Source organism: Leucopleurus acutus (assembly GCF_964270905.1).
Source record: "Leucopleurus acutus genome assembly, chromosome: 3".
Classification (NCBI taxonomy): Eukaryota; Metazoa; Chordata; class Mammalia; order Artiodactyla; family Delphinidae; genus Leucopleurus; species Leucopleurus acutus.
Window position 1 is genome coordinate 11,912,795 of NC_139145.1, and position 68,196 is coordinate 11,980,990.

Below are 68,196 nucleotides of genomic sequence, written 5' to 3' on the forward strand. Positions count from 1 at the left end.
TTGTGGCCTCTCCCGCCGCGGAGCACAGGCTCCGGAAGCGCAGGCTCAGCGGCCATGGCTCACGGGCCCAGCCGCTCCGCGGCATGTGGGATCTTCCCGGACCGGGGCACGAACCCATGTCCCCTGCATCGGCAGGCGGACTCTCAACCACTGCGCCACCAGGGAAGCCCAGCCAGGTGTTTCTACTCCACTGTCAGGTTACCATTTCTCCCTTTCCCTATTCTTTGGAATTGAGTTCCAAAATCCAGTCCACTCTCAGGGCTAGAGTGGGGGGGTGGAATTAAGCTCCACCTCCTGGAAGACAGACTGTTTCCATATACAATTTCACCAGCCAGTTTCAAGAAACTAAGTTGGACTTTTGGGAGCCAGTGCTTACAAAACCCTCACAGGAAAACTGGCTTGTCCCTGGCTTGAGGGTCAGCCCTACAGGTCCAGCCTGGCCAACCAAGATCCTTGCCATACTTTGGGGACATCAAAGAAGAGAGAAATTCACCAAAAGGCACAGATGAAACTGCAGGTGAAACTCGAGTTATCTCCAGTTAACAAATGATAGAGGCTTTTAGAAGTCCACCCTGAGATTCCTTACAGAAACTTCCAGTAAAGCAAACTGAACACCTGCTGCACCTGTGTAAAATAATCAGGGCAAATCCCATGAGACCTGTCAAGGAAGGACTTTCTTTGAGATTTTATTTTTTTATTTATTTTAATTTTTTTGGCTGAGTTGGATCTTCGTTGCTGCGCGTGGGGTTTCTCTAGTTGTGGAGAGCGGGGGCTACTCTTCGCTGCGGTATGCCGTCTTCTCATTGTGGTGGCTTCTCTTGTTGACGATCACGGGCTCTAGGGCATGTGGGCTTCAGTAGTTGTGGCTCGCGGGCTCTAGAGCACAGGCTCAGTAGTTGTGGCGCACGGGCTTAGTTGCTCTGCGGCATGTGCGATCTTCCCGGACCAGGGCTCGAACCCGTGTCCCCTGCATTGGCAGGCAGATTCCCACTGCGCCACCAGGGAAGTCCCTCAGCCTGCCATTCTAACTCCTGATTTTGCTGCTGTCTGGGCCTTTTTACACTGGTTCCCCTTCCCTGAAATGCCATGATTTCCCCCCAGTGAACATATTCTTTCAAACTCCCCAGACAAGGTCCCTGCCCCATCCTCTGGCCTTGCCTGGCTCCAGTTACCATTCTCTGGCTTAACCCATAACACCCAATGTGAGGCAACAAAAAAGGGGAGCTAGGGATGTTTGTTGAATTAATAAATACATTTTCTGCCCAATGAACTCCTAGTCACCCTTCAAAACCCCAGTCCCAATGTCCCTCCTCCCTATGCAGAACGTTCACTCCTCCTCTGGGTTCTCTAGTGCTGGTGCCTCCCCCTCTAGCCCATCCCTGCCCCCATGGGACTAGGAATGTCTGTCTGGCTCTGCATCCCCTGGACAGGGGGCTTCTCAGGGATTCCAGCATTGTGCAGATCCAGGAAAAGGGGATTTGCTGACTTATCAAATGAATCACAACATCCAGAAGTGTTTATTGAACTAGTTTCAGTGTAGCACCGTTCTCAGTGGGGCGAGATTCTTGATCTCAGGGCAGAATTTTGAGTCTCGGCTTCGTGGAATGTGTAGAAGTTATCTGGATGATAAGTAGTGGCTGCTGAGTCAGGGATCAAAAAATGAGGGCAGGTGGGATCTTGTTCTTCCTGCATCAGTTCCCTCCCAGGGCAGCGGCCATCACTTGAAGCAGACTTCCTTGTGGGAACTGGCTATGAGTTGGCAGACATCCGGCTTCTTGCCCTGGAGGAGATGGCCACGAGTTGGGGTCCTGAAAGGAGACCCTGCCCCCACCAGCTGAGTCCCTCTGTTCCCTGTCTAGCTTACCTGGTACAACTGGCAGACGAGGTGTAAGAGCTGGTCCTTCTCTTTCATGGGTTTCTGCACAAGCAAGACGGGAGGTCATAAGTCCCACCTGCCCCAACCGACCCGTGCTCGGCCCAGAAGGGGCTGCAAATGGCCCCAAGTCTGGCCCCTGCCTCCTGCCTCCCAGCCCAGTGGTCACATCCATCAACCCAGTCCCTGCCTGGGGGATGACCTGAGAGCTGCAAGAGTTCTTACCCCATTGACGACGACCCAGGGCACATACTCATGGGGTGGCTGCAGAGCGTCCGTGAGCTGGGCATTGATGTGCAAGAGCTGCGTGCCACGGTCCCCTGTGGCACACTCCATGATGGAGTCAGGGGACACCTCTGGAGCATAGATCTGCAGGCACTGAGGGCAGAGGGGGAGCTGGCCGGCTGGGGTGTTATCTCAGCTTCCTCCCTGTTATCTCCCCAACGGTCCTCCCACTAGTACCACCCCCCAACCCAAGCCAAGCTTTTGTTTCCTCACTAGCAACAGGAGACAGTTGGGTTCACAGGGACGCAGCAATACCCATAAACAACGGGTGCTTAATACATGCCTGAGTGGAGGCCCCCAAGGCAGGGGCTCAGGCTGCTCCTGTCTCCCATAAGACCAGACCCGCAGCCCGACCCCTACAGTGTTTTATTTTCCTGAGAGCATCGTACTTGCTCTTCCCTCTGCCAGGAGCACTTTTCCTTCCCCTTCCCCTGAGTCTCCTGAGTGTCCCCTCATCCTTTGCACTCCATACTATGACTCTGCAGGGCCTGGAGGTGTCTCAGGGTGGCTCAGGTCTCTTGGGTGGCCCAGATGTTTGATGAATGAATAAACAATCAGGGCAGATGAGTCACTCCTTTGGGAGTTCTTTTTCATAACCCCCCAGGGAGTTAAGTGGGCCTGTCCTGTCATCTCCTTACCCCAGAGAAGGGTCACCATCTGTGTCCCTGCACATTCCTGTTTGTACGAGCCCAGCTCGGAGGCATCTTGTCCAGGAAGCCCTCCCTGATCTACCCACGTCCCCAGAAGATCTTCGTTCTCTCGATTCAGAGATCGAGGCTTCGAGAGGGGAGGCTGTTTTCCTGGGGCTGCACGGAGAGTGGTAGTTGTGGCCAGCACTTGAACCTGGGTCTGTCTGGATGCAGGAAGGCCAGGGCCCTCCGACCCAGGCTGAGTGAGGGGCATTGCTCACCGGCTTCAGATTTTTCTCCATGTCATCCATTTCCTCTAGGCAGACAATGGTCAGGAAGGCCGCGCTCTTCTCCAGCTGGTCCAACAGGCAGGCCTGGCGGGCGGGGGTGGGGGGGACAGGCAAGGATGTGAGGGTGGCCCAGAGCACCCCAAGACCACTCCGGGAATAACCATGAGTGTCCACTAATGAAGCGGAGAATGAAGACGTGGTTAAGTGGAGGCGCACAGGCAAGGAACGGAGCTGGTTGCAGTCCATCCCTTGTGAGCCTTGATTCCATTTTCCTTATGGTGGGCACTCTCCCCAGCCTCGTGCCCCCCCCCCGGAACTCTGGGTGCTGCTCACCTCCACCTTGTTAAGCTTGCACTCCTGCTCGCCGTGCTGGCACGTGAACTCCCACCTGCCGCTGATGTTCTGTTCCTGAAAAGCAGTGGGGTGAGTGCTGGCTGCCCCCCCCGACCCCCTTCCCCCGGCCACGGGCCTCAGTTTCACCTGTACCCACGCACATGAGCGTTTCCGTAGGGCACCAGCGTGACATTGAGGATTTCCCAGACCATCAGCCACGTCGGGTAGAGCTCGCGGATCAGGAAGTACCGGCAGCCGGGGCACAGTGACTCATAGTAGAGGCTCACGTTGATGGGTGGAGGGTCAGACTTCCAGAGGGGCGCCTGCAGGCACAGCTCACCGGCCTGCATGGAAGGGAGGGATGTGATTCAAATGCAGCTCTGCTTGGTTCTCTTGCAGGAAGGGAGCTGCAAACAGTAGGTGCTCTATCTCACACTCCTTCCAGACCTTGCCAGGTGGAATCCTGACTCTGAGGCTTTATGGCATTCCTAAATATTCCTAAATGTCAGTCTGTCTGCAGAATGGATGTGACAAAGATTTGCAAACAGTAGGCAGTTAATGAATGCACAAGTCTTGCTTTCTTCCTCCAGGTGAGGTGAAACTCCTCACCCAGGGGACGCCGTGCAGTAAGAATTCAAGGCATGCACATTTCTGGTCTCTGCCGCAATCCTGCCTTCTCATGAGGCATACCACTAAGGCAGGCTTATTCGTTTCCACTTCATCCCTAGAGCCTTGGCCCTGAGCTGAGCAAGGCCCTACATACCCGCTTGACTCATTTATTCTTCCTCTCAACAGGCCCACTGAACCCCTCCCAAGGCTACTGCAGAGGCGGCGCCTAATAGGTGTTGACTTCCGACTACAGCTGAGGGGCGGCGGGCGGTCGCGTCTGTGAGCGAGTCGTTCAGCGTCCAGGGCATCTGCTTACTCCGCACCAGGAGCACGCGAGCTCTTCCCCGGCCGAAATGCACCCAATAAGGAGCCCCTAATAAATGCGGTGGCCACGCGCAGGCCGCGTAGCTAGTCTGGGCTTCCCCTGGCCTAAAAGAGGAGACTCTGATCCCTGCTCCAGATGTACACAGTAGGTGCTCAATGCACCCTGGGGGGGCGGGGGGATGGGGTGGGGGGACAGCTGAGCGACTCAGACTCCAGTTAGGGAAGGGAAAGGGAAAGGAAAGTATGGCCAAAGTGTCAGGATTGAAGCGGGGGTGGGGGGTGGGGCGGCCAGCACCGACCCGGGCAGCGTCCCCTCCGGACCCCGGTCGTCCCCGTCGAAGTCTGGGGTGCGGGAGGAGCCGCGCGCACCTCGCCCGGGCGCTGGTCCCCGCCGGCCCGCCCGCCGCGTCGCCTTCTCTACCTCGCAGGGGGCCGCCCCCTCGGGGAGTATTTCCAGCGGGGACGCCTGCGCCGCAGCAGCGACCTCCAGCAGCAGCAGCAGCAGGAGAGGCAGGAACGGCAGGAGAGGCGACGAGGCCATCACAGTGGGGGCGAAAGTGCGACGGCGGGAGCAGCGTCCCGCGGAAGAAGCCGCCTTTAACCAGGCGGTGGCCCAGCCCCCAGGCCGGACCCGCCTCCCGGTGCACACGCCTCTCGGGGGCCGGGGCTGACGTCTCCAGGGATCTCTACTTTTTTCTCTCTCTCTCTGGGTCTTTCTTTCCACCCCGACCCCACCCTCATCCCACCGCCCGCCAGGTTCTGGACCCCCAATCCCCTGGACAACGGGCTGCCCTTCGATCTTCCCCGACACTTCCCTGTAATCAGCCCCGTCCAGCCCTGTGAGGTTGGGGCTTTAGCACCTTGGGCGGAGGATAGGCGGGGGCTTAGAGACAGAGACACGGAGAGACCAAGAGATAGGAGGGTCTCTATGGGTCCACGGATCCCTCTGGGGGCCGCCAGGGTGCTCCAGGCCCCTGGTCCTAGCCCGGGGACCCCGCCTCCCCATCCCATGCTCCCGTGAGAGGTGATCCCTGGCCTGGGAGCGGGCAGCAGCTGAGCAGCCCGGGCCCTTTCCCCTAGCCTGGCCCGGGCCCCCCTCATTCTCAACCTCCACCCCCTCCCCCTCTCAGGCTCCAGAGCCCAGACCCTCCAGATCCACCAGCATGGTCCCGTGGGGCTGACTCAGGCTTGGCCACAGCTGGGCCAGAAAGCAGAAGCCAGAGCAGGGAGGGGCTCACTTCTCTTGGCTCCCTCACCCCTGGCTGGGGACTGGGGAGAGAAAAAAGCTGGTGTTCCTTCTTTCCACCGTCCAAAGGCTTGAGGAGGGGGCCACCCCTGTCCTCAGCCAGCGCCCTTGTCAGAAGAGGCCCGGGTTGGAGCAGTCATTATCTGAAGCCTGTACTCTGTACATGGAGCAGGGGTGGAGGATTGGCCCCGTAGGACCCAAACCCACAGGAATCAGCTCTGGGACGGTGTGGGCATCTCAAGAGATGAAGCCTCAACTCATTCTGTAAAACGGGAGAAGTGAGGTTTGGGGAATAAAGCTACCATAGAGGGCTCGGAGCAGAGAGAGTTGCCCCAGGCTGGGTGTGGAGGTGACAAGGTGAGCCTGGGGAGGTGTTGACAGGACAGTGGAGTGGGCAGGGAGAATAGCCCAGATAAGGGCTTGGCGCTGGTAGTGTTGGGGGAAGTAACCGAGACGTTCAGACTTCAAGGCCTTGACACGACACAGATTCGGACCCCACCAGAGAAAATGCTCACCCGTGGGCAGGAAAACAACCCAGTCCTCCGCTCCACAGCCCGTGTCCCGCTTCAGTTCTGGGGAAACACTGGCCCACGTGGCCACATTCATAGCAGCAGGTTTGGGAGCTGGAGTTCCCCTGAAGTCTCCACTGCGGGATGATCCCCCCACCCCATTCTTCTGAACCCTTAACAAAACCCATTTCCTTTGTGAAACCTCTGCAAGACTAAACAACACAACTTTGGGGAACTAGTGTGTGCTCGGTCCTGTACTGGGCAAGACAGAAGAAATAGCAATAACTATAATTGCTACTATTTTTCCGGTGGTTATGAAACACCAGCCCTATTGGAGGAATTCATAAATGTAACCTCACCCATTTGATCATGGAACCCTCAGAGGTGTCCACTGGGGGCAGGGGTAGAAACTATTGACCCTACTTGGTAAGAGGAAGCAGGATCAGAGAGGGGAGGTGATGTCTCTGAGAAAACACAGTTGATTGAGTGTGGGGACCGGCTAGAGGCTCTGTGGGCTGTTCTCTTGTGCCCCCAGGCTCCACCCGGCTGGACTCATGGGACTGAGAAGGTGAGCTTTACCCTGCGTCCACCCATGCAGTGGGTGAAGACCGCAGTGGGGGCAGAGTCCGGGCTGGAGTTATTTATGGGGTGCCTCCTGGCTGACCACTCAGCGGGGACAGTGCTTGGGAAGGACCAGAGCTCTGAGGCCAAGGGAAGCAAGTCCTGTCCCTCTGAGAGCGCAGTGGAGAGATGGGTCAGAGGCAGCCTGGTTCCTTCATCGACCTGGGGCTGCCTCAGGCATGGTGGACCCTGACAGGTGCTGTATGGGGAGAAGAAAGGTCAGAAGGTTCCCAGCCCTGGGGGTGTGAGAGGGGAGGATAGAGAGACAGGGACCTTTGGGAGGAGGAAGATGGTGAACATGAATCTGCATCAAAGACAGCATGAGGGGGCTTCCCTGGTGGCGCCGTGGTTGAGAGTCCGCCTGCCAATGCAGGGGACACGGGTTCGTGCCCCGGTCCGGGAGGATCCCACATGCTGCGGAGCGGCTGGGCCCGTGAGCCGTGTCTGCTGAGCCTGCGCGTCTGGAGCCTGTGCTCCGCGACGGGAGAGGCCACAACAGTGAGAGGCCTGCGTACTGCAAAAGGTAAATAAGTAAATAAAGAAAGAAAGACAGCAGGAGTACCCAGCTCAGTGTCCCCTGGGACATGACAGCCGGCGTCAGGGACAGGTGTGGAGAGGGGGTCAGTGGAAGGTCAGCAGGGAGGGGCTGGCACTGCAGACTCCTCTGGGTGTCACGGGAGGGGTTGTGACTATTAAGCCTGCCTGGCAATGAAGCTACACATCAGAGGGGAGGTGACTTTCTGGAGGGTAGGGCTGGTGGCTGATTGCCGGAACTCCAACTCAAACTTGGGGGCCAGGGAGGAGCTGGGCCAGGGTCTGCCTGGGGTCCCCCCAGCAGGCCAGGGTGTGGGGCAGAGCTTGGGGTCTGAGCCTCTCTGCTGTGTGACCTTGGCAGGTCTCTCAACTTCTCTGGACATGAGCATCTAAACTGGGGTTGGGGGACTTCCCTGGTGGCACAGTGGTTAAGAATCCGCCTGCCAGTGCAGGGGACACGGGTTTGAGCCCTTGTCCGGTAAGATCCCACATGCCGCGGAGCAACTAAGCCCGTGCGCCACGACTGAGCCTGTGCTCTGGAGCCCGCAAGTCACAACTACTGAGCCCACGTGCCACAACTACTGAAGCCCGCGCACCACAACGAAGAGCAGCCCCTGCTTGCCACAACTAGAGAAAGCCCGCACGCAGCAACAAAGACCCAACGCAGGCAAAAAATAAATTAAATAAAAAATAATAAAATAAACTGGCGTTGTGGGGGTGGAGGTGGGGAGGAGGCAGGGGTTGGCAGCCCGGAGCTAAAGAAGCCTGTCACCAAAGACAGAAGCATTCATCAAGTTCAATGTTTTATATCCACATCAGTATCAACGTACCATACAAAACCGGCCTGCCAGCCTGGCCAGGCAGGCAGGAGGTGGGATGGGGTGGGGGTCCGTGGGCGGCATAGAAAACCAGGGCTCTCGTCCCAAAGAGGAGAGAAAAGAGGGCTTTACGTACAGTCAAGGAAAAACAAAATCAGAGCCCGACATGATTGAGAAGCCTTGAGTCTGCGTCGCGTAGAGGTGCTGTGGGCAGCGCTGCGTGTCGGCTGCCCCAGAGGTGCTGGTGGCCTCAGTTCCTGGGAGGCCTGGGGTCAGCTCATGAGTTTATTTTTACTTATTTTCTTTTTTGGGATTACTTCTTGGCAGCAGCCCCATTGTGGTGTTAACTGGGTTTCACTTCAGGATTTGAAGGGGAAGTTGGGGTCTGTGGGGCAGGTCCCACCTGGCCCCAAACGTCATGGATGAGGTTCTTGGAAGTGGCCAAGCAAAGTTCCTTCCTGCCCTGATCCCAGGTCTATGGCTTAAAAATCGGGGTACCCAGGTCGGGGCCGCACAGCCCGGAGGCCTCTGTAAACATGGCAGGTGCAGCCAAGGTGGGGCTTTGGGGACCCCAGGGGCCTGTCAGGGGCAGGGCACAGGGGTGTGGGTAGCCAGAGCTACAGGGAGGGCAGTGCCGGTGGGGGAAGGGGGATGGAGTGGGGGAGGCGGGACCCCCACAATAGAAGGAAAGAGACCAAGAGGAAAAGAGAGGACAGACAGATGGAGCTAGAAAGAGACAAAGTGTGACAGCGGGAGAGATGCACAGAGACTCAGAGAGATGGAGAGACAGGCAGACATGGAGGAGAACCTGAGAGAGACAGAATTGCAGAGAGCTAAAGAGAAAAACAGATAGACCTGGAGACATTCACAAAGACGAGAGAGATGGAGAAAACCCAAGAAAGAAGAGACAGGTTCAAAAAGATGGAGACCGCGGATGTAGCTGCCACCCCAGCTGGGCCAGTTCTCCTGCTCAGAGCTCAGCGGGTGGCAGGTGGGGGCCCGGGGCCCGGGGCGCGCACAGGATGGGCAAGTGTGACGGTGAGCGCGTCGTTGTGCTGCACCAGCGAGGCGTGCTGGTAGTGCAGCACCAGCTCCTTCAGCGACCCATACAAGTTGTAGGGTTCTGCGAAGCCAAAGCCCGTGGCTGTGCGGTAGATGACGCAGTGTTTGGTGTCACCGTCTACCCTGTGGGTGCAGGCGAAGGGGTGGGTCAGATGGTCCCCCACCAGGCTCTCCCAGCCCCGCCCCCCTATTCCTGTCAGGTGACCCTGCCTGGGACGTGTATTTCCCCCTTTCCTGGATGCTGGATGCCGACCCGGTCCAGACCCCGCCATCTCCTGCTTTGGTACCGTCCCAGCTTCCTCCCCCGTCCCCAAGAATCCAGGGCTTCTTCCTGTCTTCCCGAGGCCTAACATACAGGTGGCACTCAATGAGAGCTCTCGGAAGGAATGGGCGGATCCCTCCTCCCCACCTTCAGTCCACTCGCGTTCCCTTGCCAGGCACTCACACCACAGAACAGGCATAGCAGCCCCGCTGGCTGCTTTCACGGATGAGGAAGGTGCCATCTCGCTTGCCACTCAGCATTTCCTCAGCTTGGGTGCGGTTGATCTTGCCTACATACCATGTGCGTTCCTCGTGGTGGGGGAGATCATCTTCATCCTCCATCAGTGAGTACTGGCTGTGGGGGAGGCAGGGAGGAGCCCTGGTCACTTACTCGTTAGCCTCCAAGGTCCCCCTGCCACCTGGACAACTGTCCCTCCCTGGTGAACTCCTATTCATTCTGCAAAGCCCACCAAAAATGGCCCCTCCCCTGGGACGACCCCTCCCCCCCACCACAAATTGGTCACTCACTCCTCAGTCTCGTTCTTGATCCCCAACCATTCATTGATTTTCTTCTGCCGGGCACCTTTCTGAGTGAGCCACCTGGGGGGAAGAGGAAAGGTGGGCTCCTGCCGCTCTGCTGGTAGGGGAACAGCAGCTGCAACACAGGCAGGGCGAGCCACCATGGGCCAGGCCAGCCTGGTTGGAGGCAAGGGCTGACAAGCGCAGGTTCTGGGTGTGATACCCCTGGTTGCCACAAGGGGTCAGCCTTGGCCTGGCCAAGGACCACTTGAACCCAGGTGGACTCCCCAAGCTCTGCCAGGGAACCCCCCTATTTATTGTGTTTCTGTTAACACTTTTTGAGACTCTGGATTGTACCATCATGGCAAGGTCTTATCACTATCAGAGGCTCAGTCCTGGGGACTACACGGTGGTGCACCTTTGCACAGGGCAGATTTACAAAGGACTTTGAAAGGACCAAGTGAGCTAATATGTGCAAGGTGCTTGGCACACAACAGGTGCACATGAGCGTCCAAGACCCAGGCGGAAGAAGGAAGCCCCTGATGAAGTCCTCAGTGGGTCAGTGGGCAGAGGAGGGATCTTGGGCTCAGGCTGGGCGCCGTGTGCTGGGTGGCACAGTTGGCATTCATGGAGTGGACCCTGTCGGAGGCTCCCAATGACCTGGCCTCGTGAGAGCAGTGTTCCCATTCCACAACTGAGGCTGAGGCCGCCGCACAGGGAGCCCTTCTGAGGGGGCTGGGAGGGGCCTGATCGAGAGGGAAGGGGCTGGCGGACAGACGAGGGGGCTAGGGGACCAGGTAGGGCTAGTTGGTGGAGAAAGCAAGAGTGAGACGCATGCAGAGGTCACCTCGCCAGGTGCCCCTGCACTAACGGGGGGATCCACGGGTGAGCGCAGAGCCAGGCACTCACACGAGGTACTGGTCTCTGATCTTGCGCAGCTGCATGAGGTCTGGCTTGAGGCTGTTCATGCGCTTGTCAATCTCTCGGTTGTCGGAGGCCTGTGCCCGCAGCTCCTGTTCCAGCTTTGTGCGGCTCTCGTGGATCTCAGCAATACGAGACTTAAGTCGCTCTGAGTTCAGCAGGATCCTGTGGGAGGAGTGGCTCAGAGGCCTCAGATGGCTCCCAGTATCTAAGCCTTTGGACATGCTGTTTCCCTGATTGCTCTTTCTGGCAAACTCCTATTCATCCTTCAAAGCCCATTTCAACTGACCCTCTCTTCCCCTGAAACCCAGGCTGCCCTCTCTGTTTCCGTTCTTTCCCCACTTGTGCTGTGTCAGATCAAGGTGCAGTAGGGCAGGGCAGAGGAACCAGACTCACCTCTGCATCTCTTTCTCATTGCCCTCACGCCGGAAGCGCTCCAGATATTCCTTGCTGCACTTCTCCTGTGTCTGGCCCTGCTCTTCAAAGATCTTGATAGTCTCATTGAAGGCCTCAATGGCTGTGCGCTTCATCTGCAGTTCCTGGAGGAGGGGGTAAATCTGAGCACCTCCTGGGACTCCATCCAAGTCCCTCGTGAGGGATAAAGGCAGATCCCAACCTGATATGGAGACTTTGCTCAAGCTGTTCCCTCCACCACGTGCATCGTTCCTCTAGCCCCTCCTTCGCCAAACGAACTCCTATTCAGCCTTCAAACCCCACACTCCCCAAACCCCCTCTTCCTTTAGATCCTCCTTTAGGCACCTTAAAAAATACCTGGGTCTGTGAGCACGGCTGAGAATTAATGATAAATCTAGTTGCTACAATTCATGGGGCTCCTTCTCAGAGTAGATGCTGCACCAAGCACCTTCCATGCATCATCTCATAAAACCTCCCAAGAGCCTCCTACAAAGTCAGAACTATTAATGGGGAAACTGAGGCTCAGGGGGCCTAAGCCATTTCCACGGTCATGATGTTCCTAATTGATCCCAGACAGGTATCTTGTCCACTTAGAACCTCAGGTGACCCATCACTAGAAAGGGGACAAGACAGAAATTGCTCAGGGACTACAGGGGAGACAGAGAAATTCCCTGCTCGAGATGGGATGTTCTATCTGAATAAGTTGCATCTCAACTTACAAAAGAAATTTATTAACACAGTCCTTGAGTAATAAAACCTCCCCCCACTTCCTTGTTTTTAAAAGACAGACACTGCTCTTTTCCATGACCTCCCGACCCTTTGTCTTAGGCAACTCTTTGTCAGGTGGTTATTATCATTTTGAATAACATCCAGGTTGAAGGGGATGGAGAAGTAATTAAGACTCACGGTTCCAGTTTCCAGATGGGGAGACTGAGGCCCAGAGGCTCAACCAAGACATCTCCCACAGCTCAGCCGCTCCTGGGAGGCTGGTTGGTGCCTCTTCATCCGTTTTGTTTTTTTGTTCTTTTTAGAACCACATACATTGATTTCTATGTTTTTAGGGTGGTCCCTGGTTGTAAGAGCCTGCTGTGACCTAGAAGTGGACGTCTGTCCCTGTGGCCTTGGCACTGCCCCTCCGTGCCTGGGTCTCCCGGGGTGCGCTGGCCCGCGGTACCTGGGAGGTGCGTGTGTACTCCTCGTAGAGCTGGTCATACTCGCGGCTCTTGTCCTGGTACTGCTGGTGGTAGACCTTGAGCTGGGCGCCCACTGCTTCCACACTGTCCTCCTTGACGATCTGGTCCTGGGGATACCCGGTGCCGTCAGGGAAGCTACCTGGGAAACAGGCCCAGGGCCGGCCAGGCACCCCCCCCCCCCACCGCCCCCAGCTCCCGCCCCAGCCCTGCACCTGCTGGTACTTGGACACCGGGTAGAGGAGCCGCGTGTCCAGCTTGGCGTTGTACTGAGCCAGCGACTCGTGGCGGTAGTGGGTGATGAGGTCCACGACAGAGCAGAAGGTGAGTGGCTCCGAAAAGCCGTAGTGCCCGTCTCGGTGGAAGACCTTGATCAGTTTGTTGTTCCCACCTTTCCTAGGGGCGGGTGAGAGGGGGTGTCAGCAACCAGCAGCATCCGCCAGACCCAGCAACGTCCCACTGGCTGTGTGACCCCCAGTCCTCTGACCTGGGTGTTCTCCCTCCCACCGCTCACCCCTGGTCTCCCTGAAGGGACAGGCCCCCACCTGAGGGTCAGCGTGTACTCCCCCTGGATCTTGCTAGATGCATCTCGGACCAGAAAGGTGCCATCAGGTGTGTCCCGCAGTTTCTCATTTACCTCCTCCCTGTGGAGACAGCCAGGACTGGGGCTGCCCACTGGGAGACCCGACCCCTCAGGCTTTGCCCACCACGTGGCTCCACCCCACAACCCTACCTGGAGATGTCACCCCAGTACCACTCAGCATCCTGCAGGGAGGGCGGGTTGCCCCCATTGGCCAGGCCTGTGGGGGCTGGCTTTGCCTTGGGGGGTTTTGGCGGCAGTGCTGGGGGACAGGAAAACAAACGCACACTGAGCACCAGTTGTATACTGTGGCCAGCTCCCACTGCGACCAAGCCTGCTGATGCTGGCAGGGCTCCAAGTCAGCATCCTTGGTCCCCAACGATAGGAGCTAATAAAAGGGGGTGGAGGTCACCTGGGGGCGCAATCTCCTGTTCCTCCAGATGTTCCTGAAGCAACTTCTCCACCAGAAGCGCAGGGAAGTCGGGGGTGGCCTCAGTTCTAGGGAGAAGGGACGTGTCGTGAGCGCTGGGTAGGGCCTGGTGTGCACAGGGCCCTGCATGTGCATGTGCGTCTGGCGGGGGGGTCTACGTGAAAGCATGTGAGGGGAAGAAGAGTAGGTGACGCAGGCTGGTGTGCGAGACCCACTACTGTTTATGTATATGCAGTTAGCTCCCAGTAAGTATTCATACAACAAACAACAGGAGTCAGCATGTGAAGGAAGGTACAGACACCACCCAAGTGCCGGCCCTCCGGTCTAGGCCCCATCGCCTTGTCCCAAACCCTGCTAGAGTCTTCCTGGACCTCAAGTCCCACCCCTTGTTATCTTTCCTAGCTCGCCCATCATGACAGCTCTGGCCTCTTCCCTCGCTGGGCCCCGTCCACACTCCTTTCTCATCGTCTAGACCCCCGCCCTGGCTACGTCTCCAGCCCTTCCTCCATCTAAAGCCCCACCCCTTTTTGCTCCGTCTCAGCCCCGCCTCCCCAGCCCCGGCCTCTCACCCGTCGGGCGCGCCCCCTGGCGGCGGCGAAGGCGACGGCGCCCGCAGCAGCAGCGGCCCGAAGGCGGCGCTCAGGGCACGCACAGCTGGGCCCAGGGCTGGGGCGCGCCGGGCCACCCGGCCCAGGTGCTGGAGCAGGAAGCGCAGTGTGAGCGCGCTGTGCAGCGGCAGCGTCGGGGGCTCCAGCGCCGGCCCCACGGGCCCCGCGGCCTCTGCGGACAGACGGCCAGGGGAAGGTGAGCCAGGGCCGGCACCCGCCCGCCCCAGCGCCCTCCCCAGTCCGGGATTCCTGCCAGACTCACCCCGCAGGGCTCGGTGTGCCTCAGCCGCGGCCTCGGGTGTCACAAGGGGTGCGGGCAGCGCCAGCAGGAAGCCCTTCACGCCATCTGTTAGGGCTGCAGCGTCCCACTGCTCCATATCGTTCAGCGACCAGTCTGCGGGTGCAAGGGGGATACATCGATCCAAGGCGGGTGCAGGGAGGGGACATCATCCGTCCAGGGCAGGTTCCTCTCCCACTCTTGCCCACTGAAGCTTTCCCTCACCTGTGCGCGCGGCGGGTGCCTCAGGCCTGTAGCTGTCTAGCCCTGTGGGGAAGGGGATGGGGTAGGTCAGTGCCACCCCACGTGGCAAGGCCAGCTCTCAAATGCTGCCTCGACCCCCGTGTGGGGTCTGGGGTGGCTACTAACCTCCCAGAGGTAAGAACAGGGGGAGGGGAGGGAAATGGTGGCAGAGGGCACGGCACATGCAATGATGGGGTCTACATTCCCCTGGGAGTTACTCCTTCCCCAACTCAATATGGAGGCCCAGGACATCCAGACTCAGCCACTTCCCATACAGAGTGAGCCCAGCAGCCCTGTAAGGGAGATGAGCTGCCCATCACCAGAGGCAAGCAAGCAGAATCCAGGGGTTGCAGCCAGGCCGAGGCTCACCTGTCCTCTCAATGGCCTCCACAAGTTTCACCAGGATAGGGGGAGCCACATCAGGCGGGGAGAACTGCTCGGGTAGTTCAGGGAGTGTGAGGCCTGGCAGGAGGGGACAGAATGTTGGCAGGGTCCCTAGAAGGACCCGGGCCCCTCTCTTTGCCTGCTGCATCTCAGCCCAAGTGCCTGGCATCTGGACCACCACTCTGGGGTCGGGGGGCGGACAGAAGGCCCAGCTGGTGGGGCTGGGAGGGCTGAATTAGTGGGAAACGATTTTCTAGGTTAAAATATCAATTCACGCAACTACAGAGGCCAGATATAGCTGGCTGACTAGTGTCCTCCCAAATGGTATGTCCACTTCCTAACCTCTGGTACCTGTGACTGTGACCTTACTTGGAAATAGGGTCTTTGCGGATATAATTAAGGTAAGGATTTCAAGATGAGATCCCTAAATCCAATGACTGGTGTCTTTATAAGAGAAGGCCATATGAAGAGAGAGCCAGAGATTGGGGTGATGTGGCCACAAGCCAAGGTACACCTGGAGCCACCAGAAGCTGGAAGAAGCAAGGAAAGATCCTCCCCTAGAGCCTCTGGACAGAGCACAGCCCTGCCCACACCTTGATTTTGGACTTCTGGTCTCCGGAACCATGAGAGAATAAACTCCTGTTGTTTGAAGCCACCAGTTTATGGTAGTTCATTACAGCAGCCACAGGACACTCATACGGCAGGTTTAAGGCTCTGCCACAGGACACTCATACGGCAGGTTTAGGGCTCTGCCATTGCTTGCTGTGCAACCTCAGGCACAGGACCCACCCTCTCTGTGCCTCAGATTCCTCAACTGAGAAACTGGTCGATGGAATCATCTCTCCTTTCTCAGTGGGAACAACAAAGTGGTTGAAGAGAGTAAAAGGAAAATATCCCAGCTGGATCAGAACACCTCATTCCAAGGACCTTTCTCCATTTTCTAAGTCATTTTGCTTTAAAAAAAAAAAAATTCCCCCCTTTTAAAAATGCTGACCTCCTTCCATGTCCCAACCCCACCCCACCCCCAGCCCCATGTTTCTGCCCCACCCAGCCTTTTGTGCTCAGGCGCACTCTGCCTGCACGGCCACCATTGGATGCAGCTTTGGCCCTTGGCGGGGACGCCCTGGCACACAGCAGGAGCAAGCTGGGGCCTGCGGGGCCTCCCTGAATGATGGGCCAGGTGGTGCCTTGAGCTGAAGAAAGGCCCAGCTGTGTCGAAAATGAAAAAAAAAAAAAAAAAGTGAGGGAACAAGGGGAGGTGGGTGACATCCCAGCTGGTAAGGGGGCTCTGAAATTCAACTTTGAAATTTGCCTGTGACCAGTTTGCAAAGCATGGAGGGAGGTCCCATCAGAATAGGCATTATCCCCATTTTACGGATGAGGAACTGAGGCTCAGGGAGGGAGCAACCTCCCCGTGGGTGCACAGCCAGACGGGGGGCGCAGGTGACATCAGGGTTCGGCACGCAGCTCCCTGCGTGGAGTTGAATGGAGGGAAGGCAGGCAGCTGCAGCCTGCTGCCTGGTGGTCCCAGGATCCCGGAGGGTCAGGGCTTGAACAAAAGGACTAGTACTCCCCATTTCCAGATGAGGAGACTGAGGCCTGGAGAGGGCTGGTCCTAGCCGATGTCACATAGTCCTGGAAGATTTGGAGGGTGGGGCTGGGTGGCCGCCCGGAGTGGGGATGTGTGTGGTGTCTGGACCCAGGCCAGGCACAGGAGGGAGGCGGCTGTTACCAGGGGGAGAGGCAGATTCTGGCTGGGAGCCCGGATGGGGCCGCCTCCTGCTCCTCTAGGCCGAGGCGGGACGCAGGCCCCGGCCCTGGAGACGCCAGATGCTGCGAAGCCCAAGCCAGCAACCGTGCTGCCTCAGCACCCCGCCATTCCACCCCACGCTGTGGGACTCTGGCCTGACCCTCTCTGGGCACCAGTGTCCCTCGGGCACAAGACCAGGCAGGCCATCGGGTGGGGCCACGGTGCCTCCCAGGGGCTTTGGCCTTCACTGGGTGACTGCCCCTGAGCGAGTGGTTCAACCCCCTTGCACCTTGGTCTCCACATCTGTACACAGGGCCTCACTGGGCGGCTGTGAGGGTTGGAGCAGACCACGCCAGGTGCTCAGCACTCGTCAGCCTCCTCCCCACAAGCTGAGCCTCGGTTTCCCTGGTTGGAACCCACACACCCTGCCCAGCATACAGCCCAGCACGCAGCAGTTGCAGCGTATGTTCGGTGCCCTGATTCTCCACTCCCAGGACACTCTTTGTCTGCAAACCACAAGATGAAGCTAAATTGAGCCCCTGAATCTTACTGGACACTCCCTATTGTCTTCAAAATCAATCCCACGAAGTCCTTGAGGTGAGGACCCTGCCCCTTTTCTCACTCTGCTCCACCTGACGGCTTGCTCCCTGAACCCGTCATGACCTTCCCACCTCAGGGCTTTTGTCCTCGCTGTACCTGCTGCCTGGAGCCCTTTACCCCCATCTCTCCTGAGAGGCTCCTTCCTCACAGCATCTGTCATTCCCTAATCACGTTCTCGTCACTTCTTGAACCAGAAGCTCCATGAGGGCAGGGCCAGGCCTTGTGTCCACCACTCGGTGCCCAGTGCCATGAACCGCATCCAGCCCTTGACGGCAGTGTAATCAACATTTGCTGACCAACCAAATGTCCTTATTCCTCCTCTCCTGGAAGAAGCACCATGGCCTCATGGGAGAGAAGAGGAAACTGAGGGTCTGAGGGCACTCCCCCTTTCCCCCAGCCCTGCCAGGGCCCCTACCTGTTGCTCACCTGGCTCAGGGGGCCCATCTCGGGGCCTGGCAGGCAGTGGGCGTGGGCCACGTGGGCGAGGCCCAGGCCGGGCCAGGGTCACAGGCCCTAGGAACTCAACATAGGTGCCAGGGAAGTCACCGCGCTGCCGTGTACGCTCATTGAGGCCAGGCATCCAGCCCACGCTCTGTGGGCAGCGCTCGCTGCCCTCGGCCACGCCCAGCGCCTGCAGGGCTGCCCTGCTCACCACCAGCACGTCGCCCGGCAGCAGCTCCAGGTCCTCCGGCCGCTCCCGGCAGAACGGGTACAACGCACGGTATTGGAAGCCCTCGGCGCCAGCCATGGCTGGGCAGGGTGGGGTATGGATGGTCAGGTGGCTGCTTGGGGCCCCAGTGGCCCCATCAGCCTGGGGTGGGGGCCAGGAGGGTCCGCTGGGTGGGCTTGGGGACTCAGACCTCTATTTCCACCAAGACGTTACAGGTGACCACGGGGGATGCTCACGCCTTGCTTCCCACCATTGTTCCACGACCCTGACAAGGGTCACTCGTTGCTCGGTCCACCATTCGTCAACTGGTGGGAGGGGGTCGGCAGCAGCGTGATCTCAGGTCACTCAGCCGCTGCGTCCCCCCTCAATCCGTAGGGCTGGGCTGGACCGCTCACTCCCTCGCGTGGGGAGCCATCGGCTCCCGAGGCTGGCGGCTCTTCCAGCTGCGCCAGGCGAGGGGGCCGAGGGCACAGGCTGTCACCATGCTCGGCTCGGGACGCCGACCTAAGGGGAGAGGGGCAGGGCAGCATCAGCCAGTTTGGACTCTTGCCACCCCCAACTCAGAGATGGGCCCAAACACCAGGTTAGAATCCCCTGACTCATTGGGTAACAGGGGGCCAGTCCCTGCCCCCTCAGTTTACCCAGCTGTAAAATGGGTACAATAATAGCCCTCCTTTGGGGTTGTTGGGGGCAGAGCTCCAAAGCATCTGCCCCGGTCATATTGCATGCTCAGTAAACAAGCTCTTCATCATCCCTGTTAGAGATGGGGAATCTGAGGCTCAGAGCAGGGAGGTCTTTTTTGGACAACTCAATGGGCCAGGATGCCAGGACTCAAAAACTCAGATCCGTCCAACTTCACAAGGCCCAGGATAGATGAGAGGAGGCAGCAGCCACATGACAGATAGTTATACCCAGAGTGGGTAGGGTGTAATGGGTGATGCTCAGGGTGCTGTGGGAGCCCCGAGGAGAGACTGGGCCAGCTGAGCACAGAAGGAGGCATCAGGGGCAAAAGGCGGTAGGAAAGGAGGTCCAAGCAGAGGCCCTAGCACAGGCAAAGGCCTAGAGGTGAGTCCAAACAAATGGATCTCTGATCTCTGCAGGGGAGGAGGGAATGGGGGGGGCGGTGTCCAGACATTGCTCAGTTTGGTGCCCACAGTAGGTACTCAAAACAGAAGGGGGTTGGTGGGAGGCCAAGAGGACCTTAGCCCCAGGGTAGACATGGAGCCAGTAAAGGGTGAAGGGAAGGAGGGCACTACGACTGCCAAGAGGGAGGCTGCTGGATGCAGGGGCAATGATCACTCCTTAGGAGCCCCCAGTCTCAGGGAGACACAGCCCAGCACAGACACGTTCTCAATCTCAGCCCTGCAGGTTCAGTCCTCCAGAGAGGTTGGGGGGTGGTAGGCGGTGCTTTTCCTAGGGGCGGGTCCTCCAGAGGAGAGGAGGGGGCACTGGCCAGAGGAAATAGTACAGGCAAAGACTTGACAGCAAGAAATGCTTGCCGAGAGTTCAGGGTGGCTTTAAGAAAGGCGCAGACCACGCAGGGCCTCGAGTGGCCAGGCAGAGGGTCAGACTTTATCCCTCAACCACGGGAGCAGCAAGAGGTGTCCAAGCAGGGAGCACAAGCTCCACATTCCAGGACGCCCCAACTTACCCACTCCCTGGCCCCTGTACCCCCACTCTACAGGTGGGGAAACTGAGGCCCAGCGAGGGGGACGTCCAGGAAACCGCCTAAATCCGCTTGCCTGCCCGCCTCCGCGCCCAGCTGAGCACACGTTTGCACACGCCCCGGTGTGCGCGCCTGGGAACCAGCGCTCCCCGAATCCAAGAGGCGGGTGGAGAGGCCAGGCCTGGCTGGGGTCTTGGCGGCTGGACACAGGGCCTGCGCGCTCACGCGTGTGCAGACGCGCACTCGGGCCTGCGTGGACCCCGCAGCCCAGCCCAGGGGCCGGAAGTGGAGTCGACCCTCTACCGTCTTGCACCCCACTATGCCCCACACAATGCCTGGGCGCCCCTCATTACTGCTCGATGCCCCACTCCCGGCAGGGCCTCCCTCAATTCAGGGCCGCAGCTCCAACCCCTTATCTCTGCCTACGGTCCCCCGTTCCGCCCCCATCGTCCGGGGAAGGCTGCAACGCAGCCAGGTCGAGCCAGAGGCCTCCCGCTCCCTGCGGCCCCCAATTCCCGCGGAGCCCGATGCAACCCTGCTCGCATTCTGGCTTCCACCGTGGCCCCACACTCTGCCTGGGCGCCCCGCATCTGACCGAACCCCCAGACCGGCCTGCCACGCGGACCAACGCGGACTTACCTGGTCGCGGCCGCCACCGCTGCTGCCGCGGCCGCCGTCACGCAGAGCCGAGCCAGACCCGTGGCTCCACCGCGGCCGCCGTCGCCGCAGCCGCGGGATCCCCACCTCCGCCGCCGCCGATGTTCCGAACGGTCGGGCCCGCCCCCGGCGGAAACGACCGAGCGTATTCGGGCCGGGAGGGTGCAATGAGGCCGAGGCAGAGCCTGGGAATGCTCGAATGTTTCCGGAAAGAGCCGAACGTACTCCCGCGGGACTGGAGGGTAACGGGGTGGGGGTGGGGCGCCCCGAGATAGCCGATCATTTCCGGAAATAGCCGAACATAATCGGGTCAGATGAATAATTCCGAAGCTGGGCTCGGCTAGGCTCGGCTGGACTCAGAGATGCCCGAGCGATTCCGGAAATGACCGAGCGCGCTCCCCCTGAACCGGCAGAACAGAGGCTGGGCCCCGAGACTTCGGAAAGTTTCTGGAAAGAACCAAGGGTGCTCGGTCCCAAATGAGGCCCTGGGAACTTAGATTTAGGGGCGACCACCAGCTTCCGGAAACTGCCGAAGCATGGACGGCTCCAGAGGACGAGTGAGGTGGCCCAGAACTCAGGAAATGGAGGCGGCAGGGTTGGGGGGAGGGGCTCAGACAGAAAGCTGCGCTTTTCAGGAAACAAGCAGAGAGCCGAGAAGGAGCCGGAGTTGAAAGCCGGGGTTTCCGTGGTAGCCCAGAGCGTCTGGCAACAGCTGAACTAACTCTCTCGGGTAGGGAGAACTAGCCCAACGCCTGTACAGATGCGGACTGTTTCCGGAGATAGCCGAAGACACTCGGGAACAGGGGGCGTGGCCAAAGGTTTCCGACCTACGGAGCGCTTCGGAAGTAACCGAACGCGCTCGGGCTGGTCTGGGTTCCAGTGGTGGTGAGGGGAACTTAAGGGCACAGCCCAAGCAAAGACCAGTTAAAAAAGGACACAAAGATGGTTTATTTATTTATTAACACAGTTTCAAGGCCCCAGACGGGTGCCTGGATGAAGCTTCTAAGGACAGAGCCCATGATGGGTACTCAATTCAGAGAGGGCAACAGGAGGGCAGCAGGAGGCCAGGACCAGAGAAGGCATCAGGAAGAATCTCAACAGTGAATTACCAGCAGCCTTCAAAACCCACTTCAAGGGCTTCTCTGGCGGCGCAGTGGTTGGGGGTCCGCCTGCCGATGCAGGGGACGCGGGTTCGTGCCCCGGTCCGGGAGGATCCCACATGCCGCAGAGCGGCTGGGCCCGTGAGCCATGGCCGCTGAGCCTGCGCGTCTGGAGCCTGTGCTCTGCAACGGGAGAGGCCACAACAGTGAGAGGCCCGCGTACCACAAAAAAAAAAAAAAAAGAAGAAGAAAGAGGGCTTCCCTGGTGGCACAGTGGTTGAGAGTCCGCCTGCAAATGCAGGGGACTCGGGTTCGTGCCCCGGTCCGGGAAGATCCCACATGCCGCGGAGCGGGTGGGCCCGTGAGCCATGGCCGCTGAGCCTGCGCGTCCGGAGCCTGTGCTCCGCGACGGGAGAGGCCACAACAGTGAGAGGCCCGTGTACCGCCAAAACCAAAAAACAAACAAAAAAAAACCACTTCAAGTGACTTTGAGCCAAGGGTCTGTTTTCATCCCACCCCCCACCCCACTCTTCCCTTACCCTTTTCTTGGCCCCTCACAAATCCAGACATTGGACCTCTTCTTTGTAAATGTGGGCTTTTATTCACCGTCAGCTCCGGGATGGAAGGCGGGAGCAAGTCATGCACAGCCTTGATCTAGTTCCAACACCAGGCAGTGCTACACGGATGTCTCCAGAGAGAACACAGCGTGGGCTGCAGTGCCTGGAAAGTGCCCTCACCATTGTGGGGTACGGTGATCTTGCTGGCCACCTCTGAATGGGAAATGGAGACTCTGAGATGCCCAGTGGGTCACACAGCATTACAGGGGAGAGAGCTGGAGCTGGAGTCGGCTGTATCTGACAACAGATTCTCCATTCCAGCTCCCTTGACTACAGTGCCCAGGACAGGGCCTGGCTGCATGACTCTTTCCAGGCAATGGTGGGGGCAAGTCTCCATGCCTTGCCAGGCCTTAGTTATTTGTCTGTAAAATGGGGATGACGACACCACCTCCAGCCTTCTCAAGGTTGGCTGAGGGGAAAGCCACAAGTAAAGCGCTTGGCATACAGTAGGTGCTTAATAGTCGTTGGGATTTGTTTTGTAAACACAAGGAAACTGAGGCACAGAGTGGGGAAGTCATTTTCCCAGAGCCAAACAGTGAAGCCAAGATTCCAACTTGGGCCTCACTGCCCCCCAGTTGGATTTTTCTCACTCGAATTTCAGCCCTACAAGGCTCTGGCATATCGAGGGCACCCCCCAGGGGCTATTTCAGACACATCATGGTCAAGTTCTCACCCTGGTGGGCATCAAATACAAAAAATCTTGTCCAGGGTCTTCTCCTACCCTGGCAGTGTCCTTTGAGGCCTCTGCCTCCTGGGACATCAGTGTCTGCTTGTGACGCAGGTGACCCCTCTGCCTAGATCTGGTGAACTTCTACTCATATATCAAAGCCCCAGTTCCCACACCTCCTAAGCCTATAGGACTGGAGGCAGACTCTAGCATGGCTGGCCTAGGGATGGAGGCTATGATGGTAGGAAGTAGCCTTCAGAATCCAGTCCATCATCAAGATTACTTTGTTTTGTGGTGGAGGGGAATTGTTTACGGAATCTCCAAGTCATCCAAACTGGGCCTGGACAGGTAAGCTTGGCTGCATCCCTTCAAATCTGCGGGTCTTGAGTCAGGGGTGGGATCAAGTAACACAAAAAAATTTTAAAAGTACAGAAAAACCATAAAACACGAATACACGTTGACTTGTCCAAAGTGCTTCCTTCTCAGCCCAGGGGGCAGGGTCTACAGATGGGTCCCAAGTGCATGGGACAAGACCTGGGCAGCCGCCTTAACAGTGGCAGCTCAGTCTGGCTATCGCTTATAAAACGTAATAAATTAGCTGCAGGGATTTGCTGCTATTTACAATGCCACCCTAGTCTCCCTTGCCTGCCCCTATGGCCCCCTGATTGATCGGCTCCAGAACATGAGGGAGGCACCTTCCAGCAAGAAACGCGATCGCTTCTCATCTTCCAGGTGTCAGAGGCTGGTGGCTCAGTCTCCATCCAGGTGTCAATTTATGGAAAACACATTCCACAAAAAATGCGTTGACTTCCAGGCCAGGGAGAGGATAGGTAGGAGGGATTAGTCTTTCTCAAAGGGTCCAAGGGCTCCTGGCACAGCCTCAGCGCCCTCCACGGCGATCTGCGGCACCAAGGTGGGTGGCCCAGTGGCCTCCTCAGGTGGTTCATCAAAGCTCACCTCCTGCACAGCCTCCTGCTTCTTGAATGAGTCTCGGCGCTCGGACAGATGCAGCCGTCGCATGACCACCAGCTCGGAGTCTGGCCCGCGGCTGCGGCGCCCCAGCTCCCCGTCGAGCCGCTCACCTGTACCCAGCTTGTCAGCCGACTGGCCTCGGCGCAGCCTTGGGGACCGGGCAGGTGCAGGCGGGTGCCCTGGCAGGGGCGAGGGTGAGCGGGGTGGGGGCGCTGGCACGGGCGGGCAGGCCAGCGGGGAGGGCGGGATGCTGCTGGTGGACTTGCGGCGGCCGGTTTTGGGGCGGGGTGGCCCAAGCTTGGTGGCCAGGCCATGCAGGGAGCTGGGTCGGGTGTGGCCAGCGGCAGCCGGAGATGCAGGGCTGCTGGAGCTTGGGGATGCGCTGGGTGGAGACACTGTGTCTGTGGGTGACGGGAGGGTCAGGGCCACCAGCCTCAATGTGGGGCCCTAAGACTGACTGCCAAAAGCCCACACTGTTCCCTGTGGCCACCCATCAGGCCTGGTTTTTCCTTTGTTTGCACAGGCTCTTCCTTTGTCTTAGATCTGGTGGACTCCTACTCATCCATCAAAGCCCTAGCTCCTCTTCACCCACTTCTCACTTAAATGACCCACTGAATCATTCAGCCAAAGGTACCTGCCCACCGTCCATCTATCCATCCCATGAGCCATCCACCCACTGGTTCTGGAAGTTACCCAGTAAGGGCCCTGCCTCTGCCTGTGTCCACTCCCCACCCCTAGGCCTCAGCCCCTGAGGATGCCTGATCTGAGAAAGACAAAGATGGCACAGATACCCCCAGCCCCATGAGGTCAGGGTAGGCCAGAGGGAGAGATAGCAGTTGGGGTCCCCAGAAGGCAGGGAGGGCTTCCTGGTGGCTCTCCTCCAGGAGGCCTTCCCTGCCTCTGTGGATTGCCCCAGACTGTCTCTCTAGTCTGATGCTAACCCAGTGGGACTAGGGGTGTCCATCTCTGGCTGTCTCTCACAGACTGGGGACCCTCAGGGTTGGGCCAAGTCACCATCCTTTCCTGCTCCAGAACAATCTTTCCATGCCCTCTCTGGCTCACCCTCCATGGCTCCCTACTGCCCCCCAGTTTAAGCCCAGCTCTTCGGCTTGATCCATCCCCCAATCCCCTCTCCCTAGCCTCCGTCTAGCTTTCACATCTCTCCTGTCTGGATCCCCTTTGTTCATGATGTTCCGTCTGCTGGGCACAACCTTCCCTGCCCATCCCAGACTGCCTTTGAGGCTGTCACACATCAGGTCATTCCAGCCTCCCAACTCTGCTCACTCCCCCGCTGGGCTGACCACCACAGCCCTAAGGGGCTGTTCTTCCCAGGGTGGTCCTGGGGGTGCACCCACCTGCTGGGGCATCGGGAGCCGGGCTGCAGCAGGGCGTGGTGGGGCTAGGGGAGAGGCTGTGGGTGGGTGAGCCCGGGAGGCTCTCGCTGGATGACAGGGAGTGGTGGAGGCCGGAAGAGAAGCTGCGGCTGGTGTGCAGCACGGACGACTGTTTTGAGATCTTCTTGAAGAGCGACTTCCGCCTGGGGGTTAGGAACCCAGATTCTTCAAAACCCCTGCCCCCAGCGGCCCGGGCCACCCAAATGTGCCACAGGTCCTGCATCAACCCTCCCCGGCAGCCAGGCCTCCGCTCACCGCTCCTGCGTCTCCCGCCTTCGGCTCCGCTTGTTCCTGCGCGCCATGCGGCCCTTGGTCACATTCTTCCGTGCAGGGCCCACCTTGATGGAGGTGTTCTCCAGGGGCGTGGTCCGAAGGGCGATCTTGTTGCCACTCTGCAGGAGGGATGGCAAGGGGTCGCCTGTGTGCCTTCCATCCAACAAGACGTCCATGCACCCACCCACCCATCTACTCATCCATTGGAAGCCCCGGATCCTAACCACCCGCTTCTTACCTAATGACCCCCCCACTCACTGGGCCAGAGATGGATGTCTGCCATCTGTCCATCCATCCAATAAGCCATCTACCCACCCACTGGTCCCAGGAGCTATCCAACTAGGGGTCTGCCTCCTAACCTGTGTCCACCTCCCCGCCTCTAGGCCTCAGCCCCTGAGGACCCTTGGTCTGAGGGGAGGCAGGAGGCCAAGATGGTACAGATACCCCCGGCCCCACAGAGTCAGGGTGGGCCAGAGGGAAGGTCAGGAGAAGGGGCACCCAGGGGGCAGGAAGGGCTTCCTGGAGGAGTGGCTCTGAGGCAGAGGGGACGGGGCATGCAGGGCCGAATGCGGAGTGGTATGGTTGGATGAAGGGAACCACACAGAATTGGGAGCTGAGGCCAAGGCGTAGGGATGGAGGTCACAGGAGCAGCCCAGAGGGTGGGCAGTGTTGGGAGATCCAGGGGCCCTGAGGATGGATGGGGGTGGAGGCTCTGGGGTGGAGGCTCTGGGGTGGAGGGTGGGGTTGGGGGCCTGCACCTTCAGCAGTAGCTCCACGACGTCCATGTGCACCAGCCCCAGGACCGACTCCCCGTTGATGTGGGTGATGAGGTCCCCGGCCCGCAGGCCTGCCTCCTGGGCAGGGCTTCCCTCCTCCACACTCTGGGGGTGGGGTTAGATAGCGGGGTCAGTGGCCTGGGCCCCAGAGCTAGAGACCCCAGCCCAGCTGAGTCAGCTACAGGCCCCCAGCAAGCTGCTGCCTTTCACACTGCCCGGTTTCCCAGACCTTTCAGAGACCAGTAGGGAGGGGACAGGTCCTGGGCTGGGGGAGGGAGGACAAAACACTGTATGGGAGCTTTGTGCCCACTTGAGGTCTCCATCCCTCTTGCCCAGTCCTCTCCCCGTAACTGACAAGGACCATTAAGACACAGGGGGCATCAGTTCCCTGCCCTGGGCTTCAAAACCTCATAGGCAATGAGTACTCGCTTGCTTTCCAAGACTAACAAATGCAGCTCCAAAAGGGAAGCGCCTTGCCAGGGCAGAGCTGGGACTCAAACCAGGTCTGGCTGTTCCCGCCCATCCCAGGGCCAACTCACCCACACGACATGGTGCACGGTGTAGATGTCACTGTCACCCATGTAGACGCGGATTGCCCGCAGGCTGAAGCCATACTTCTTGCCCGAGCTGTGGATGACAATGGGGGGCCGCAGGCTGCCACACACGGGGGAAGGGTCTCGGCTTGGAGAGGAGTCGCGGGACGACGGGTTTGAGGACAGCGAGCGTGGGGACAGGGGGCTCATGAGGGGGCCGCCGCTACCGTCATCTGCAGGGACGAGGTTCAGGGAGGGGGGTCACTCCCTTGTGGGTCCCCTCACAAGGCACCTTCCCCTCCCTCCACACCGATCAGTCGGTTTGTTTCTGTTTTTGTTTTTTGGCCGCCCGGCGCAGCATGTGGGATCTTAGTTCCCGGACCAGGGATCGAACCTGTGCCCCTGCAGTGGGAGCTCAGAGTCTTAACCACTGGACCACCAGGGAAGTCCCCACACTGATCACTCTGGCTGCTTTGCTGCCACTCCAATGCCCCAAACACCCTCCCCCTTCCCCTCCAGGCCTTTGCACATGTAGTGCCCGCTGCCAGGAATGCCAGTTCCCCAGCTGCTTCCTATCTCCTGGGCTCAGCCCCGAAGAGCAGCCCTGGGAGCTTTGTGCCCGGGGACACATCACCTGGAGGGACCCCCTCCAGCTCCCGCTGGCCAAAGCAGCCCCTACTCCGTGGACAGGACAGACAAGCAAAAATGGACATGGACAGACAAGCAAAGACGAGGCTGGGCCATGGGCGTCACCTGCTGTGATGATGAGCGACAGGGCAGACACTGAGGCTGACTTGGGCACGCGACCCCCGCTGGGGGAGGTCCTGGATTTCTCAGGGGCTGAGTCTCTCGGGCCCCCAAGGCGGCGGCCCCGGCCGGCATCCAGGGCCCTCGGCGTAGAGTGTCGTGCACCGGTGCTGTTGCTTCGTAGGCGCGCGTGGCTGAGGGCAGCTGTGTCAGCTACGGGGATCAGCAGGGTCGGGGGGTCAGTCTGCCCCTCCCCCATCTCACCACTTGGCCCTTCTGCCCACAGAAGGCAAAGCCCCTTCCTCCCTGGTCGGTGTGTACACAGTCCAGCCTCCTGGCCTTTGTTCAGGCATTCCCTCTTCCTGCACACCTTTCTTTCACTGCTCTCCCTGGGAAGCTCCACTCTTCAAGTCTCCTACTTCAAGAAGCCTTCCCCTCACCCCAGTCAGATTCCTAACTCCCACTCTTGGAGCTCCCCAGTTCAATTCCTCTCTCCCATCCTAATCCAATGAAGCTGGGGGGTATCACCCTCAGACTGAGGCCTTTGTTACACAAGTGAATGTTGTCTCTAGAGAACTCCTACTCATCCTTCAAAACCCATCTCAAATAGTCCCTCCTGTGGGAAACTCTCCATGACACCATCCCTCCCACCCTGGATTCCACCTACCAGAAAGGCTTGAGGGCTTGGGCAACACTGGGGTGGCTGCTGGGGGTGGGTCGGGCTCCCCGAGAATGAAGACGGGCCTTTTGGGGCCCACAGGAGCTGGGCCGACTCCCTCATCCTCTGATGAGAAGGCAAATTTGGGCATCGTGTCCAGGTTGATGGTGTTCAGGAAAGATGGGCTAGGGCCCCGCTCAGGCTGGGAAAAGGGTAAGTGGCAGGAGGAACCGGAGGATGTGCAGGACCTCAGCCTGTAGCAGGGAAGAGCCTGAGTCACACCTGCCAGGTGCCCTCACCCCAGGACACCCAGTCTCCCCTAGTGACCATACCTTAACTCTCAGCCTAGAGTCAGAGGTAATTTGTAAATATAAGGTGAGCTCCCTCTGCCTGCTCTGTCCTCTGTGACTGCCCAGAGAACTCCTATTCAATTTTTAAAACCCAGCTTCCAACGCCCATCTTCTAGCAGACGTTGATTATTTCTGTGAGTTTGGACATTGAAAGATGAAAGGGACTTCATGAGCAAAAGGTATTCTGGGCAGAGGAAACAGCGCAAGCAAAAGCCTAGCAGTGTGATGGTACATGGCTGCTTTAGGTTTAGTGTGGTTAGGAATGCAAAGCCAAAGGGAGTGATGATAGGGGCCAGATTGGCAGGGGTCTGACAGGCTGGCCAATATGTTTTACCCTTTTCTACTGGGCCACTGGGAAGCTCTTTCCAATGTTAAGACTTTGTGGCTCCACCTCTCAGCAGGTTTGGAAGCTGGACCTGCTTATACTCCCCAGCCCACCTACCGGACCTCGGTGGTGCTCAGCCGGCGCCCATAGTCCCCCTCACTGCTGCGCTCCCACCCTTCCTCCCGGTCCTCACTGAAGCTCCGTTCAGCAAAGGTTGGGGTGGGCTGGACGGCCAGGAACTCAGAGCTGCTGTAGACCTGGGAAGCAATTAAAAATAACAGTAACGGGACTTCCCTGGAAGTCCAGTGGTTAAGACTTCGCCTTCCAATGCAGGGGGTGTGGGTTCAATCCCTGGTCAGGGAGTTGAGATCCCACATGCCTTGCAGCCAAAAAACCAAAACATAAAACAGAAGCAATATCGAAACAAATTCAATAAAGACTTTAAAAAATGGTCCACATACGAAGGGGAGTTCTGGGCAGAGCTCTGGCCCTTGAGGCTTCTGAGGAGGAGCTGCTACCATCATGACAAGCATGGATTTCTGTACATGAGCCCCTTTGGCAAACTGGTGACACCTACAGACCTCTTCTCAGAGTAGTATTTTTTTTTTTTTTTTTTGCGGTATGCGGGCCTCTCACTGCTGTGGCCTCTCCCGCTGCAGAGCACAGGCTCCGGACGCGCAGGCTCAGTGGCCATGGCTCAGGGCCCAGCCGCGCCGCGGCATGTGGGATCTTCCCAGACCGGGGCACGAACCAGTGTCCCCTGCATCGGCAGGCGGACTCTCAACCACTGCGCCACCTGGGAAGCCCTCAGAGTAGTATTTTTAAATGCATCAAATGAAATAGGTCAGGTTGCAAGTGAGGCTGATTATATTAAAATAATATTAGAATATTTTTTAAACCAGCAATATGGTACTATACATGCCTCTTTAGTAATGCATTAAATAACAAGATCTAGCAGGTCTCATAAGTACCATAATTTTGAAGTAGTTTTGAACTTGAAAGATATTTTACAACGACTCCAGAGTGATGTGAAAAATCCATGATTTGTATTGGTGACAAAGTCAAGGTCATGCTAATATTACTGTGATTTGTTGCTTATATTACAATTGGAAAACATACCAAATTTCAGTTAGAGATTAGTGAAAATAAAGATGTAATTTATTCCCATGCAAGTTCACAAACCCTAGATTAAGAAGCCCTTCAATAAATTCAGATAGTACCTGAAAAAAAAAAATGGTCCACATCATAAAAAAAAAAACAGAAACAAAAAAACCGTAACAACAACCGCATTCCTGGGGGACGGCTTAGTTGAGTGTTTCCTACATGCCTGACACTTCCCTGAGTCACTTCCTCAGATGCTTACTTACCACATCTCTAAAGACGTACAGTGTTTTTTTTTTTTTTTTTTTCTTTTTTTGCGGTACGTGGGCCTCTCACTGCTGTGGCCTCTCCCGTTGCGGAGCACAAGCTCCGGACGCGCAGGCTCAGTGGCCACGGCTCACGGGCCCAGCCGCTCCGCGGCATGTGGGATCTTCCTGGACCGGGGCACAAACCCGTGTCCCCTGCATCGGCAGGCGGACTCTCAACCACTGCGCCACCAGGGAAGCCCAAGACGTAGAGTCTTTAGCCCACTGTACAGGTGGAGAAACTGAGGCTCAGAGCGGCCTGGCTACCAAGGGGCCACAGCTGGGGTTTCCTGCCTGGGGCCCAGGCCCATAAGCAGTGCAGGTTTTTAAATCAAATTATAAACAAAGGAAGGAACTCAAGTTAAGCTGATGAGGCTATAATATAACACCCAGCATAGCAGATCTATTTACAATTGCCCCAAAGTGGAAACAACCCAAACGTCCATCAACTGATGAGTGGATAAAACAAAATATGGTCCAACCACACAATGGAATATTATTCAGCCGTAACAAGGAATGAAGCACTGACACATGCTACCATGTGGATCGACCTTAAGAAGCCAGACACAGGGAATTCCCCAGGGGTCCCACGTAGCGTATGATTCTATGTATGTGAAATGTTCAGAACAGGTAAATGCATAGAGACAGAAAGCAGATGAGTGGTTGCCGGGGAGCGGGGGAGGGGGAAACGAGGAGTGACTGCAGCCGGGTACAAGGTTGCCCTTTGGGGATGATGGAAATGTTCTGGAACTAGATACAGGTGACGGTTGCACAACACTGCGAATGTACTAAATGTCACTGAATTGTACGTACAGTTTAAAATAGCTAAAATAGTCTATTTTACGTTACACGTATTTCACTACAATAAAAAAAAAGAAAAAAACCCCCCAAACATCTTGCCCTGTTTCCTGAGCACTAGCTACATCCAGGGCCCAGGCTCACCTTGCTGAACCGGTGGGAACAGGATGAGAACTGGGGGATCTCCGTGGATGACTCCTCATCATTCGTCTCGTCATCTTCAGAGCCCAGGTGACGGTAACGCTCTGAGCGCGCTGCGGGAGGGAAAGGCATGTGCAGCCCACCTGATGCTGGGGGAGGTGGACACAGGGGCTGTGGGGTGATGTGGAGAGGGCCTCCCAGGTCGGGAGACACTGTCAGGGCAAAGGCTTTGTGGTGGGACCAGGCTTGGTATGTTTAAGGACCAGAGGAGGCTTGGGTGGCAGATTTAGTATCTGGGAATAAATCCCAGTTGTGTTCCTAAAAGCTGTGGGACTGGGGATGGGCATTCTTGTGTCTCAGTTTCCTCACCCTTAAGATGGGTTACCCAGAGTTAGGTAAAATTGTGCCTCTCAAACATAAAGGATGTCCCTCATCTTACAGAAAAGGAAACAGATGCTCAGAGAGGACCTCTGACATGCCCAAGACCACACATCAAGTTCTGGAAGAGGCACTGGAAGCCGGGGGCGTTTACTCTGTGTTTGGCCAGAGCCCCGAGTGGGGAGAAGGAGATCTGTCTGAGCTCACCTCAAGTGCTCGAGGGGACCCCCTCCACCAAAGCTGAGCGAGGCACCCCACCCTCCTGTATGACAGGCAGGGCTCCATGCCTGGTCAGGTCTGACACTCAGGAGGCTGAACCTGCTGGGGGACCCCCAGGCAAGGGCTGCCACATGCAGTGCCTTGGTTTCCCCTCCCGCAACCCAAGGTGGTGCGACAGCCTCCTGAGCTCAGACGCATAGGAAATCCAGGCAGGGGGGCAGCCAGCAGACATGCCCCAGCTTCTTGGAAAGCTCAGGAAGTTGGAAGCTCCAGGCCCAAGGCGAGGCACCAAGCTGGGGTGGAGACCCTGTTAGACACCCCTCACCGCCCCAGGAGATCGTGGGACAGCACAGCCCACCTCCTGGACCCCTGCTTACTGTCGAAGTAGCTGGTGTCGTCCTCAGCTTCAAGCTGCGGCACAAACTCGGCCTTGTGTCGCAGAAGCCCCGCCCAGTCCAGTGTCCAGAAGAAGGGGTGCTGCTTTACTTCGTGGGTGCCTCCTGCAGACATGCCTGGCTGAGCCCTGCTGGTCCCCACCCCCCATGGCCCCCTGGGCCAATTATGAACCCAAACTTGGCCAACACAGAACCAGAAAGATGGGAGGGGAAACGAGCCATCCTTTAAGAGCCCATAGGGGAACCAAGCTAGGGCTAGAACCCAGGCCCTGCTCTTCCCTCTGCTGGACTCTGAGATCCCATCACCTGGAGAAACCCCAGAACCTTAGGAGGGGGCTTTTTCCACATGTTTCTACCCCACAGAGCAGAGCTGACTGCATGAAGCAGAGCTGACTGTATCCTGTTCCCCAACCTCAGCCCCCATAGTCCTCTCCAGTGGCCAAGCTTCATCCTGACTGTGATCTGTAGTGACCACATAATGGGTGGCTGCATGAATATTAAATAGTCCCTTAATCAATATTTTGGTGGCTGGGGAAACTTGGGACAGTGGGATCCACTGGGCTGGGCCTTGGGGACCGTAGGACACAGCCCATGGCGACCTGGCAGGCTCATACACACAGCCTCAGTGCCCCTTGTCTGAACCAGACCCAGCTACCTGCTACTCTTCAAAATCTTGTGCTAGTTCTTGGTGAGCTCCTATGTATCCTTCAAAACCCCAGTTTCAAGTCCCCCTCCTCTATGCAGCCTCTCAAATAGAGCTCTTGTTTACCCCAGCCCCCATCCCACCCACCTGGGCCTCACCCACACCTACGTACCAGTGCCCAGACGGTCCAGGGGGCTCTGTCGGAGCAGCCTGGTGATGAGGTCCTGGGCGTCACCTGGAAGGGCTTCGTCCCCCTCTGGCCACATGATTTCATCTAAAATGAGAGGAGGGAATGAGGGACTGGGGATAGCGCTTCCTAGCACCTCCTACCACCTCCCCTTTCTATGCTCCCAGCCATCAGCCTCCTCTGCTCCTTCAGCATACCAGGCTTGGTCCCATACAGCCTTTGTTCTGGCTGTGCCCTCTGCCCTGAGCACCTTCCCTTCATCCATCTCTGTGACTCCCTCTCGCCCCTTTAAGTCTTTGCCCACACGTCACCCAGTGTGGCCCTGCATGACTCTCTATTTAATATAGCACCCCTGCACCCGCCCCCCGCCCCCTCCCTTCTCCCTGCTTCCTTCCCTCCTCAGCATTTTTTGCCTCTGATTGCTCCATAATTTGCTTATTTATCTCCCTTACTGTCCCTCTCGCCCTTGGCTGTGTCCCCAGGGCTCAGCTGGGGCCGGGCACGCCATAGGTGCCCAATCCACAAGTGGGCCTGCTCCCCTCCCCGGCAAAGGCAGGGGGGACCACCGACCGGAGCCAAAGTGGGGCTGAGACTTAAACCTGGGGCGACAGGGCAGGGGGAACGCACCACTGACCACCTGGCCAAAGAGTTCCTCAGGGGTATCTCCGAAGAATGGCACACAGCCCACCAAGAATTCGTAGAGGACGACGCCCATGGCCCACCAGTCCACTGGCTTCCCGTAGCCCTGGCGGAAGATCACCTCGGGGGCGATGTACTCAGGCGTCCCGCATACCTGGGCCAGGTGGGACAGGGAAATGAAAGACCGCCCCCAGCCAGGGAAGAAAGTGTGGGTAGAATTACAGGGATAGTTTCTTTTCTCCTTTTTGCTGCAAAGTCTCCCCATGTCCTGGGCTCAGGCTTCAGGCAGAGGGAGGCAGCCCCGCCCACCTGCTTGTCCACGAACTCCCGAGTGTCCTTCTCGATGTGGCCCTCGTAGAGGTTGGTGGCCATACTCATGAGCCCGATCTTAGACAGGCCGAAGTCAGTTAGCTTGATGTGGCCGAGCGAGGTGATGAGCAGGCTGTGGGCAGGCGGGTGGTGCGCTCAGGGCTGGGGGGCCCGAGGTGCCTGGCTGCTCCCGCCCCCTCGCCCCCCCCCCCGAGAACTTGGTCCTACAGGAGGCAGCCCGACCCCTCCATGGATCAGAAAGCACTGCCTGTGTATGATCACATTATTGAAAGATGCAGCGGGTCTTGGGCAATATTACAAATTTGGCAAACATCTCTGTGCACCAACTGGGTGCATCTGGTGTTGCTCTTGAGCACCTACTGTATACTCCGCTGTGCAAAAGTTAAGTTCCTGAGAATCACAGCATGTCCCCACTGGGCATGAAAACGTTTCGTGAACACGTCCTGGGGGGGATCTACAGCATATTCTTGTACGTGCATCCATGATTTTAACAAACTGAATACTTTGTAAGCACCTGTTGTTAAGTGAACATGTCTTTAGCACCTGCTGTGTACAGAAATATTTGTGCCTCTCGTGGGCGCACCAGTTTTTTAAAACTTACACACCTACCATGTATGCTGCTGTTCATGTTCTCCTGCAAGCTTAAGGATATGAATATTTTAAGTGATAAAATGATATGCGCCAGCTTTATTTTATAAAGTCACATTTTCACGCACCTCCGGGGGACATCTGCCCATTTAAAAATAAATTTCTGGGGACTTCTGTGGTGGTCCAGTGGTTAAGACTCAGAGCTCCCAATGCAGGTGGCCCAGGTTCGATCCCTGGTCAGGGAACTAGATCCCACATGCGTGTCGCAACTAAGGAGCTGGCGGGCCGAAACTAAGGAGCCCACCTGCCGCAACTAAGACCCAGGGCAACCAAATAAATATTTTAAAAAGTAAAAAATAAATAAATAAAATAAAAAGGGGGAATTTGGACACAGACACGCACACAGGAGGAGCACCACAGCCTAGGGACTACCAGAAACCGAGAGAAAGGCCTGGAACACATCCTTCCCCATCACCTTCAGAGGGAGCGCGGCCCTGCCGACACCTTGACCTTGGACTTCTGGCCTCCAGAACTGTGAGAATAAATTTCTGTTGTTTAAGCCCCCGAGTCTGTGGTACTTTGTTAGGGCCACCCTAGCAAACAAATGTACCTTCTCCTGACTTGGGGTGTATTTGAAATTTTCCGAAGCAAAGAGGAAAAAATATTTTTCTGGAGCACCTACTGTGTGGGCCTATCCCTCCCTGAACCCTCCAGGGCTGCACCTTCCCACACCGTTTTTCAGATGAGGGTCCTGAGCTTGGGAGGGGCAGGCCCTGCCTTGGGGACACTTGGAAGATCCCACTCCAGGATGATCCCACAGAGGCCCAATGGGCACAAAGGAAGCAGCCTTAGAGCATCGAGCACAGAGGCCCAGGTACACAGCAGATGCCAACACACATTTGCTTTGTTTTCTAAGCCACTCGCAAACAAGATGCCCTGAAAACATGCAGGGCTCTTAAGGCCCTGAAAACACGCAGGGCTCTTCACCCCTCCACACAGCAAGTACCTCCACTGGAAAGGGACCCATATCCCTGGCACACAGTAGGTGATCAATGCATGCTGACCTCAACATAAAAACTTTATAAAAAGATAGCTGCGGTGTTTGGGGACTGACACACAGTCATTGCCTACTAACTGTTGTTCTGATCACTTTTCCACAGCTGGTGCCCAGTAAATACACGCCAGCTAAAAAAATGTGCTTTATAAACTCAAAAAGGTCATCAGTGTGTGAGAAGTTAGTTATACCGCCGTCTGGGTTCCTTAAAACGGTGAGCACAGGCCCAGGTATACAGCAGGTGCCAAATACAGGTGCTTTGTTTTTCTAAGCCACTTGCAAACTACAAGATGCCCTGAAAACATGCAGATTCTTAACGCTTATGTCCACACCTCCACATGGCAAGTACCTGAGAAACTCATACTTCTTGCCTGGTATCCAAAGCAGCCCTTTCCTCTGTACACAGGAGGTGCTCAACTAATGTACGGAAGAGTGCTTTGAAAATTATGAAAGGGTTACAAAGCATGAGGGATTATTTACACTCACACTTGCGTTTTTCAGTCACCCAGAGAGCACCGGGCACTCAGTAGGTGCCTACTAGAAACTAGGATAAAATAAACACTCTAGGACTCTCTTTCTTCCCTGCACTAACACACAGCAGGAGCTCAAGACATGCAGTCCCTTTTTTACACATAAGGTCTTGCAAAGCGCATGTCCCTGCTCTTTGTATATAGCTGGTGCCTCATAAGTGCATGTTCACTTCCCTTGTGTGGCAGCAGCTCTGTGAGTGCATGGTCCCTTCCCCTGTCCAGTCTGTGCCCCCTCACTCTGCCTGGCCAGCACCTCGATAAGTGCACTGTCCTTCCCCTGCACACAGCAGGCGCCTATTAAATACCTGCTCTCGTCAGTACACACCAGGTGCTCAACATTGCCAAGATCCCTGCTTTCTACCAGCAGGGGGCCCATGATGCCAGGAGAATCTAGGTGGTGGGGCTCCTGAGCAGTCCCAGACCCACTCAGAGGCCCCGCCCCCAGGCTACTCTGAGCCCCGCCCCCTGAGAGCCAGGCCCACTCACTTGTCTGGCTTGAGGTCCCTGTGCACGATGCCATAGTTGTGCAGGTACTCCAGCGCGAGCACCGTCTCGGCGAAGTACATGCGGGCCATATCCACGGGCAGCGGGCCCATGTTCTTTAGGAGCGTGGCACAGTCGCCGCCTGCAGAGGGGTGGACGTGCTCACAGAGGCCCTCGGCTCTACAGCCGTGCCCAGATTTGTGCCTATGTGCCCTCCCCACCTTCTGGAAAGTGTCTCCAATCTGTCCTGAATTGGGGTGGGGACCTGGGAGGTGCGGGAGGATAGGCAGACCCTGCCTTCTCATTTTCCCCTGGCAGGGCAGCAGCTCTGTTAAGTGCACAGTCCCTTCCCCTGTACGCAGCTGGTGCTTCCTCTGCTCACCCGGCAGCCGCTTGGTTAAATGCATGTCCTGCACTTACCTGAAGGCCCTGCTCTTTCCTGAACTGCAAACCTGATCCCACAACTCCTCACCCTGGCCCCCAACCCCCCTAGTCCTTCTGACGCACGCCTCCCTCCCTTCGCTGCTCTAGCCTCTAGGCCCTTGCCCACCAGTCCCTCCTGCCTAGGCTGTCCATCCTACCCCTATACCCTAGGGTCCTGCCCTCACACTTCTCTTTGGGATCCCCCAGTTCCAACTCCCTGAGGCTGGGTCCCCCACCACAGACTGAGGGTCCCCCAAGACAGGCTGGGACCCCATGGAGGACAGAGCAGACTGCGGGCTTGATCAAAGGAGGGATAAGGTATTTCTTCTGGATCAGGAGTAAGCTCTCCATTGCTCTGGAGGCATGCAAGCCCCAGTGACCGCACCTTCCACATACTCCATAACCATGCAGAGGTGGCGCCGGGTCTCGAACGAGCAGAACATGCTGACCACAAACGGGTTCTCGGCGAAGGTGAGGATGTCGCGCTCCACGAAGACCTGCTGGATCTGGTTGCGAAGGATCAGGTTCTGCTTGTTGATCTTCTTGATGGCAAAGCGCTGCCTCGTTTCCCGGTGCCGCACCAGGTAGACGGCCCTGGGGCGGGGCGGGGCGGGGCGGGGTAGGGGGGGAGCCGGGCTCGCTGAGGCCCGAGATCCAGGTCCCGGCAAGCACTGGGACCCGACCTGGGTCCAGAACCCAACCCGCTGTGCCTTTGCCTGCGCTGTGCCCTCCCTTCTCCCAAAGCGGCCCCCCCGTGGGTTTAAGCCACTCTCCCTGGTGTCATATAAAGAGCCAAAGATGACCCCCTAGGTTGTTTATTTCTTCACAGCCGACTGAGACCCGTTAGCTCAAAAGCCCCGCGGGCACACACTCAAATCGCTTTAACTACAAGTCAAATAAGCAGACTTTTAGCCGTTTAGAGCCTGCTGGTTTTGCATACCTTGTAGATAAGATAAACGCTGGGGCTATTACAGACCCCAAGCCGCTCCTGCCCCGTGGAGCTCTCAGACCCAGAGACCCCCCACTGTGCTGCGGACACATAAGCCTGGACACAGAAACCTCCTCTGCAAGCCCCCCTCCGTCCCAGACCCCACAACGGTCTTATGCTGTGAGGGACTCCTCCCCCCTCCCCCAAAGCAAATCCGTCAAAGCTGCACTTAAAGAATGCTTGGCGCACGCTACTGCCATCGTGTGGCCATCTTTTCCCTTGCTCAGTCCCCAGATTCCTAGAACCCCAAACACCTGGGGTAAGTAAGGACCTAGATCACGGACAAGCCCTTCCAAGGCCATGCCCCTGCTGTTTTGTGCCTCCACTTCCCTCTTCAGGCCTCAGTTTCCCTGTCTGCACACTCAGGGGCTGTGTGGGCTTCAACCATCTCCATGGGCATCTGAGAAATGGGTCTACGGGGTACCCAAGGACTCACCCGTAGGCCCCATTGCTAATGAGTTTGATAGTCTCGAAGTCGCTCTCACAGGGCTTCCTCCGTGAAGGGCCGACCAGGGCACGACTCTGGGGGGTGGGTAGCAAGAGGGGTCAGGGTCCTACCCCACCACTGAGCAGGCTGTGTTCTTCCTGCCCCCAAGTCCCAACTGCTGGTCCTGGCACCTGACACTACCTCTTCTCCTATACAAACTTGTCAAACTCAGCTTCCGAGTTTGAGCTTTTGCTTAAGCTACGCATGCCCTCCTTCCAGAAAACTCCTACACATTCTGCAAAGCTCCCCTTTCCAGTGCCCCCTCCAACCCTGCCCTGCCCAACCTCCATGGCAGGGCAGTCTCACCTGCCTCCACCATCCCCCCCAAAGTCACAGGCGTTCATTAAGCACCTGCTATATGCAAAACCTCAGCAAACAGCAAACCCAGCCCTTCTCACGGCCACCTGGTCTACCGTCAAAAGAACAAGACAGGTGGGGCCGCCAAAGCTCTGCGTCTTACTTCTGGGGACTCCGGTGCTGGTGCTGGGGGCTGTCCTCCACTGTCATCAAGGTGACTCAGAGGCACTGTCTCTGTAAAATGAGGGAGAAGCCTCAAATGGGGTTTCTGAGCCCCGCCCCTCCACCACCCAGAGACTTCCGGAGGCCTCCAGGGCTCATCCTGGGCTGGGGAAATGGTGCCTCCCCTGACCAGCTCCCACGATACTGTCATTCAGCCCCTGCTGCGTCCAGGTGTCGGTCAAACCCAGGAAGCTGGGCTGAACAACGACTAAGGAACCTTCTAGAAGGGCCAGTGGGAAGCCCAGGCTCCGAATGCTCAGCCTACCTTGAACCCTGGCCCCAAGTCTTGGGCCTGTGAACACCGGCTGTGACGCTGCCCCTCTGGGTGATGGCTCCTAACATCCTCCTCAGCTCAGGGCATGGCCCAGGCGAGCCCCCTTAGTTTCCAGCCCTGGGGCTTAGCAGAGGGGTGGCCCCGGGTGGGAGTGTGCAGCTGGTGAACAACAGCAGTGACGGTGGCCATGAAGACAGTGTCTTGCGGTCACAGAGCAAGGCTAAGGTGAGGCAGTGAGCCTCAGGGTGAGGGAGGCCCGGGTTCAGATGCAGCCCACCCGTCCCCCTGCCAGTGGGCCCACTGCGCGGTGCTGGGTAGATGACTGCCCCCGCAGCCTCAGCTGCCACCTGCCTGCCTGGCCACTTCGTGTTTCCTCTGACACCCGGGCCCACCCACAGTGCCACCTGCGTCATCTTCACGAGACAGAAAAGAGGTTGGCTGCGGCCACACGGCTAGTCCACGGGCGATCTGGTCTCGGGCACACCGGGCCTGAACCCCAGCTCAATCTCATCTGCCCGGAGCCTCAGTCTCTCTGGCTTTAAATGGGGACAATGGCAGCCCAATCCCAGTGGACGCTGGCCACTGCGGCTGGTCCCTGCTGACCCCGTCGCCTCCCCCCAGCTCCCCTCCTTCCTCAGCCACACTCCTTTCCTCGCTGTTCTTCCAACACACCAGACACAGACCCACCTCAGAACCTTTGCCTTCACCATTCCCCCTGCCCAGTTCATTTTCTCTCTCCCCTAAATCTGCACACTTTTCCATCCTCCAGGCCCCGGCCTGAATATCCTCTCTTCCCAGAGCTCCCCCAACCACCCCTGGACCAGGGCAGGTTCAATGCTCCCCTAGCACCATGTCTCGGTTGTTCCCCTGTCCTGGCTGGGGGGTTTTCTGCCACCTTGGTCGTGCCCATGGGCTGCCCCGTCTGCCTCCCACTTCCCGGGCCACAGTAGGATGAAATTGGGAAAGTGCTTTGTGAATTCACAGGAAAACGTGAATGCCACTGCTAAAGGTGGTCCCCTGGCACCCTGGCCCAACTTGACTTAGCATTTGAGGACTTGGCAGGTCAGGGGCTCCAACTTGTGGCCACCTTACCCCGGAATCCTGGGCACTTTCCCCATAATATGCCCTGCAGGTGGTTGAGGACAGGGCCAAAGAGAGAGGAAGGACAGTGTGGCGGCTCCGGAGTCAGGTGGGCGTGGGTTGGAATTCCGGCTCCACCGCAATCTCACCCCAGTTTCTTCTTTCTGCTCCACCCCCAGCTCACCCTGGAGGGGGTCCTTAGCCAGGCCCAGCTGCCCAATGATGTACCGCGGCAGGTCCGTCTTGATGCCCTGGCCCTCGCGGGCCTGGCCCTCGGCAGCCTCCAGCAGGTGGTAAAACTCCTCAGGGTCAAACTCCTGGGGGTGCAGAGGGGTTGGTCAGCCGAGGCCTGGTCCCACCTGCAGGCCTTTGCACACGCCGCTCCCTCTGTCTGAAGCATCCTCACCAGTGGCTCCAACCCGTCCCTGGGATCTTAGCTCCCGGCCCCTCCTCTGGGAAGCCCGCTGCAGCCCGGCAGCCCCCGGCATTCCTCTCAAAGCCCTATACGATGGGGCCTGTCTCTTGTATCTCGGCAGGACTGTTGGGTGCCTGGACTCAGCCCGGCACCTGGCCATGTGCCAAGACACTCACCAGGCACTCGAGGAGCCTCGCTGGCCGCGAGATGATGACCAGCAGCTTCCGGACAAGCTGGACAATGAAGCCAACTTCCTCACTGTCTGAGCGCTCATGGGCCTGGGGGCAGATGGGTGGTAGCGTCATCCGCAAGCCCTTGGTCCTGCCCTGCCCTCCTTGGGGACCCCTAAACCCTGTGCTCCCCTGCCCCCACGCACATCCTGCAGCAGCCTCTCCAGCTTCTCCTGCATCTCCAGGAAGTAGCGGGAAGTGACAAGAGCCTCTCCAGACTTGGCCAGGCAGTCGCGGGCCAGCTCGATGATTTGGTGGTGGATGAAACCCAGGACGCCGTCAGCCAGTGCCAGCCGGGCGCCGGGTGAGAAGGTGGCCAGAAACTCCTGCAGACGGCCCTCCATCTGTGCTGTGGCCTGGGCAGGGAGCAGGGGATATGGGGTGACCTGGTCATTGGATGGGGCTGGGGAGCGACATGCGCAGATGGGGGCGGGAGAGAGAGAAGATGTGACGATGGGGTCCAAAGATCGGAGGAGAAGAAGCAATGCGTACAGGTGCGGGTGGGGGAGGGGGGAGTTTGAGACAGAGAGATAGGGAAAAACAGAAATGGACAGATGGGGGGACGCAGCCAGGAAGACAGTAGGTGCCACTGGAGGGACAGCAACATGGAGGGAGCTGGGGCTGGTCTAGCCGCCAGGCGCTGCCCACCTTGGGGAATCTCTCCCGGTACACGTGATTCATCATGACGATCTCATTGTCGAAGGCCCCTGTTGTGCGTCCAGGGCTGAAGGAGGGGACAACTGGCTTATGACATGGGACCCAAAACAGCCCAGGGAAGGGCGGCTGAGTCAGGTCTGAGGGCCAAGGGCCGGAGGCCAGGCTTGTGCACGGTCAGGACCAAAGGTGGAGGAGGAGCCACGATGTGGGTCCCAAAGCCAGCCCAGGGAGGGGCTGGGGCTGGGGTCAGAGGTCGAGGCCCACCTGAGGCTGCGGGAGCGGGGCCGAAGGCGAGGTGAGTGGTGGCCGCCCTCCTCATCAACCATGCTCTCTGAGCTGCGGAAATGCTTGGACAGGAAGCATAGTTCGTCCGGCGTCGGCTGGAAAGGAAGCTGGTGGAGGCGCTCCCTGGAGGATGAGCTCGACTGGCAGGAGGGGGTATCGGGGCCATGGGTTCATGGTCAGTGCCACAGCCAGGACCCCAGCATTACCCCTCAAGGCTCAGGCTGTCTGCTGGTCATCAGATGGTAACTCTCCTGCCTGGCTCCTATGCATCCCTCAAAACTCCAGCTTTGATGTCCCCTCTTCCAGGAAGCCTTCCCTACCTGCTCCCTTGGCAGCCCCAAGACCCCCTCTGACCAGGCCTTCCCTGACCACACAAGGATGAGGATATCTGTGTATCCCGGACCAGGAGTCCCTTGGGGCTGAGGATGGGTCCTTTCAGGGATGCCCCAACATTGCCCAAAATGGGGCACAGAGGGGCCAGCCAGGATGTTTGCTGATTGGATAACTATCCAACACCTTAAAAAAAAAATCCCAAAGGGGCTTCCCGGGTGGCGCAGTGGTTGAGAGTCCACCTGCCGATGCAGGGGACATGGGTTCGTGCCCCGGTCCGGGAAGATCCCACATGCCGCGAAGCGGCTAGGCCCGTGAGCCATAGCCGCTGAGCCTGCGTGTCCGGAGCCTGTGCTCCGCGGCTGGAGAGGCCACAACAGTGAGAGGCCCGCGTACTGCAAAAAAAAAAAAACCCAAAGACATGTCTTCCCCACCCCCAACCTGGCACTCCCCTGTCTGCCTGCCAAGGTAGGACTTGTGGGTACCGAGACAGTGGAGCTGGGCGTGTTGGTTCCATAGCCAGAAGACGGGAGGGACGCGAGGGACCATCTTCTGCCGTCGGCCCTGGAGAGAATGAGAGGTTGGAAGGAAGGCAAGGCCCCTGCAGCTTGTGGGGACCAAGGGCAAGCACTGTGGCTGGCTGATCCTGGCCCCATTGGAGGAAGGACCTTCTGAAAAGGCCAAGAACAGGAATACAGGGTGAACAAGTCCACTGTGTGTTTTCTCCTTGTTCTTCAGCTGCCTCCTCCAGGAAGTCTTCCCTGACACCAGCGGCCAGTACGTCCCCCATCAAAGCTGCTCTCTGAGTTGCAGCTGCTGGAGTGAGTACACGCTGGCCACTCCCACCAGACTTAGGACTCCCTGAGGGCCAAAGTCCAGCCTCCCATTCCTCAGCCCCCAGTGTAGGGCACGGCATCCAGCAGGCACTGAATAAACGTTGTTGAATGAATAAGTGACATCTAAGTGCCTGGCACATAACAGGTCCTCCATCAGGTCTTGTTAAGTGAATTAACAACTTTCAGTGAATGAGTGATTCCTGGACAAAGTCATGCCACCCCCTCCCCCTGCCCCTCCCGGAGGGCTCATAGAAATTACCTGTCTGTGCTCGGGATGTGGCTGCAGGAGACCGTGCGTGCATGTGTGCATTTGCCAAGGGCGGAAGCCAGAGGAGAGACCACAGCAGGGCAGAGGCCAGGGGTGGGGAAAAGGCTAATGAGGAGGCAGGTCCAGCCACCAGGTGCATGCCCCTGCCTGTCCCCTCGCCCATCACGTCAACACCATCCCCCAAAGCCGGAGACCACTCACCTCCGGGCAAAAGGGAAGTTGATAGCAGATGCAGCTGAGAAGTTCCGAGGACTATCCAGGGGGCTGCTGCCTGCTGAGGAGGAGGTGGGGGGGAACTGAGTCAGTGGGGGTGGAGACAGGACACTCCCACCCTGCCCCGCTTGCCCCCGCGCTCACCTGTTGGGATGGACAAGGGTGACAGGGGCCGGGAAAGGGTCGGCGAGGGCGTTCCTACCACCAGGCTCTTGCGGTTCCCGCTGCGGCAGCTGTTGGGGGGGAAGGTGGGGACAAGTCCAGGACTCCTGCTTCACAGGACCACTTGCTCAGCTGGGAGCACATGGGTGATGGCTTCCGGGCAGGACAGGAAGCTGGGGGCGACCACTCTCTCTCTGCTCCCCAGGCGGACCGCCCCTCTGCAACATCATGGCCCTGGCCCAGCTTCTCCAGCTTCTGTGTTCACAATCCCACGCCCAGGACTTCCCCGGCGGTCCAGTGGTTAAGACTCCACACTTCCAATGCAGGGGGCACGGGTTCGATCTCTGGTGGGGGAAGTTCTGCATGCTGCGCAATGCCGGGGTGGGGGGCGGGGGGGGGGAAGGTTGCTCTACAATCCCGCCCCCCCAGCCTTGCCCACATCGTGGCCACTGCCAGGAACAATGGCAAATAAGGCAGAGGTTGGAGAGGATCCTGGAACCCACAGGTGGGTTGAGGCAGGCGCCCACTCCATTTTATGCACCTTTTCCCAGGGCCACTGCTCCAATCTCTGAGCAGACCCCCTCCCCAAGATCCCCCTAAAACGCCAATCTCATCCTTGGAAACCCTAAAGCCAGCATCTTGCACATTGGGTCCTGTTCTTGTTCTACCAAACTTTTTTTTTTTTTCAAAGAATGTTTTTTTAAAAAAAATATTTATTTATTTATTTATTTTATTTTGGGTACACCGGGTCTTAGTTTCGGCACGTGGGATCTTCGTTGCGGCACACGGGATCTTTCAGTTGCGGCATGTGGGATCTAGCTCCCCGACCAGGGATCGAACCTGGGGCCCCCCCTGCATTGGGAGCACTGAGTCTTACCCACCGGACCATCAGGGAAGTCCCTGTTCTGCCAAACTTTTGCCCACATGTTTTCCTCCCTTCATCCCAGCTCCCTCCTGGCCACCAGACCCCTGACCCAGGCGCCCCCCCCCCCCGCAACCCTTGCCCAGTAATTCCCATATGTGCCCTGGCCCCAGCCCCCGCCCTGGCAGAGGGAAGTTGGGAGCGACACGGTTCCCCCCACCCACTCCAGCAGTCGCCCGGCAACGGCTCCGATTGCTCTCTCTCGACAAGTGCATCAGCCCACACAGCCTGAGCCGCCAACGCAGCCCAGCCTTGGCGGGAGAACTGCTCAGGGAGGGAGAGATGACACCTCAGGGCCTCACAGGGCCAGGAATGGCGTCCCAGGCAGAAGGCACAGTGCAGGCCAAGGAGAGTGAGGTCAGCAACCGGCTCAGGAGACAAGACATGCACGGAGGAGGGGTTCAGCCTATCCACGGCTCCATGTGCAGCTGCTCCGCTGAGCCTATTTCCCCATCTGTATACCTTGCAAAGGTGCATACACAGTGCTCAGCTTTGGGCCTGGCACTGGGTAAATTGTGGCATGTACGTATATTGTCATCTTTCTCCTGACATTACTCACAGGGCCTGGTGCATGGTGGGAGAGCAAGCAATGCCTCTCCAGCGAATTAAATCACCGACATCTGCCAATACCAATAAGCCCAGAGGAGGGAGAGACCAGCTGCACCCATTTCCCAGCCTGGAAAACTGAGGCCACAGATGTCATCAGCCACAAAGATTGTCCTCTAGTCTGAGATGCAAAAGCAAAAGCGAAACCCACAGGTTCCTGCAAAACTTCCTGTCACCACCCCCCCAACACACACACATCCGACAGCCCACATCCTCTTCCAGCCCCTCACCCCCACACTGCACCCCAATGCATCATTTTTCACTTCCAACAGCATTTGGGAAAAACACTGGGAGCCTCCCTCTTGCTCTCAGGCAGGGCTTTCTTGAAAACAACCAAATCTGAGATCTCAACGGGGAACTGGGCATCATCTGTTCAATTCCCGAGCATCTACTGAGCACCAACTGTGTGCTCAGCCCTCCCTGGAGAAGGAGAAGGCCCAGGACCCTGAGAAGCTGCCTAGTTTTTCAATAACCAGCCCTGTGGCACAACAGAGAGTGAGAATTATGTCAGAAAAGAGGGGCCTGAGGCCAGTTTCCTGCACCTGATCCCTGAGGTGCCCATGAGCCTTCTGTGGCTCCCCAGGTTCTGGGAGAAGAGCCTAAACCCTGGATTAGTCATTCAAGGTCCTTCAGCAGCTGGTCCCACCGCCCAGCCTTTGCCTGTGCTCCCCTCTGGTGCCCCGACCAAGCACTGGTGAGACACTCAAGCACAGAGAGGTTAAGGAACTGCCTGAAGGCACACAGCCTGACTGGCTGAGCTGGAATTTCAACGCAGGTCCAGCAGAGCTCACAGCCCTCACTTAGCTTCTCTGCCTTTCAGGAGAAACTGAGACTCCACTTTGCTCTGGATAGAACACCGTGATTTCCCCCCACCCCCCCATAACCGACAAACACACCATCCTCCCGCAGCAAATATTTGCTTCTGAACCATCATTTCCGCTGACTGGGCCCCAGGGACTAAACAGCCTCAGTTTTTCCAGGAAGCTCCTCCGCAGGTCTGCCCAGAGGACAGGTTCGAATCCTGATTCAGTCCCAAATCCCTGCTGCTTCTGTCACCACCTGAGCTGCGACCGCGGCGGACAGACATCCCAATTTGGGTAAGGAGCGGTGAAAGGAAGGTGCCTGGGACCCCAGGGGATACCTGGATCCCAGTGCATCCGCCCACTTCCCCCTACCGCCGGACACAGTGGCCCTCCCCGCGCTGCCGAGACACACTTTTGGCAACTCGTGTCTGCTCGGTCGGCCGCCGCGCCTTTGCCCGCGCGAAGCCCCCTACCTCTTGGAGCGCTGCAGCAGCGCGCCCTTGGCCAGGCGGCTCCGGTGGCCGGGCGCCGCCACCGCCGTCCAGTAGCTAGGATCGGACATGCTGCTTCTCTTTGTGCCGCCGCCGCCGCCAGAGGCCCGAGAGGCGCGCGGGCGCAACCAGCGGCGGCGGGACGCGAACCTTCACGGCGGTATCTGCCCCGGGAGCCCCGCGGTGAGGGGCGGGGCACGCGCCGCGGGGCTGGGGGTGGGGGGCGAGGAGGAAGCGCGAGGCCGGGAGCGAGGCCTGGAACCCCGCCCAGGACAGCGCGGGGGCGGGGCCTGGCCTGGCGGGGTGGGGCGAGCGACGCGGAAGCAAGACCTGCGAACCCGCGTGCTGGCTGGTGGGCGTGGCGTTGCCATGGCCGCGGGCGGAGGGGCGGGACGTTGCCAGGGTTGCGGGCGGCGGGGCGGGGCGTTGGCGGTACCTGGATGTAGGGCCTTCGAAGTTGGCTCCCTTCCTTCAAAATGTAAATCCGATCGCGCCCCTTTCTCCCCTACCTCGGCGCTAACCCCTTCTGAGTGCGGCACTCAAGACCCATTCAGCAGCCTGGCCCAGCTCATGCTACTGCACCCACGCTGGCTGTACTTCTTGGAATGCCTTTCCTGCCTGGCAAAATCCAGCGTCCCCTCCTTCAGGAGGTCTTCTCTTGTGTCTGTCCAGCTCTGTCTTCCCCAGGCTTGGGCTCCTTGAGGTCCCAGCATCTTCCAGCACTGGACTGGCACAGAGGGTGTGTTTAGCAAACTGAGTCAGGGCATCTGATATGCTCTTCCTGTCTGTACGACGGGAAAGGCCATCAGCCTGGCTACTATCAGGAATCAGATGCCTGATTTAACTTCTCAAGCCTCAGTATTCTCAACTGTAAGATGGGAGGAAAATGGGGCTGACATGAAGATTACACTGTGCCTCCCAAGAGTGCCTGGTAAACGTTCGATAAACGTTAGCATTAGGCAAACTTCCAGGCCTCTGGTTCCCCATATACACATGTCCCTTTGTGAAAATGTAATAAAATCAGAGGCACAGAAAGTGCCTGGTACAGAGCTGGGGGTACAGTTCATCTTCACTATGGAATTAATGCTTCTGTGAATTAATGCTTCCTCCTTTCATGACAGCCCCAGGAAGTCAGGGACAGTGTCACCCTGAAGGTGGACCCTCCACAGGCCACACAACACTTTGGGAACCGGCCCAGGCAGGACTGACCTGGAGCCCAGACCCCACATCTGAGAAAACTGAGGCGTACAGGGAGTCTTGCTACCTGATGTGTAGCCCTGACCCTGCCCATCCATCTTGCCACCCATTTTGCTTCTTAAGTCTCTCTCAGACTCCCTGCCTTGCTGCCTCCAAGCCCAGTGTCTCCTTCAGGTGGCCCACACGCAGTGGCCCAGATATCCGCTGAGTGTCTCCCCAGGCCTGCTCTCCATGCCCCCCAGACTGGGGCTCAAACAACCCATATCTGGCCACTCATTCACTCAACAAACATTGAGCACCTACTGTGTGTCTGCCCTTGTACTGAACCCTGGGGATGCAGGCCACAAATAATCCCTGCCCCCAGGAGTCCCCAGTCTGGTAGGGGAGGCAGAGAGTGAACAGGAAACAATTAAATGAACAAGTTAATTTCACACACTGAAGCTGAGGAAGGAAAAGCACAGGGGTAAGGCTGGCAAAGGACGACTTTAGCCAGGAGGCCTCTCTGAGGTGACACTGCAGCCAGCAGTGAGACATCGAGAAGGAAGAGGAGCCAGCCATGGAGAAAGAGCATCCCAGGCAGGGAGCACAGCTCATGCAGAGGCCCTGAAGCAGGACTGAGGGGAAGATGCCAGCAAGACTCACCATGTGGGCCTTGTGGGCTACAGGGAGGAGTGCAGTTTTACTGCAGCAGCAACAGGGAGTCATGGAGGATGTGTGAGCAGCGGGAGGGTGTGATCTGGACTATGTCTGTAAACCCCGCCCCCCATGTCTGCCATGAGGAACAGAAGCTGTTGGGGGGCAGGAGTAGAGGCAGCAGGAGGCTAGTGAGGGGCTGTAACAGGGTCTGGGAGGGGAGGACACAGGCCTGGGCCAGGGTGGGGCTGTGGAGTAAAGTGGGTGGATTCTGGACTTATTCTGAGGCTAAAGAACAGGCTCTGCTGTGGGGTCATAGGTGTAGATGAGGATGAGAGAGGTTACCCATCATCCTCAGGTGCTTAGTCTGAGCCACATACAGGAAACAGAGCCTCCTGCATGGGAGGAATTCGAGGTCCCATAGGTCTGGGGACCCAAGTGGGGATGAAGCCACGGTCTCATGCACCATAGACTAACATGCTGTGTCCACAAGCTCCCCCTACCATGTGTGCCGGGGACACATCTGCACACAGTTAGTAAAGGAGCTGCCCATCATCCCTAGCCTGTGCTGCCTACATGCCTCCCACTATGCCCATTGTGTTGGCATCCCCAGCAGCTGCTTCTCCCACGCCCATCTGGCCTCAGTTTCCTCCTCTGCAGAACAGGGCTACAGCTGGCAATCCAGAGGGCCTGTGGCCATGGCAAAGACCCCCCGCGAAAGGCTGGCTGATCAAGTGACCTCTGGTGCCAGCCCCTTGCCCACTAGATCAAGCCCCTCCCCTACTCACACACTCTCCACGGCTCCTCATTTCACAGCAAATTCACACTCCTGGGTAAATCCCTTTCCTAGAGCTCGAATCCTAACTCTATGCCTCAGACTTTGCCTCTCTCTGCTTGTGCCAGTAACTGTGTAAATAGGAAAGCCCCAGGTGGACATACAGACCCCCATCTCCGACCCCACATTGGTAGGGCCACCCCAGCCCCTCATACCTGCCCATGAGCTGTCCATGCCCCTCCAAGCCCCATACTTTATGTGGTTCCCAGTGCCCTTGGTAGAAAATCCAACTTCTTCCCGTCCTTGGTGTCAAGCCCCCAGAGGGAACACGCCTCTGACAATGCTGTTCCCGCCTGGAACAGCCTCTTTGTTGTCCCCTTGGCCGTATGGGCCCAACTCATGACCTTCTCTTCAAACTGCTCCCCCCCAACACCACAGGTAGAGCCCTCCCAGCTGCTTCCCATTTGTCTGTGCCACAAGCATTAATTGAGCACCTGATGTATAGCAGGCCCTGCCTGAGGCTACAGGATGACCAGGACAGATCCAGGTCAGGCTTTCAGGGGGCTCTCAAACCTTTGGATGAGAAAAACAACTCAATAATCACACAAGAAAACATGGAAATCACAACCATGATGGGGTCAGGATGAGGGAAATGGATGTGCATAATGGATGCAACTGGGGCTTGGGGGCCTTTACGGTGGGGTGGGGTAGGGGCGGGGAGGTTTAGACACGAAAGGCTTCCTATCTGAGAGCTTGATGGAGACTTGACAAGTGAATAAAGGAGTAAACAGAGAAAGCGGAGCTCTGGGCAGGGGGGACAGCAAGTGCAAAGGCCCTGAGGCTGGCCAGCTTATATTCTGGCAGTCCAGGAAGCCGCACGGCTAGAATAGGGTGGGCAATGGAGAGGTGGATGGGAGAACGCGGGGCGGGCAGGGTGGTTCATCACAGGAGCTGGACCCACAGGGCCTTGGAGGCCGAGGGGCAAATGTGGGCTTATTCCCCTTGGAGCAGGGGAGGCAGGTACCCATTTCCTTGCCTGGCCCAAGTCAATGGAGCTCTGCTGCCCCCTGGTGGCAAGCAAGGGGCCAGTGGACTCAGCTAGAATCCCAAACTCTCTGCCTCTATTTCCTCCTGCTAAAACTGTCTTATCTGCTCTCAACAGGTCCCTCCCCTCATCTTGTCCTCACCCGAGGTTGAGGCCAAGGACCCAGAGTCAGATCTGGCCTGACACTCTCTCTCAGGGTGCCTCTGGACAACACACTTTGAGGTCCCAAGCCGAGTTTCTCCTCAGCTAAATGGGGGCGACACAGTCTCTGCCTCCCATTGGACACCCCAGCCTGGTCCAGGCCCCACCATCTCCCACCTAGATGTTGCCCTAGCCACTTCCCTGCCTCTGCCACCTCCATTCCTGTCTCCTGTCCCCAGCCAACCTTTCTTCCCCCAAGGTAGCCACAGGGGCTTTAAAAATCTTGGTCCTGCCTCAGGACCTTTGCATGTGCAGCTCCTTCTGCTTGGTGCTTCCCTTCCCCTAGCTCTGCTCAGGCCTTGGCTCAAACACCACATTAAGAGGTCTCCGTCTGAATGTGTCTTGTTTGTCCATTCCCTTGTTCATTGCCTACTTCCTGAAAACTGACTGAGAGCCTCATGAGGGAGAAACTATGTTCATCTTTTCACAGCTATGCCCTTAGCACCTGGCACACAGTAGATGCCTGCTTAATGAAGGTACCTGCCTGTTGCCCAGCTCCCAGTGTGGGCTCCAAAGTGTTCTCTCTTCTCCCCAATAAAGGCCCATGGGAAGAGTGTGAGCAGCTCATTCATACTAAGGTGTAAATGGTTGATGGGCCATCAAATTCTAGACATCACTGACCTGTACATCTGTCCCCTCCCTGAATTTTTGCCCAAGCTGTGTGAGGCGACCACTATATCCCTGATGTTCTCTCCCATACAGGGGCAAGATCCTGAGACCCCGCCGTCGCAGAGAATGGCTCAAACCCTCAACAGACTCTGATGGCAAAGCTGGCCCTGACTTGGCCCCCAGACGTACTGAACCAGGAGAACTGGTGTCTCCTCTCTGAGCCTCAGTTTCCTCCGCTGGGCAATGGGATCAGAAAGGGTGCTTCTCTCCCAGGGTTGCAGAGGGGACAGAAGGAACTTGAGGCGCTCAGTCAAGCTGGTTCTTTTCTCCCTATACCACTTGGCCTGGTTGACTTCAGTGCACAGGGCTCTAATGGTGGACTCTCAGCGTTAGGAATGTGTGTGTGTGTGTGTGTGTGTGTGTGTGTGTGTGTGTGTGTATACATTCACAGGGAGGAGCTTTCCGGCCAGCTGAGCTGGGTCACAGCACAGGAGGCCAGGCCAATTCAGCAGGGCCCTGAGCAGGCTGGGAACCCAGCACCTGTCTCGAGGAAGTCCTTGGGCAACAGCTCAAGTTCTGGCCTTGCCCTGACCGTCTATCAGAAGGGGGAACCTGCTGCCTATGACTGAATATGGAATTTTCCCATCATGGTCCTAGTGTGGATCACAGTGCCATTTTATGGAGAGGTAAACTGAGGCCCAGAGAGTCCATGTCACCAGCCCACAGTACCTTGCGGGGGAGCTGGGTCTGGGCAGCTTCCAAGTCTCTGGGGTGCCAGGGCGATGTCCGAGCCCCGCCCGCGCGCGCTGTCACTTACCTCCAGGGGTGCAGGCCCAGTGAGGGGCTGCAGGGGCTGCAGGGGCTGCTGGGACTCAGCAAGGATGGGCTCTGGCTGCTTGGAGACAGACTGCAAAGAAAGAGGCCGGGGACGGTGAACCCGGCAACGGCCCCTGCGTGTGGCCGAATGGGGAGACGGGACCGGAGTTGTGGTTTCCTTAGGGAGAAGGGGCCTGAAGCTGGGGATACTAGATCTCGCGCAGGCCGCGAGGGCGGGGCCAGGCCGTTGACCCGGGAGGGCTCCCTGGAGGCGGCGGTGCGACTCGGGGCGACTTGAACAGAGACACGGAAGAAGGGTGGTTGTCAGTCTGCCCCTCTTCCCCCAAATCTCCCCTTCCAGGTCCAAGCACTCACTCGAGGGTCAGCGCCGGGATGTGCAGCTTGTCCCTGCGGGACTTCATGCCGAGGCCGGGGCCGCGTCTACGCGACCGGGTACTGACTCCCCCTTCGTGGCCGCCAAGCCCTGACTGTTTCGCGATCGGACAGACAGACAGACGCGGACACCGGGACAGCACGCCTGGCACGCGAGACAGACGCGTAGTGGGGCCTGGGCCGCCGGGTGGTGGTGGGGGGGCGGGCTCTCTCCGTCCCGGGGCGGGGCTCGGAGCCCCGCACCTGCGCGCAGGCACAGACCTGCAGCAAAGGTCGGATTGTGCGAGGCGGGAGCCGCGGTGCCACCCCTCCCAAGCAGGGACGCCGAGGGTGCCGGGTATCGAGCCCCCGAGCTGCACGGCCGGAAAGGAAGGGCAGTCACTGCCTTCTCTGCCGGACTTTTTGCTCCATCAACTGGCCCCGCCCCTTCCCTGTCGAGGCCTTACCTCCGCGCTCACCGAGCCCCGCCCAGCCCCGCCCCCGGGGGGTGTCTCTCGGACACCAATCCACGGTGTGCGTGCCCCACCCCAATCCTCCCACCCGCAGCCGCTCAGCCCAGGCGTTCCCGGCCGCCCGCAGCGGGTGTCACCATCCCGGCGCACACCGGAGGCCCCGACCACGCCTCCAGCACTTTGTTTCCCTGGGTTCCCCCTGCCAGGACAGTCATCCCCGTCATTCATATCCTAATTCAGCCCCACCAGCCTCCTCCCTACACGTGGACCCCTGGCGCTCAGAGCCCCACCCTCCCTCCTGCCCAGCCCAGACTCCGAAGGTTTGCGGTTGTCTGTGTCCGGCCATGGCCCCCTTGAAATCCTGGTTGGACCCAGTCAGGCACACCGCAGGTGGCAAAGACTAGACAGCCCTCAGGGAGTCTTTGTCCTGGTCCTATTCCGTGGCCCAGGACTTTGCCCTCAGTGGTTTGTACTGATTCACGGTCCACTACCCCGCCCCCAGCCTGGGCAAAGGCTGGGGACAGTGCCTGCCTTCCGGGCAGTGTCCAAACCCCTTCCCTACTGGGGTCCTCAGGGCCCTCCCCACCAGGTGCACTACCCCCAGTCCAACAAGAGATGGTCTGGGCTTGGGGGCTACTCTGACACCAGCCCCACCATCAGATTTCAAACTCTCATCCAACCCCCAGGACCTACCCTTTCTCCTCTCCCTCCACCTCCCCTATGCTCACTTCACCCCAGCTACCCCTGTCTCCATGCTGTTTTTCCAGTGCCAAGCTAGTTCGCACCTCAGGACCTTTGACCATGCTGTTCCCTCTGCCTGGAATGCCGTTCCCCCGACACTTTCCCCCTAGCTCTTCCTCCTCTTCCAGATCTAGTCTCAAATGTCACCTCCTCTAAGAGATCCCACATCTTCAGGGCTAAAGCCACCCTCCAGCCCCCTCTGTCTGTCTCTGTTTAATTTCTCCCCTGTATAACATCACTTCATCACTCTCCCCAAGAGAGTGCAAGCTCCACGGGCAGGGTCCAGCATTGACTCGTCACCGTGTCCCCTGTGCCTGGAACAGAGCCCAGCACACAGTAGATCCTAAAAAAATGTTTGTTGAGTGAGTGATTTCACTGAGGCGCAAGGGAATTCCCACCCCCACCTTAGGCAAATGCAGCCTCCAAAGAGGGAGTGTCTGCACTCACACTCCCCCAGACCACCAGTAGGAGGCAAACTCCTCCCCCTCCTGGGCTTTGATTTCCCCATCTGTAAACAGGGGAAGGCACTGAACAAATGTTTTTTGAGCTTTGGGGATCTCAAAATGCCAATCACCAGGAACATTAATGTGACCCTGAAGTGTATGATTTTCTGCTGGTGTTCCCCAAAATAGAGTGAGCTTCCTGTCATGGGAGGCATGCAAGCTGGTTCTAGGATACTTGACTGGAATTCTACAGTCTGGACTCTGGATGCCACCTTTTCAAGTTGGTTGCCGTACAGCCAGTGAAACAACCCTTATGCACCTCAGTTTCCTCGTTTGCAAACTGGCATAGTTTGTACCTCACCTCCCAGCCTGTGGTGAGGGCCACGTGAGGCACCTGTGAAGTACTTTGCAAACACCGGGGCAGGATCAAGGTGAGAAGCTTTGTAGTAATTACTAAATAAATTCACAATTTGGAGGCTGCTGCTGGAATATCTGTGCCCAGGACCACAGGGCCCCACCCAGCCCACTGGCCCCAGGTAAACTCACCCACGTCCCCGGCGCGGTAGGCTCAGCTCCTTCTGAAAAGAAAACAGGGGTCATTCTCAAGGAGACAAACCCTTCACATCCCTAGCTTTCCACCCACCTCATTTCCCAGTTGGCCCCTTGTTCACCCTGTTCCAACCAATGCCTCTTTTCTGCTCACCCCACACATTGGACTCAGCCCTGCCTCAGGGCCTTTGCACCAACTGTATCTTCTGCCAGGACCACTTTCCCTCCCTTCTGGTGCTTGTTAATTGAAGCTCATCCTTCAGGCTTCAGCTCAAGTGTCCCTTCCTCTAGGAAGCCCTTTCAGATTCCCAATCTACCTCCCTTCTCAGCTCCCCTACTTGCATTTTTTAAAAGTCATTATTCAAAATAAATTAGTTATATTTACAAAGAAGTATGTCAGTAGTGGCTAAATACTAATAATCTATTGAGAAAAGGGAGATTCCTTAGTCATCCTCACCCTGTCCCCTCCCAGATCTGAAAGCCATTCCCCGCTCACCTTCTGCAGAATCTATGCAGGTTTGGGTCCTGGTCATTTGTGGGGGCTGGGCACACTGACCAGTGACTCCCTACTGAAGACTCTTTTAGAGCTCAGCAAGCCGATCTGCACCAACCCTGGGTGTCCTCACCATATATAGGGCAGAAAGCCCTGTGCTTGGGTTCCACTGTGACCCGAGTCCACCCTCAAATATGGCTTGCCCAAGAGGGCTTTTTAATTCTCAAAAGGCTGTGTGGCACAAGTTTAGAATCTGAGGACACCCAGACCTGGGTCCAGATCTATCATCTGTTCTTTCCTGGCCGTGGAACCTTGAGCCAAGTGACTGGTACTACCTGTGCTTTGGTTTCCCCATCTGTAATTTGGAGATAATGTAAGAGGGTTCTGGGGTAAAAATGATCAGAAATTATTGTTGTTGTGTTACTGTTGAGCTCAGCAAGGGCCTTCGCAGACTATCGCAATACTTGCTAAATTTTACGTACATTTACTGAGCCGCTACTACTCATCAGGAGCAGAGGCCTTTTTACAGGCGGGGAAACTGAGGCGCGGAGGGCAGCAGCTGCCCACATCTCTCGACGGAGGTAGGGCCGGGAATCCAGGTCTCTGGACACCACACACACACACACACACACACACACACACACACACACACACACACACACACACACTGGGGCGGTTGCGCCGAGGATGCAGGACTATTTTTACCTCGGTGGGCTCAGGGCTGCCCACATCCAGAGTTGGGCGTTCGTCATGGCAACCAATGATGTCATCAGCCCCCGCAGCCAATTGGAGGGGGCCGGAAGCTGCTGGGCTCGGGATGACAGGGCTGGGAGGGGTTAACAGGGTCTCCAGGCAGGGGAAGAGGAGGATCTGCGGGGGTGGGGCGTCGCCCTGAGGCTGGACCCCCGCTACCTTGAGCTCAGAAAATCAAGTCAGAGCCCTTCAAGGTGGGAGGAGGCTCACCTGCCACCCTGAGGTCCCCTTGTTTGCTTGAATACCTCTGGGGATGGAGAGCTCACTATCATTCTGTGCAAACGTTCATGGACCCACCACCACCACCACCACCATTAGGGTCTCCTTCGGCCCCTCCGGTTGTTATGAGATCTCATGCCGCTTCCTCCTCCCCTACTAACCCGCAAAACAGTGAGGAGCTGGGATCTGAACTCAGGGGTTCTTGCTGTGCCCACACATGCCGCCCCCCCCCACCCCATCCCAGCCATTTCCTTCCAAAACACGGACAGTCCTGGGTTCCCAGTCTGGCTCTCTAATCTGGGCTGTGTGATCCCCGACAAACGACTTCACCCGTCTGTGCCTCAGTTTCCTCCTTTGGAAAATGGTCCAGTTACATAGGGCCCTGGGAGGAATCAAGTAGCAGGCTCAGGGCCTGGCGCTGGGGGAAGCTTTGATCAATCAGAGCCCACACAATGATTTTGTGAGGTTAATAACTACCAATTTAACCACAAATTTTAATTTACTTCCAAAATACAAAAAGATGTGAAGTGGCACAGAGAGGTGAGGGACGGTCAGCCGCCCCCCTACAAAGGCTCAGTGGAACGCTGGGCCCACATGGAATTCTCCCGGCACCACCCCCGGACCCTCTGCTCCCTGCGCCATCTGCTTCTGCCTTCAGCCCCCTCTTTGCCAGCTGTTCCTCAGCGAGTGGCTCCCGCCTAGGAATGGGGTGGGGGTGGGGGTGGGGGTGGCCTAACCCCCCGGAACTGCCCTTTAAAGATAATATTTATGGCATCCTCTTCTGGGCTTGACTGGGCTGGGAGATGCTGCCTCCTCACCAGAAGCCTCAGCTCCACCCCGAGGAACCCACATTCTGAAGGAGACAGGGTAGGGCATGGACACCCCCATACTGGAGGCATTAGTAGGGACCCAGAGGAAGAGAAGGGGCTGGAGGGAGAGGGGAGCCAAAGGAGTTCCAGGAGGAGGGCTTCAGGCTGGGCTAGCAGGCTAGTGGGAGACAGTAGGGTGGAGGTGGGACTCAGCCCAGTGGGCACCAAGTCTCATCGGAAGTTGGCAGCTGGAGTGAAGAGAGAGAGGTCAGCAGGGACCACATGGCACCAGCCGGAGGGCTTCCTGGAGGAGGAGAATAGTTGGAACTGGGCCGTGAGGATGCCAGATGGACCTTCCAGGGAGCTTCCCCAGCAGCACAGGAGAGACAAAGTCCAGACACAGACTGGACACCTTCTCTGTCCCTGGATGCTCTCTTTGGGGATCTGCTTTTAAAATTCTGTCGTTTGTTAAGCAAAGGGCAAAGTGGGAGATGGTGAAAAAAATGATAAAATAATAGTGGTAGTAGTCCTAGTAATAACAGCTTACGTTAACTGGCGCCTACAAATGCTACACAGAAGACTGAGCTTAACCCAAACCAGAAAGGGCCAGTCTCCACCTCTTCCCCTTACCCACAGCCAATGCAAACTGGTGGTCCACAGGCCAAGCCAGGACCTGTTTACAACCTCCTAGTACTCAGTCAACCGCATGCCCTGCATTGCCACAGTCAGATTGGCCAGGATACCCCCAGCTATTGTCTGGACTGGCCAATCAACACCTGATTTCCTCAAGCTTTTATGAATTGACTCTTTGACCTTTGGCAAGGATCACCCTCCAGGGTATCTGATTGGCTCTGACCTGATTGGCTGGGGGTGCTCTGAGCTCCAATTAAAGGAGTGTGTGACTGATGCCCCAAACCAAGGCCCTCAACATCTTTGCATCCTCAAGTGCCAGACCACTTAGAATTCCAACTCCCTGACTTCCTGGGTGTTATTTTCCTTCTCTGAGCCTCAGTTTCCCCTTGTGAAAAATAAGGCTAATAATCTCTTGGGCTGTTGGAGAACTACATGCATGTACAGTGCTTAGCATTTGTAGATGCCCCTTAATGTGAGCAGTTATTTACACTTCTACTGTTATTTTAAAAATTATTTTCATGTGTCTCCTACTTGGTCCTTTACTCTAGATGCCTTCCTGGCTTCTGGCCCCCTTTTTGGCCCCCACCTGCTCCAGAGGAGTCTTTCAAAGCGCTCAGATCTGACATGACCTCCCCTGTTCCATCACCTTCCATAGCTCCCAATCACCCTAGGAAGAAAGTCTAACCTCTTCAAAATCGGCGCTGGAAGCCCTGGAAGCAGATGGTCCCATCTCACATGCACAGTTCTAGCGCTAAGAAATGGCTTCTAGCTTCCCCATAAATACATATGGTTGCATACCTCTGGGCATTTGCATGTGCTGTTCCCTCTGTCCAGAATGCCCTCACTCAACTGGGCAAACCCTACTTGCCCTTCCGCCTCCTTGGATGGAGGCCTGCCAGTATGGGGTTGGGCTGCAGGGAGAGCCAGATCTGCCTGGGTTCAAATCCTCTGTCGTCCTTACACACTGTGACACCTGGACAGAGGCTATGATTCTATGAGCCTCAGTTTTCCCATTTGTAACATGGGACTCGTCATCAGGGAATGGGTGCCTCTTCCCCATGGAACAGCAACCCCCCCGTTTCTGACGTCAGCTGCACCCCCCATTCGCCTACCCGAAGGCGGTTTCTCTATTTTAAGAGGCTGCAGGCAGGGCTCAATTCTATCTGGGGCTCCGGGCGGGGCTTGTTTCCCCACAACACCCCACTGCAAACCAGTCCTGCTGCATCCCCTCCTCTATGCTCAGGCCCCCGACTCCTGCCTCTGGCAACGGCCCCTCCCCCCCCGCATGTCCTCAGGGTCTCTGCCTCGCAGCTCTACCCACACCCTCCCTGACTCCCAACCGAAACACATGTGGCTCTTCCTTCACCTCCCAACAAGTTCGCAGTTCCGCAGCCTGGGTTCAAGGCCTGCCTTTCCCCTCCCTCCTCGGCCTCAGTGCCCACCTCCCCACCCCATCCCCTACTTTCTAGCTTCTCTGAGCCTCATTCATTTCCCCAAACACCTGCTCCCTGCCCTGCCACCAGTGGCTGCTTCCTCTGTCCCAAGGCCACCCAGCAACCCTCGGTTCAGCCGCCTTCTCCAGGGGTGCCTGAGCGTGCCCCATCGCAGCTGACACCTGTGCGGGGTCACTGCTGCTCAGGCATTCGTCTCCCCCAACAGGCTGGGAGATCCAGGAGGGCGGTTCCAGGGGTGAACCCCCCCATCCCCCGCCTCTCCAGGGGGGCGGGGGTGGGGTGGGACGGGGGACTACAGCAGGCACTCAATAAATGTTTGTTGGGTAAATGATGAATCCCGGGTTCCCCCACTTGCAACTGGTGGCTTCTTACAGTTGTGGTCTAAGCCCCAGAGGGAAACGGCTAGATTGTCTAAATTCCCACTGGATGGATGGGGACACTGAGGTCCAGAGAGGTCAAGGAAATTGCCGCCGCGGGGTCACGTGCGTTAGAATGTCAGCCTCTCCTAGGTCTGATGCCTTTTTTGCTTATCTCCTGGTGGCGCTGCCTCCCGAACACAAACCCGGGGCCAGTGGTCAGAAAAGGAGGGCCCTTCTAATGAATGGGGAAACTGAGGTCGGGAGACCCAAGAGTGCCTCCCAACGCCTCAGCCCCCCCACCCCCCCAGGCCACAGAGCCAGCTGGCAGTGGCTTGTGCACCTGAGAGCTGGTTAAGGTCGCTGGACTGAATCCCTGCTGTGCGACCTGGGGTTTGTGACTTTCCCAGACTCCAGCCTCAGTTTCCTGATCTGACGAAAGGGCGGACTGACATCCCCAGCCTCCCCAGCTTGCCTTAGGGGTGAGCTGAGGCAGGGCTGCGGTGGCGCTGCGAAGGCACGAGGCATGTATTAATACACATTAATTAATATTAATATAGCACTAGTAAAAGTATTGACACAACGAGATGAACTTATGGTGAGCGCTCAAAGGCTGTCGCTGCAAATATGATTAGAGCTGCTGGTGGAGAGGTCGAAACCTCAGCCCCTTTCTCCCACGGAGCCTCAGTTTCTCCATATGTCAAATGGACATACCCTCTTCCCAACAGGCGAAAAGCACTTTGAGATGCGGGTGGACAAGTGGGAGTCTCCGGAGCGCGCACCTCTCTCCGCCTCAGTTTCCCCTGGTCCGCCAAAGCCCCGAGCCCGGCACCCAAGCAGGTTCGCCAAAGCCCCGACCCCGGCACCCAAGCAGGTTCACTCCGCCCGCGCCCTCTGCCCGCCCGCGCAGGGGCCTCACCTGGAGCCCACGGCGCCGCAGGAGGCTCGGCTCGTCCATCGCCGGCTAGTCCGCAATGCTCGCTTGCGCCCTGCCCCGTCTCAGTCTGCCAGGCCCCGCCACACCCTGCCGTTGGCCAAAGCGGTCAGCTGACGAGGCCTGACCCCGCCCCTCTCCGAGAGCCGGTCTCGAAAGGCCCGCCCCCTTCGAGCGAGCCTGCCCCGCCCTTTCAGGCCCCGCCCCACCCCTGGAGCCTAGAAGTAAACATTTTTCAATGAATCTTCCTAGAAGGGAGAGTTATCCCCATTTTGCAAATGAGGAAACTGAGGCTCAGAAAAGTTAATCCATGTTCCCCGCCCCGGGGGGCACACAACAAGGGTGAGGCGAGTGGGGCACTCACGTCTGTGCAAAATTTAAGAAGCGCCCACAAAAAAAGTCAGTAATGAAGATACACAACATTTTAATACAATAGTTTAACAAATCGAAACGAATACAAAAATGCATGATGAGCTAGACATGAACATTTTAAATAAAAACAGGATCAGACTCTGCCCTTGCACGACCCTGCCTGCTTGCCTCACTCCAATCCTGGCCCTTGTCCCAATAAAACTTTATTTACAAGAATAGGTGGCCACTGTAGTTACCAGTTTCTTTTTTGAGGATGGCTGCCTTTGCCGAGCGCCAATTGGGCACCCAACTAAATGTCTCATGAGGACCTCCTCTCACAGGTATCTGATGATAGTTGTTCAGCCTGACTTTGCAGAAGGGAAAGGGAGGCTGGGAAAAGCCCAAAGTCCCAAGATGGCACCCATATTCTCTCTTTCACTGGGACTCCCACTGTCTCTGCTGCTGCAGGGTCCCTTGGTTACCAGCTGTTCGACCTGGACATTAGAGTATGTTCTCAGATTGGAGGGAACCCTAGCTAAGGTCTCTGACTAATCGCCTGTGAGGTACAGTAGTGTCCCACCAAGTTATGGTGGCCAGATTGAGCACATAAAAATACAGGACTCCAAGGCCAAATTTGCTTTTCTCGCACGTTTTGAAATTGACATGTAATTTACCTATCATAAAATTCACCTTTTTAAAGTGTACAATTCTGTGGTTTTTAAACATATTCACAGAGATGTGCAATCATCATCACTATCTAATTCCAGAACACTTTCATCACCCCCAAAAGAAACCCTATACCAGTGAGCAGTCACTCCCCATTCTCCCTCCCCCAGCCCCTGTTAAAGACCAATCTTTCTGTTCCTGTGGATCTGCCTGTCCTGGACATTTCACATAAATGAAATCATACAACATGTGGCCTTTTGTGTCTGGCTTCTTTCACTCAGCAAGACGTTTTCAAGATTCATCCTCGTTGCAGCAAACGCCACTACTTCATTCCTTTTTATGGCTGAATAATATTTCATTGCATGGATAGACACATTCTGTTTACTCATTCATCCATTAGTGGACATCTGAGTTTTTCCACTTTCTGGCTATTGTGAAGAGTGCTTCTGTGAACATTCATGTACAACTTTTTGTGTGGACATATGCTTTCGATTCTCTTGGGTATATACCTAGGAGTGGAATTCCTGGGTCCTATGGTAACTCTACATTTAAATATTCTCAAAAACCAGACCGTTTTCCAAAGCAGCCACTGTTATGGGTTGAATTGCATTCTCCCAAAATTCATAAGTTGAAATCCTCACCCCCAGTACCTCGGAATGTGATTGTATTTGGAGATAAGGCCTTTAAAGAGGTAATTAACTAAAATGAGGTCATGTGGGTAGATCCAAATCCAATATGACTGGTGTCTTTATAAGAGGAGATTAGTATACAAACTTGTACAAGGGAAGTGACTATGTGAAGACACAGGGGAGAGATACCATCTTCAAGCTGTGGAGAGAGACCCTGGAAGAAATCAAACCTGCCGACACCTTGATCTTGGACTTCTAGCCTCCAAAACTATAATAAAGTAAATTTCTGTTGTTGAAATCACTCTGTGATTTCAGTCTGTGATACTTTGTTATGGTAGCTCTACCAAACTAATACAGACACCTGGTTAAATTTAATTTCACATAAACAATGAATACCTTTTCAGTATATGTCCTGTGCAATAATTGGGACATAGATATGCTAAAAAGCTATGTGTTATTTATCTGAAATTCTAATTTAAATGGATGTTGTGTGTTTTATCTGACAACCCTACAATGAATGGACTTCATCTGGAGCTTGCATACCCCAGGTGATGGTAAGCTCACACCCTACCATGGCCAACTTTCTGTCTCTGGCTAGTTCTGCCTAAAAGTTCTGTAATCCAGGCTGGGGTGGACATGTGACCTAGAGTCCTTATCCATCTCAGTCACTGTGATTGGTTCAAGATGGAGATGTGACTCAAGCTCAGTCAATCAGAGTCTTCCCTGGGACTTTGGCTGGAACCCTGAGGAAAGAGAGGTTCCCTGTACCAGAGGTGGTTGGGCTGGACAGATGGGGAGCTGCTGGAGGGGAAGCCACCAGAGAGGTCTCAAATGCCCGTGATCTATCTGGAGAACTTCTTCCCAGAACCCCTTCCCAAATGACCTCTTCAAAGGGCAACAGGGAGCATTTATTGACTGACCGACTGGAGGACTGACTGAATGCAATTCTTCCACGGTGAACACCTATCCTTCAAAATCCACTTCAAATTCTCTTTGAGAAGCATCAGAGAACATTTATTGGATGAATAAATAGATTTTTTCTTGCAAACTTCTACACATCCATCAAAACCCTCCTCAAATATCTCCATGAAGAGTATCAGGGAGTGTAATCAGGGAGTGAATGAATGAGTTCTTTTCTTGGTAACCTATGTATTCTTTTTAAAAAAAATAAATATATGTACTTATTTACTTTTAAATTTTTATTTATTTATTTTTGGCTGCGTTGGGTCTTCGTTACGGTGCGCGGGCTTCTCATTGCGGTGGCTTCTCGTTGTGGAGCACGGGCTTCAGTAGTTGTGACATGCGGACTCAGTAGTTGTGGCTCGCGGGCTCTAGAGTGCATGCTCAGTGGTTGTGGCACACGGGCTTAGTTGCTCTGGGACATGTGGGATCTTCCCGGGCCAGGGATCGAACCTGTGTCCCCTGCATTGGCAGGCAGATTCTTAACCACTGCACCACCAGGGAAGTCCCACCTATGTATTCTTTTTTTGGGGGGTGCGGGTGGGGCCCCACACTGCACGGCATGCAGGATCATAGTTCCCCGACCAGGGATCAAGCACCTGCCCCCTGCAGCGGAGGTGCGGAGTCTTAACCACTGGACCTCCAGGGAAGTTCCCCTGTGTATTCTTTTTTAAAAAGTCGAATTATAGGGCTTCCCTGGTGGCGCAGTGGTTGAGAGTCCGCCTGCCGATGCAAGGGACACGGGTTCGTGCCCCGGTCCGGGAAGGTCCCACATGCTGAGGAGCGGCTAGGCCCATGAGCCATGGCCGCTGAGCCTGTGTGTCCGGAGACTGTGCTTCGCAACGGGAGAGGCCACAACAGTGAGAGGCCCGCGTACCGAAAAAAAAAAAAAATTGAATTATAACTGACCTACAACATTATGTTAGTTCCAGGTGCACAATATATTGATTTGATATTTCTATATCTTACAAAATGATCACCACTATGTATTCTTTAAAACATCCTCAGTTGATCCTCTGGAGGCCTCAGGAAGTCCTGGTTGAGTAAATGAGAAATGTTCTTATTGGTGAAAAATGTTCTTATTAATAAATGTGTTTGTTAAATGAACTCATGGATTTTCTCCTTGCCAACTCCTACTCATCCTTCAAGATCCTCCTTAGATGCCCCTCAGGGGCACCAGGTCTCTTGACCACATGGAGAGAAGCTCAGCCCTTCTCGGGCTAAAGGTTACTACCCGTCCTTCCCCCAGAAGGCGGAAGCTGAGGGGGTGGGGAAGTTCTGTGGTTCTTCCCATTACCATTTCCTGGGGAGGGGGGCCTATGACCCTCTCCTTCCTGCCTCTCCCTCCCCCCAGTTTGTGGGGCATCTGAAAGTGGGACAGCTCTGGGGACATATCCCAGGTGTGCTTCTGGGGCAGCTGGGAGGGCTTCCTGGAGTAGGTGGCAGGCAGGCCAAGAGAGGTGGGAGTATAAAGATTTGGCACGGGGAAGGTGGGCTGCGGTGAACCTCAAGGTGAGCTTCCAACTGTGACTTCAAAAAGGGTAGAAACAACGCCTGACAAGTGGCTGGAATCCTTCTCACACTCCTGCCATAGCTCCTTGGGAAAAAGCTCTTGGGAAAAAGCCCAGCCCTTCAGCCCAGCACTCAAGGCCCTGGCCCCCCTTACCATCTTCATCTCTCCCATGGAGCCCCAGACCTGCCACGTTCATCTTGCTGTTCCCCAAATCATGTCCCCCGAACTTTTGCCTCTTCTGTGACCTCTGCTGGGAATGCCCTTTAATTCTACAAAGCCAGTTCAAGACCTCCTTACTCTGGGCAGCCCTCCCTGGTCCCCTGCAGGGCCCCCTTAACCTCTGCCCCTCCCTGCACCCAGCCCCTGACCTCAAGGAGCTGGGGGCGTCTGTGTCCAGCTCTGCCCCACCCCCCTTGATGTTTTTCCAGTGACTGCTTTAACTTTGGGGGGATGGGAAAGAGGTGTGACAAGAGCAGAGGCCACTGCAAGCCCCCAAAGAATGATAAATCATACTGGCTGTCTGGTGGGCAGCAACCCTCTTTTATCCACACTCTAGCCCATTTGCAGATGGGGAAGCTGAGGCCTGGGAGGCCCAACTTTCGGGAGGGGGGTTGGTGGGAGGTAGGGAGTAGCCCTGGGGCATGGGTCTTACTCTGGAAGGCGCAAAGCTCAGCCCCACTGTGGAGGGTGCCCTGCCTCAGGGTTTGCATCCATGTTTTCACCTCTAGCTGGGACCCTGAGTGGTCTGGGTGTCTCTGGACTCAGTTTCTCCATCTGCAAAATAGGGCATCTGATGTAGGGGTCTCAGGATCATTGAGAGGTGGGCCATGGGTTTACCCCTATCTCCAATGGTCCCTTCTATCTTTATGTTTCTCTCCATTTGTGTCTCTGTCTCTCTCTGTCTCTGACCCTCCCCCAGGCCTCAAACCTACTCCGCCCCCTGGCCTGGCCTGGGCCCTGCTGCCTGTGAAGACTGCTCTGTGCAGGGTCACAGGGTCCCCGTCCCCACTGTGCCAGGCCTGGAACACTGCCTCTTTGTTCTGATGGCTCTGACTTCATGGCCTGCTGGGCGCCTGACCCTGGCCAGCCCAGCTGCCCCTCAGGACTGGCTCTCAGAGAATGGGCTTCCTCCTGGCCTCTTGGGCCTCAGTTTCCCCAGATGCTCTCCCCCAGGAGAGACCCTTACCCTGTTCTTTGCCCACCTGGGCTCCGAGAACATTTTTTTTTAGGTGAAAATCACATAACATAAAATTAACCATTTTAATATATACAGTTCAGTGACATTTAGAATATTCACGATATGGTACAACAATTACCTCTGTCTAGCTCCAAAACATTTTCAGCACCCCAAAATGCAGCCCCATCCCCATGAGTAGTCGCTCCCCATTCCCCTCCCCCAGCCCCTGGCAACCACTAATCTACCTTCTGTCTCTGTGGATTTGCCTGTTCCGGACATTTTATATGCATAGAATCATACAACATATGGGCTGCTGTGTCTGACTTTTTTCACTCAGCCTGTTGTTTTGGGGGTTCATCCACTTGGTAGCATGAATCAGCTCTTCTCCATGGACATTTTGGGCCTTTGTTGACAGTGCGGAGAGAGGGTCAGAAACTGAAACCACCCCCCTCCCCCCCCCCAACCTCTCCACCTCTGGCTGAGAAAAAGACACAGAGAAAAGACAAAGTTGAGTCTAAAGGAAGCAAGGAGACTCTTCCAGACCTGGAACACGGGGTGCCCTGAGGCTGGAATTCGGGAAACGGGGAGGTGGACATTTTTGGAAGGCCCAGCCTACAGCAAGCACTTCATAACAATTTACTGGGAGAGTGAACTCTGACGTCTGAAGACCCTGGCCTCCCATTTAGCTCCTAAGTCTCAGAAGTGGACCAGAGAGGGCTGGAGACCTGGCCAAGGGCACAGAGCCCCAGACCACCCATGGGGCTCTCACCCAGTGTCCAGCTTCAGTCTGGGGTCAGCAGAGAAGACCCCCCGGACCTGGGGCTCAGGGTCCAGGGCTCGGGTGTGTTTGTGGTCTGAATGAGGCCACCACGCCCAGGCTGACTTCCTGGGTTTCTTTTTCACTTTGACTTGCCCTGGGAGGGGCCACGACACCTAACTTTTTTTTCCTTTTAGTTTTTCTTGCTAAGCTTTAATGTGTTCCTGGGTGAGGACTGGGTGGCTGGGGTCTCTCCAGCAGCACAGAAGCTCGTCCGGGATTGCCACCCTCTTCGAGGACCTAATGGGGCAGGGGGTGACCAGGCTGGTCCCCCTCTTTCTCCTCCTGCTACCCCGGCAGGGCGGTGAGTCCCCTACCCTGGAGTAGTCCCCTGTGGCTCTTCTTGCCGGGAAGGGGGGCTGTGTGTGTATATGTGGAGGGCTGTGGACCCGGTTCCCAGGGTTGTTTCTGTGTCTCTGGGCCTCAGTCTTTCCCTCTATCAAATGTGAGCTGGATGATCATGGATTCTGATGTCAGACTTGGGCATCTCCCCTCCGGTCTTGATTTTGTCTTCTGTGGGGTGGGCTGAAGCTCTGAATCTTTCCCACATCCCAGAGTTCAATGAGAAATAGCTAAGAAAGGAATAAAGACCAAGTATATAATATATATATATTATATATATATATATAAAAAATAGTGTTATGTACCCAGTGTATGTAATATACATACTCTCTCTCCATCTTGTGGAATCGAATGGGAAGGAACCCAGCCCCCAGCAGATGACTAGGTTTGGACTCTCATCCCAGCTCTGCTGTTCCATGACCTCGGGCAGCTTCTTTGTGCCTCAGTTTCCCTCTCTGTAAACTGGAGATCAGCAAGGTTTCAGGGCTTTTAGAGGTCAGGCAGGGCTGGAGACCAGCAAAAGGGAGAGGTACAGGGGACCCTGGATTGCTTTAGAGGAGCGGCCCGAGAGCTGGATGGGTGGGTGGATGGATGGATGGGTGAATGTATGGATAGATGAGTGGATGGGTGGATGGATGGATGGATGGATAGGTGAGTGGATGGGTGGATGGATGGATGGATGGATAGGTGAGTGGATGGATGGATGGATGGATGGATGGATGGATGGATGGATGGGTGGGTGGGTGGAAAGATGGATGGCTGAATAGATGAGTGGATGGGTGGATGGATGGATGGATGGATGGATGGATAGAAAGGTGGATGGGTGGGTGGGTGCAAGGATGGGAAAGTGGGCAGGTGCGTGGATGGTCACTGGGCAAGCACCCCTCCCCTGAAGTGAAAGGCTGAGACTGTCATTTCCCTTCATTGCCTTTGCAGCTGAAGCCTGTGGCACCATGGGGTGCTGTTTTCAGGATCCGCCGTATCCGGAGGCACACTCAGGTCTGGGGCAGTTCCCCATCGTGGGAGGAAGGGGTTGTACTGGGCTCTGACTGACCCATCCCAAGCAGCCACTCCCTCAGCTCCCTCCTGCCCAGCCAAAGACTGGGGTCTCAGTAGCCCCAACCCGACAGCCTGATGGCCTGTCCTCACCAAACTCAGGTGTCCTGGAGCAGTCACCTCTGTAAGCCTCATCTACTCCGTAACAGGGTCGCAGGACTGGTGTCTGTGTCTGTCCTGATTGGTCAGCATGTGAGGTTAAGCAACTGTTAAACATTTTGAAGTTGCTCCGAGGCAAGCATTGCTGGAACATTCATGCTTGTAACAAAGTCACAAAATCTGCCACTGGGCAAGGCGTTTCATCTATTCTTTTGTTCCAGAAATATTTATCAAGCACTTACTACGTGCAGACACAGTTCTAGACATGAAGGAATAAGCTGCGAGCCCAGCTGTCCTCCTGGGGTCACAGCCTAGTGCAGGAGGTGGACAAGAGGCACACAAATGCATATCCTGCATACAATGACGTGCTAGGAAAAAAACAGAGCAGGGTGAGGGATGGAGAAGGAGGGGGCTACTCCAAATAGCCTAGTGCTTGAAGAGGTGACACTGAAGGAGAAATTGGAATGTCAAGATCTGGGCCAAGGACATTTCAGGCAGAGGGCATAGCACATGCAAAGGTCCTGAGGTAGGAGTGAGCCTGGTGTGTTTGAGGACCAGTGAAGAGGCTGAAGTGGCTGGAGGAGGA

At 56.7% G+C, this 68,196-nt stretch overlaps 4 protein-coding genes across 18 annotated transcripts in view; 1 reads left to right on the forward strand and 3 right to left on the reverse strand.

Moving 5' to 3' along the window:
- Window positions 1-1,494: 1,494 nt before the first annotated feature.
- IFI30 (IFI30 lysosomal thiol reductase) lies at window positions 1,495-4,914 on the reverse strand. The gene is made up of 7 exons (XM_082835884.1): window positions 4,765-4,914; window positions 3,572-3,754; window positions 3,411-3,485; window positions 3,069-3,161; window positions 2,099-2,251; window positions 1,865-1,918; window positions 1,495-1,780 (listed from the first exon to the last, which is right to left on the reverse strand). Exons 1-7 carry the CDS (start codon window positions 4,882-4,884, stop codon window positions 1,718-1,720), a joined length of 741 nt encoding a protein of 246 aa, XP_082692010.1. The 5' UTR covers window positions 4,885-4,914; the 3' UTR covers window positions 1,495-1,717.
- A 4,067-nt stretch (window positions 4,915-8,981) lies between these two features.
- On the reverse strand, window positions 8,982-18,428 carry PIK3R2 (phosphoinositide-3-kinase regulatory subunit 2). The gene is made up of 15 exons (XM_082835492.1): window positions 17,737-18,428; window positions 14,946-15,038; window positions 14,559-14,600; window positions 14,319-14,450; window positions 14,018-14,228; window positions 13,431-13,516; window positions 13,172-13,280; window positions 12,984-13,082; window positions 12,654-12,834; window positions 12,423-12,548; window positions 11,231-11,373; window positions 10,823-10,999; window positions 9,923-9,994; window positions 9,579-9,749; window positions 8,982-9,256 (listed from the first exon to the last, which is right to left on the reverse strand). Exons 1-15 carry the CDS (start codon window positions 18,056-18,058, stop codon window positions 9,049-9,051), a joined length of 2,172 nt encoding a protein of 723 aa, XP_082691618.1. The 5' UTR covers window positions 18,059-18,428; the 3' UTR covers window positions 8,982-9,048.
- A 4,243-nt stretch (window positions 18,429-22,671) lies between these two features.
- Window positions 22,672-60,024, reverse strand: MAST3 (microtubule associated serine/threonine kinase 3; the record flags this gene model as incomplete). 15 transcript variants are annotated; one of them, XM_082835428.1, is made up of 29 exons in its annotated part: window positions 22,672-24,060; window positions 25,015-25,196; window positions 25,309-25,445; window positions 26,085-26,207; window positions 26,642-26,868; window positions 27,389-27,595; window positions 28,050-28,294; window positions 28,833-28,972; window positions 31,064-31,173; window positions 32,035-32,157; window positions 32,868-32,969; window positions 33,510-33,675; window positions 33,831-33,963; window positions 36,510-36,648; window positions 37,315-37,523; window positions 38,354-38,439; window positions 38,865-38,935; window positions 40,462-40,594; window positions 40,869-40,970; window positions 41,069-41,278; window positions 41,571-41,646; window positions 41,844-42,004; window positions 42,680-42,758; window positions 43,290-43,310; window positions 43,500-43,572; window positions 43,656-43,744; window positions 51,773-51,862; window positions 54,347-54,378; window positions 59,986-60,024. In XM_082835428.1, the coding sequence occupies 29 exons, from the start codon at window positions 60,022-60,024 to the stop codon at window positions 23,528-23,530; spliced, it is 4,038 nt and encodes a 1,345-aa protein (XP_082691554.1). In that variant the 3' UTR covers window positions 22,672-23,527. The 15 variants fall into 15 exon arrangements, with proteins under 15 accessions (XP_082691554.1, XP_082691558.1, XP_082691557.1 ...); XM_082835432.1 differs by lacking the exon at window positions 51,773-51,862 and having other exon boundaries at window positions 43,500-43,569; XM_082835431.1 differs by lacking the exon at window positions 51,773-51,862 and having other exon boundaries at window positions 25,015-25,229; window positions 43,500-43,569.
- Window positions 60,025-66,226: 6,202 nt separating this feature from the next.
- Window positions 66,227-68,196, forward strand: part of IL12RB1 (interleukin 12 receptor subunit beta 1) — an 18,260-nt gene continuing 16,290 nt past the window's right edge. The window contains exons 1-2 of the mRNA XM_082835100.1: window positions 66,227-66,417; window positions 67,392-67,454. Coding sequence (XP_082691226.1) covers window positions 66,270-66,417; window positions 67,392-67,454 — 211 coding nt within the window. The 5' untranslated portion in view covers window positions 66,227-66,269. The remainder of the gene's footprint in view (window positions 66,418-67,391; window positions 67,455-68,196) is intronic.

What these genes read in the sequence shown, in the direction of transcription:
- IFI30 (XM_082835884.1), bottom strand. Translation starts at nt 4,884, where the DNA reads ATGGCCTCGTCGCCTCTCCTGCCGTTCCTGCCTCTCCTGCTGCTGCTG. An exon ending in TGGAGAAAAATCTGAAGCCG is followed by an intron (nt 2,252 to 3,068) that starts GTGAGCAATGCC and finishes CTCTGCCCTCAG; the next exon opens with TGCCTGCAGATCTATGCTCC. An exon ending in CCTGGGTCGTCGTCAATGGG is followed by an intron (nt 1,919 to 2,098) that starts GTAAGAACTCTT and finishes TTGCTTGTGCAG; the next exon opens with AAACCCATGAAAGAGAAGGA.
- PIK3R2 (XM_082835492.1), bottom strand. Translation starts at nt 18,058, where the DNA reads ATGGCTGGCGCCGAGGGCTTCCAATACCGTGCGTTGTACCCGTTCTGC. An exon ending in ACAGGAGATTGCGCCCCCAG is followed by an intron (nt 13,281 to 13,430) that starts GTGACCTCCACC and finishes CCTGTCCCCCAG; the next exon opens with CACTGCCGCCAAAACCCCCC. An exon ending in TACTGGGGTGACATCTCCAG is followed by an intron (nt 13,083 to 13,171) that starts GTAGGGTTGTGG and finishes CTGTCTCCACAG; the next exon opens with GGAGGAGGTAAATGAGAAAC.